The 72,089-nt window shown below is 43.9% G+C and overlaps 1 protein-coding gene and 1 long non-coding RNA gene across 5 annotated transcripts; both read left to right on the top strand.

Annotated features, from left to right (window-relative positions):
- The first annotated feature begins 7,355 nt into the window (after positions 1-7,355).
- Positions 7,356-19,408, top strand: LOC116375261 (uncharacterized). Of its 2 annotated transcripts, XR_004210985.1 has the most exons (3): positions 7,356-7,496; positions 9,769-9,853; positions 18,265-19,408. It is a non-coding gene; the product is annotated as an uncharacterized LOC116375261 (long non-coding RNA). The 2 variants fall into 2 exon arrangements; XR_004210984.1 differs by having other exon boundaries at positions 7,356-9,853.
- Positions 19,409-24,949: 5,541 nt separating this feature from the next.
- LOC109896707 (neuroepithelial cell-transforming gene 1 protein) lies at positions 24,950-59,776 on the top strand. Of its 3 annotated transcripts, XM_031831710.1 has the most exons (11): positions 25,141-25,198; positions 38,581-38,635; positions 39,028-39,094; positions 43,496-43,558; positions 54,268-54,552; positions 55,654-55,716; positions 55,939-56,112; positions 56,309-56,566; positions 56,676-56,846; positions 57,222-57,408; positions 57,519-59,776. In XM_031831710.1, exons 1-11 carry the CDS (start codon positions 25,156-25,158, stop codon positions 57,956-57,958), a joined length of 1,806 nt encoding a protein of 601 aa, XP_031687570.1. In that variant the 5' UTR covers positions 25,141-25,155; the 3' UTR covers positions 57,959-59,776. The 3 variants fall into 3 exon arrangements, with proteins under 3 accessions (XP_020346608.2, XP_031687570.1, XP_020346609.2); XM_020491019.2 differs by lacking the exon at positions 38,581-38,635 and having other exon boundaries at positions 24,950-25,198; XM_020491020.2 differs by lacking the exons at positions 25,141-25,198; positions 38,581-38,635; positions 39,028-39,094; positions 43,496-43,558 and adding an exon at positions 50,864-51,100.
- Positions 59,777-72,089: the final 12,313 nt, after the last annotated feature.

Genomic DNA, 72,089 nt, shown 5'->3' with positions numbered 1-72,089 from the left:
GTGGTAGGGCTGGGTTAGAGGATGGAGATGGCAGTATGGCTGTGTGTGGTAGGGCTGGGTTAGAGGATGGAGATGGCAGTATGGCTGTGTGTGGTAGGGCTGGTTTAGAGGATGGAGATGGCAGTATGGCTGTGTGTGGTAGGGCTGGGTTAGAGGATGGAGATGGCAGTATGTCTGTGTGTGTTAGGGCAGGGTTAGAGGATGGAGATGGCAGTATGTCTGTGTGTGGTAGGGCTGGGTTAGAGGATGGAGATGGTAGTATGGCTGTGTGTGGTAGGGCTGGGTTAGAGGATGGAGATGGCAGTATGGCTGTGTGTGGTAGGGCTGGGTTAGAGGATGGAGATGGTAGTATGTTTGTGTGTGGTAGGGCTGGGTTAGAGTATGGAGATGGCTGTGTGTGGTAGGGCTGGGTTAGAGTATGGAGATGGCAGTATGGCTGTGTGTGGTAGGGCTGGGTTAGAGGATGGAGATGGCAGTATGGCTGTGTGTGGTAGGGCTGGGTTAGAGGATGGAGATGGTAGTATGTCTGTGTGTGGTAGGGCTGGGTTAGAGTATGGATATGGCAGTATGGCTGTGTGTGGTAGGGCTGGGTTAGAGGATGGAGATGGTAGTATGTTTGTGTGTGGTAGGGCTGGGTTAGAGGATGGAGATGGCAGTATGGTTGTGTGTGGTAGGGCTGGGTTAGAGGATGGAGATGGTAGTATGTCTGTGTGTGGTAGGGCTGGGTTAGAGGATGGAGATGGTAGTATGTCTGTGTGTGGTAGGGCTGGGTTAGAGTATGGAGATGGTAGTATGGCTGTGTGTGGTAGGGCTGGGTTAGAGGATGGAGATGGTAGTATGTTTGTGTGTGGTAGGGCTGGGTTAGAGGATGGAGATGGTAGTATGTTTGTGTGTGGTAGGGCTGGGTTAGAGGATGGAGATGGCAGTATGGCTGTGTGTGGTAGGGCTGGGTTAGAGGATGGAGATGGTAGTATGTCTGTGTGTGGTAGGGCTGGGTTAGAGGATGGAGATGGTAGTATGTCTGTGTGTGGTAGGGCTGGGTTAGAGGATGGAGATGGTAGTATGTTTGTGTGTGGTAGGGCTGGGTTAGAGGATGGAGATGGTAGTATGTCTGTGTGTGGTAGGGCTGGGTTAGAGGATGGAGATGGTAGTATGTCTGTGTGTGGTAGGGCTGGGTTAGAGGATGGAGATGGCAGTATGGCTGTGTGTGGTAGGGCTGGGTTAGAGGATGGAGATGGTAGTATGTCTGTGTGTGGTAGGGCAGGGTTAGAGGATGGAGATGGCAGTATGTCTGTGTGTGGTAGGGCTGGGTTAGAGTATGGAGATGGTAGTATGTTTGTGTGTGGTAGGGCTGGGTTAGAGGATGGAGATGGTAGTATGTCTGTGTGTGGTAGGGCTGGGTTAGAGGATGGAGATGGTAGTATGTCTGTGTGTGGTAGGGCTGGGTTAGAGGATGGTTTTATATAAGGTTGGGTCACCATATGGACATCTGTATATTTAACGTTGTTACTGTATGTCTCCGTTTCCAGTAATTGACACCCCCCCCAATTTGAGATCAATGTATACAGGATCAATGCCTGTCCTCTGCTTTGTTATTGATCCAGGATCTCTTGGTAGTGATGGACTCAGGATGCGGCTCTGTGTGTGTGGGTTGGTGTTTGTATTCGTCTGTGTGTGCGTGCGTGCCTGTCTCTGTGCATGTGTGTGTATTTGTGTGTCACTGCCACACATGAGTGTGGAAGCTGTCCATAGGGGTTAATTTCCTTCACATGAGGGGGGGAGTGGAGGGAGTGGGCATGGAAAGGTACTCATTGGGTTGTTGGACCCAGCAGCTCTAACAAGGCTGTCTGTGACTCATCACAATGTGTGTGCTGCTAACAATGTGTGAGATTTGCTGTGGCTGGCATTACGAAACCCGGAGTGTTTAGCCCCTCTCACCCAGTCCAGCCTCAGAGAGAGAGGGAGAGAGAGAGTGTTTGTGTGTGTTTACTGTTAAGTGATGTTTATGTAAAATCTCTCCCCGCCTCTTTGCTGGGAGTGAGAGGCTTGTTGAAGATTTATCAGCAAGGACAGACAATAAAGAGATGATGACCTTATAACACAAACCTTATATAAAGAACTCTCTATCTTTCTTTCTCTCTCTGTTTGTCTCTTTCTGTTTGTCTCTTTCTGTTTGTCTCTCTCTGTTTGTCTCTTTCTGTTTGTCTTTCTCTCTGTCTCTTCCCTCTCCCCTCTACTGCCTTGAGCGGAATATCTAGAAGGAGATCAGATAACGTCTATGCCATCAAAGGTTATATTGGAGATGTACTGTATATCATGAAGGCAGAAGTTTTCCTCTTGATCCTGTCCACAGTGTTGTGGTATGGTGATGAATGTTGAATTGTTGTGTACATTTTGTGTATGTAATGTACAGTAACTGATGTGTTTGCATAAAGGTGTGTGTTTATGTGTGTGTGTGTGCTTAGGGGTGTGGTTGATTGGGATCTGTACCAGATATGTATTCGTGGTCAAAGTTGAAGTCTTTATGTTAATGGGGTGGGTGTTGACGGAGGTTGTTTTTGGTCACTGGTGACGTTGTGTGTACTGTGTGTAGGGTTGTGTACTCTGTGTGTGTGTGTGTGCGTGTGCGTGTGTGCGTGTGCGTGTGCGTGTGTGTGTGTATCATTCTGTTTCTCCAAACATAACATTTCGAAGTTGCTTCATACCTCAAATGTCAAAGTTAATGGTTAAGGTTTGGGGTATTAGTCATTGAATTACGCCCATTCACCACCCCTGTCCGCAACTCCCTAGCAAAATTCAAGTCTACTCCGTGGCATGTTTTCGTGGATGCCAAGTGAAGCCAGGCTTTCCCAAAAAATGTACCAAGAAAAAAACAAGAAAATTTAAATATTTTGTTTCTGTGTTTCATAATTTTCTTTCAATTCGGAGGAGGCTTTATGCATCTCACCGGTGAAGCATCCAAGCGAGCAAAACAGCGCCCCTCTGTCTCTCTATGTGTAGCCCATCTATCGGAAGCTGTCTGGTCAAAAAGAGTAAGATATTGTTGCCGCCCATACATTGAATGCAAGGGAAGCCAGCGAGCATTTGGCCTCTCTTAATAAAAATATATAAATAGTAGCCAATCAGCATTGAGCTAAACTGAGCAAGCTCAACTGTGAATGGTCCTGGCGCACCAAAAAAAGGTGTCAAGGGAAGCCAGGTTGGATTTGGCTTCACACCAATCACATCACATGAAAAGCCAAACGTCATTGACAGAAACATCTTAATTTGTTGCATCTCGTTGTTGTTGTCCTCCAGTGGCTAGCTAGCTAAAATTGTCCCTTTCCTAAATTAGCCATGGATGGAGATAGGGATTTGGACTTAATTCTCCGTACTCACCAATGATTAGAACTGCGATTCTGATCCAACCATAAATGCATACATTGTTGTGCCCCTGGCCTGAGAGGGTGGAAGTTCAAGCTAGATGTAGAAGGCTATTGTTAACTAGCTAATGTTGCCCATGAAAGGAAGTTAGGTTATTGAGCAAGCATTTTAACCAACTAGTTTAGGACAACAAAAACTAAAAGTGTGTATGTTTTGGCAACATGAAAGAAAGGAGGATGCCATTGGTGTTTCTCCACAAGTAGGATGAGTCAATATTTTGTTCTACTTGCAAACACACACACACAAACACACACACACACAAAAATCAGTACCATGGACAGCCACATAATTTTTAGCTTATGTTGATTGGACTGAATTGTTTTTGGTATTTTAGTTGTCATTATTAGATTAAGTATTAGATTAAGCAGAAGTGATTTGATGATGTTGAAATGTTGAAGTTGAAATGGTGCTGGAATAGTGGAGGCAGCTCCTGTTTTCTTTGCGACTTGCAGTAACTCTGTGGTTCTAAATCAATAGTTGTTTAGTAGTCCTCTAAATGTCAGAAACATTAACTTGCTTGACCATGCTGTTGATCATGTAACTGTTTGTTATACATACAATATCGTTTGTGGACTTCACCGGACAGATGTTGCTCTCCAGTTTTGTGATGAAACAAAAGTGGGGTTGAATTTATTCTGCCACTGTGTCTTCTTATTGTCTCGGCCTTAGGCCTATATATCACTGTGGCAAGGCATATGAACTAACATGTTAGAGAGCAAACAACTATATTAGAACAACACGTTGTAATATGACATTTTCTTCTGGCTTGGCTTCCCAAGTGATTTTACCCACTCACCGCTACTGAGCCTACTTGACCTCGATTTCCCGAGTCATGGGATTACAGTCATTAACCACCGCCATTTGCAACGCTCTACCAAAACCCAAGCCAACTTGATGGTAATAGCGCTCACTCTTGCCCCTAGTGGACAATTTAGAAGACATTTCCCAGCGTCGTTAGGAGATGGACAGACGTCCAATTTCTAAGTCAGTCTTGGGCGCTCTGGCTTGTGTGTGTGTGTGTGTGTGTGTGTGTGTGTTTTGGACTGGCCATACACACCACATCACTTCTTTCACTACGACTCTGCCTCACACACATACCCAACTATTAGTTCTAGGATGTGTTGTATGATGATGCTGTTTTTGACAGATGAATGGAAGTTTGGAGGGAATGATTAAATGGAGGGAGGGATAGATTGAAGCAGGTGGAGGAAGGAGGTGGTATTAGGCAGATAGCTGCTGGGGGTTGTGGGAAGTGAGAGGGACAGGGTCAGAGTATCGGGTGACTTGGGATGAGATGTAGAACTAGGTGAAGGGTTATGGACTGGAAGACAGGGGCTGTTATGGGGTTGTGGTGGCACATACACACACACACACACACAAACACACACACACTGAAACACACACACACACAGTGCTGGCTGCTGGCACCTGATGAAGAACATCAAGAGTGAAAACCTCAGTGACTCATAGTCCAGTCATGGAACCATAAATGCAGAGCACTTATGTGTTCATGGATGTGGACATGTTCAACTATACTTGTGGGGACCAGAAGTCTCCACAAGAATAGTAAATGAACAACATTTTGACCAACTGGTGACATTTTGTTTGTCCCCACAAGTTCAAATGCTATTTCTAGGGGGTTTAGGGTTAAGGTTAGAATTAGTGTTAGGGTTGGAATTAGTTTTAGGGTTCGTTTTAGGGTTAGGGTTGGATTTAGGGTTATGGTAATGGTTAGAGTAAGGGCAAATAGGATTGTAAATGGGACTGAATTTTGTGTCCCCACAAGGTTAGTTGTACAAGACTGTGTGTGTGTGTGTGTGTGTGTGTGTGTGTGTGTGTGTGTGTGTGTGTGTGTGTGTGTGTGTGTGTGTGTGTGTGTGTGTGTGTGTGTGTGTGTGTGTGTGTGTGTGTGTGTGTGTGTGTGAGACAGGTGTTCCGGCACGGTGTGAAGTGAGTCAGGAGTGAGGAATCCACCAGTAAGGGTTCATTTATTTTGCCGGGAAACAGAGAGGTACCCCTCAACACACACACACACCGCAGGCCACACAACATGCATACTCCACGAGAAAGGATCACAGGCAACTTCCTAGCATTCCACTGGTGTGTGTCTGCATGTAGACTAGAGGTCGACCGATTATGATTTTTCAACACCGATACCGATTATTGGAGGACCCCAAAAAAAATGCCGATACCAATTAATCTGCCAATTTTTTACATTTATTTGTAATAATGACAATTACAACAATACTGAATTAACACTTATTTTAACTTAATATAATACTTAATACAATACTAATTTATCTAACGGGTGGCATCGCTAAGTCTAAATATTCCTGTTACATTGCACAACCTTCAATGTTATGTCATAATTACGTAAAATTCTGGCAAATTAGTTTGCAATGAGCCAGGCGGCCCAAACTGTTGCATATACCCTGACTCTGCGTGCAATGAACGCAAGAGAAGTGACACAAGTTCACCTGGTTAATAGTGCCTGCTAACCTGGATTTCTTTTAGCTAAATATGCAGGTTTAAAAATATTTACTTCTGTGTATTGATTTTAAGAAAGGCATTGATGTTTATGGTTAGAGACACGTTGGAGCAACGACAGTTCTTTTTTGCGAATGCGCATCGCATCGATTATATGCAACACAGGACACGCTAGATAAACTAGTAATATCCTCAACCATGTGTAGTTAACTAGTGATTATGATTGATTGATTGATTGATTGATTGATTGTTTTTTATAAGATAAGTTTAATGCTAGCTAGCAACTTACCTTGGCTTCTTACTGCATTCGCGTAACAGGCAGGCTCCTCGTGAGGCGGGTGGTTAGAGCGTTGGACTAGTTAACCGTAAGGTTGCAAGATTGAATCCCCGAGCTGACAAGGTAAAAATCTGTCGTTCTGCCCCTGAACAAGGCAGTTAACCCACTGTACCTTGGCCGTCATTGAAAATAAGAATATGTTCTTAACTGACTTGCCTCGTTAAATAAAATAAATCGGCCAATCGGCGTCCAAAAATACCGATTTCCGATTGTTATGAAAACTTGAAATCGGCCCTAATTAATCGGCCATTCGGATGAATTGGTCGACCTCTAATGTAGACGTAGTGCCTCCATGTGGTTCCATTCCAGTGAAATGGTGTTTAACATCGAGTCTCTCTCTCTCGATATCTCCCTCTCTCACCATGATTACAACCTTTGAAGGCCAGCCAAAACATTTTGTTTAATCTGTTAAATCTTTTCAATAAGATGTTTTTGATTGTAGACTGAGGGTTCCATTGCCCCCTTCTACCCTCCCAGCTTTCCAACACAATGGCAGCCCATCATAACTACAACCACAATCCCAACACAACAGTCACACTAACCATTACAAATGGCAGCCAGAGGATGTTTTCACTCAGAAACAGCACTGACTAAGGTGAGTTAAGAAGAACTGCAACTGAGGAAGACAACCAATCTATATACTGGGAGGAGTAAAGGGAGAATCTTAGAGAGTGTTTTGGAGAGTGGCAGAGAAAGAAGGAATTGGAAAGAAAAGAGGATAAGTGGAAGAGGGGGAGAGGAAGAAAGAGAGAGAGAGGCTCACTGCCTGTTGACTCACTGAGCAGGAATGACTTGACCTGTTGTGATCTGTATGACTGAGCAGTGTGCACGCTTTCTCTTTCACACACGCTCTCTCTCTCTCTCTCTCTCTCTCTCTCTCTCTCTCTCGCACTCTCTCGCCACAGACACACTTACCAGCTGAGTGGAGAGCTCCAGCACAGCCTCAGGGACTTAGAGGGACTCTGTCGGGGAAGAGAGACAAGCAGGGACCCCCCCCCCCCTCTGGAGCTCACTGGAACTTACTCTGTTTTTCTCTCTCTCTCTTTCTCTCTCTCTTTGTCTGTTCTCTCTCACTCAGTCTCTCTCCCCTTTCTCTCCCATTATCTCTCTATTTCTACTCTCTCCTTCTGTCTCTATCCCTCGCTCTTTTTCCCTCTCTCCTTCTCTCTCTCTCTGTCTATCTCTCCCTCTTTCTCAGAATGGACACAGGATGTGAAGAGAGCAGGTGGCTGACAGTCTCACAGCAACAGTAGGTAACTTTTTCTAGTTTAATTTTCTGTGTTTATAATATATAACAGGAGTTTGTTAGTGTGTTTTCGTTTCAAGGACTTGGAGTCATATTGGAACATATTACTGCAAGTCAGAACAGATTCAGAGGAGATTCAGATCTTGATCTTAATAAGTTGATTGTGTGATTATTCAATCGTGTGATTACTCAAATGCTGCCGCTTATTCTCAGAACTCATTGTTCACATACTGCCAGAGCTTGGCTTTAGGCTACACTTTGGCTAGGTTAGTGATGATATGGTGCAGCTCTGTGCTTAGTCATTAGTAAGGAACTATGATGTAGTCTGTCTATTTGCTGATAATGACAGAGGTATTATATCTTCATTATATCTCCTCCTCCTCTGATTGCTGTGGAATTACGAGAGGCTAGAGAGGGAGTTAACCTACCTACTGTATGGTTGTGAATGGGTCAACTCAGTTAGGAGCCCATATCAATTAGAAAGGGACTCCAAGGGACATTGGAATGGGCATGACATTCCATGGCGATTTATTGCGCAACATTCTGGTTTCTGAGACCAAACTCACAGAGGCACACCCACACACACACCTACACCTGAGGTAACTATAGCTGTTGACTCAGCTTGTTTTGTGTTTTTGCGAGGCTCCTCCCCACGCCTCCGTATGTTCTTGGAATCAGCATGTGAATGGCTGGGAGGGGTGGGTGTGGCACGCACCACTGTACCTTGACCTAACACCCGCTGCAACGCCCACACACTCGTAAACCTTTATCTTCACAAGCAACACTGTTACATACAAGGTAAGGGCATGTCAAATTTTGTGATTTCTATTGGACTAATTCAGGTAGGGGCTACTTCCTTCTCCCTGCCCTTCAGATGATAGAGGAACACACCTGGATTGTCCTACTGTGTGTGTGTGTCTGTCTGCTGTAATACAAAGGCCTCATTCTGTCAGTATGGCTGATTCACTGTACGGGGGAGGCCAGGGGAGCTTAAAGCCTGCTCGTCTCTCAGGTGACACACACACATATATATACATATACATATACACATACACACACACTCTTATCTCTGCTGGTCAGACTTAGCATTGTGTTTGTGGGGTGTAATCATGGCCATAGAGCATGTCACTCTAATTGAAAATGCAGCTCCTGTTCTCATGGCTCTGGATGTATGGGGGCTGAGGGGGCTGGAGTTGTCTTTGTGGCCCTCTGGAGTGGCCCACATTAAGTCAGGTCAGCTTGGGTCTCCACTTCAGGGTTGGTAGACAAGTCAGGGTCAATGGCATGGTTGTTTACGTATGTGTAATGTGTACATGAGTTGATTTAAGAGATGTTTGTGTGGGTGTGTTTTGTGTTTGCATTGGTGGTGTGTATGTGTGTGTGTGTTTTGTGTGTGTGTGTTTCCCACAATGCCATGTGTGTACAAAGATATGAGACGTGGTCACACGAGTGGAACCCTCCACTGTTCCTACATCACCACGGAAACAGGCCTCTCATTTTGTTAACACAGACAGACTAAATTGGGGCTACATTGGAATTGCCCCACTTGACCAACAATCGCCCACAGTACTTTGAGGGATTATGCTCTTTAAGGAATAGCTAACACTTGGGAACTGAAAGGTGGGATTGACAATAATCTGTGGATAATATGTGGATGTTTAAACTTCCTCTTCGCTGTTTGGTTGTCAACAGCCCTGTGGTGTGCCCAAGCCTGTGGCTATTCCCATTTCTCCTGGTATTCCCAGTCGTCCTGGCTTGGCTGGGCTCCTCTCCAGCTTCCTATAGTTGAGTTTTTGGCATCACGCTGTGCCCAGGAACACACACTGCAGCCCTGCCTGTGGGCATGAAGTGTGTGTGTGGGAGAGAGAGAGGGAGAGAGAGGGAGTGTCAGAGGGGGTGGAGTAAAGGTACTGTCTCTCTCAAACACACACACACACACACACACACACACACTACTTAGCAGTGCCATACATTCTCACATGGTTGTGGGTTTCCTTTTCTCTACTAGTTTTTGTTGGTCGCTGAGAAAGACACCCTCTGTGTTTGGTAGAGCAGAAGTCAGAGGAGAGAAAGGAGAGGACAGGAGAGGGGCCAGACTCACCCAGGTGGACAGAGGTAGGAGTGGACGGAGGGGTCACCCATGGAGGAAGGTCATTTTGATATTCCCCACCACTGACCCTCTTGTCTTGTGTAGCCATACATCGTATTCTTGCAAGCGCAAAATCAAAGCTACTGACACATTGATGACTCGGCTGGTATCCTTGTGCTTTCTCAGGAAATGGGAGGCTGTGGAGGATATGACAAGCAGCCATCAAGTCAGCAGACTAACTGGAGAGCTCTACTTTACGCCACAGGGGACAGTGAGTAAACCTATTTATTTACTAAAGACCATACGTTTGTCATGTCCTGTTAATGACTTGTGTGTGTGTGTGTGTGTGTGTGTGTGTGTGTGTGTGTGTGTGTGTGTGTGTGTGTGTGTGTGTGTGTGTGTGTGTGTGTGTGTGTGTGTGTGTGTGTGTGTGTGTGTGTGTGTGTGTGTGTGTGTATTTCCATTCTGAATGTTTTTATTTGTGTGTCTGTCAGTGCCTGCATTTATTCATTGTATGTTGGTATTGTGTAGAGTATGCGCATTTGCGTTTTTGTGGGTGTGTGTATTTGTTTACATCTGTGTGTGTCTCTGTGTGAATGTGCGTCAGTGGATGGTAACCAAATCTGGCCTGCTCTGACCCATCCCTCTGGTGATGCACACACACTCTGCCACGTCTCACAGCTTTGTTGTAGTGGAATGAATACCTGTTACGTCTCGGAGGGAGGGAGGGAGGGAGGGAGGGAGGGAGAGAGGGAGAGAGGGAGGGAGGGAGGGAGGGAGGGAGGGAGGGAGGGAGGGAGGGAGGGAGGGAGGGAGGGAGGGAGGGAGAGCAGTGGGAGTTACAGAGATTGAGGGGTGATTGTTTAGGTGTGATGGATGGAGGGAGTTGGGGCCAGTACTGTGGTTAGGGTAAAGGAAAGGTCAACAAATGAGTAAATATGAGTTATGTGTCTCTCCTCTCCTATACTGGTAACTTTAAAACAGAGAATTCCCTTTTCTTCTACCTCTGGTAAATACACCTCCGTGGGACGTGTTTTTTGTGGGCCTTACACAGAGACACAAAGCATCAGTGGGCGTCAATTGAGTGTTCTCAGAATAGCACAGGAAGTGACTTGATTTGACTATGACATCACTTCCATGTGGGGTCGTCCAGAACAGTTTGTTTCCGTTGGAACAAATGGTTTTGCTAATGTCATCGGGTGTGTTTATGTGTGGTAGTCCATATTTAAGAGTCAAATTCACCTGGGACGACTTCTCAGTTCTGAAGCGGTGATTCTCGCTCCCACACATGATGGAGCGCGGCCACTGTTTGGCTGGCCCCAAGGGTGTCTACACATCAGGCCCTGAGTGTTGCGGGAAACCAGGCCAGCCTGTTCCATAGACACACCCGACCCACACACACACCCCTCCATAGCTATCACTCTGTCAGAGCTCCTATTAGCATCATTGTTCCCTCGGCAACAACAGGGTCAGGGGTCACTTAGCAACTGCAGAATGTTGAGGACAATTCCTGTGAGGGAGACTGGAACTCAGTGCTTCTGGCCTTTTGTTCCAAAACATACCCTCAAGTCTGGAAATAGAGATGGGCTATAATATTTCCACACTGTTTTCCTCCTCAAAGTGATGACACACTCTTCTATGGTAGTCAGATGACGTCATCACAGCTGATGACATACGTCATTGTATACTTAGAGAATCTATGTCCTTCTATGATATGAGGAAGCCGGCGTGATGTTCGACATGACAATGAGCATGATGGAGTGTCTCCTCTCCTTCTGGCTCGTGCCAAGAGGGGCTTTGCATGTCTTAGAGTAGGCTTCCTCTTTCCTTATTCCCTCTCTGATCAGACAGCACACTGTAAACACAAGAGGTGGTGATCAATACAAGCAGTGTGATAGTTATTCCCAGTAACAAATGTTTTTGACAAGGTAAACAGCGGTGATAAATGACTATAGTACTGGAAAAGCATGTGTGTACATTTATGACACCACCAGGTTGTGCTGCCGTGTACCTGTGCTTCATGTACTAAACTCAGCAAAAAAAAGAAACGGCCCTTTTTCAAAGACCCTGTCTTTCAAAGATAATTCGTAAAAATCCAAATAGATCCAAATAGATCCAAATAGATCACAGATCTTCATTGTAAAGGGTTTCCCATGCTTGTTCAATGAACCATAAACAATTAATGAACATGCACCTGTGGAACGGTCGTTAAGACACTAACAGACAGTAGGCAATTAAGGTCACAGTTATGAAAACTTCGGACACTAAAGAGGCCTTTCTACTGACTCTGAAAAACACCAAAAGAAAGATGCCCAGGGTCCCTGCTCATCTGCGTGAACATGCCTTAGGCATGCTGCAAGGAGGCATGAGGACTGCAGATGTGGCCAGGGCAATAAATTGCAATGTCCGTACTGTGAGACACCTAAGACAGCGCTACAGGGAGACCCGATGGACAGCTGATCATCGTGTAACAACACCTGCACAGGATCAGTACATCAGAATATCAAACCTGCGGGACAGGTACAGGATGGCAACAACAACTGCCCGAGTTACGTCAGGAACCTACAATCCCTCCATCAGTGCTCAGACTGTCCGCAATAGGATGAGAGAGGCTGGACTGATAGCTTGTAGGCCTGATGTAAGGCAGGTCATCACCAGACATCACCGGCAACTACGTTGCCTATGGGCACAAACCCACCATCGCTGGACCAGACAGGACTGGAAAAATGTGCTCTTCACTGACGAGTCGCGGTTTTGTTTATCGCGTTTATCGTCAAAGGATTGAGCGTTACACCGAGGCCTGTACTCTGGAGCTGGATTGATGTGGAGGGTCCATCATGGTCTGGGGCGGTGTGTCACAGCATCATCGGACTGAGCTCGTTGTCATTGCAGGCAATCTCAACGCTGTGCGTTACAGGGAAGACACCCTCCTCCCTCATGTGGTACCCTTCCTGCAGGCTCATCCTGACATGACCATCCAGCATGATAATGCCACCAGCCATACTGCTCGTTGTGTGTGTGATTTCCTGCAAGACAGGAATGTCAGTGTTCTACCATGGCCAGCGAAGAGCCTGGATCTCAATCCCATTGAGCACGTCTGGGACCTGTTGGATCGGAGGGTGAGGGCTAGGGCCATTCCCCCCAGAAATGTCCGGGAACTTGTCCGGGCACCTGCCTTGGTGGAAGAGTGGGGTAACATCTCACAGCAAGAACTGGCAAATCAGGTGCAGTCTGTGAGGAGGAGATGCACTGCAGTTCCTAATGCAGCTGGTGGCCACACCAGATACTGACTGTTACTTTTGATTCTGAACCCCCCTTTGTTCAGGGACAAATTGTTCAATTTCTGTTAGTCACATGTCTTTTGAACTTGTTCAGTTTTTCTCAGGTGTTGAATCTTGTTATGTTCATACAAATACTTACATGTTCAGTTTGCTGAAAATAAATGCAGTTGACAGTGAGAGGATGTTTCTTTTTTTGCTGAGAGTACCTGCGTCACACTACCTGTGTTCTCTAATGACCGTTAGAGGAGTGGCCCTATATAGTACTTATAGTGCACTAAAAACGGAATAATCAGATAAAGATGATATTATGACAAAGCTTATCATATGCTGGGAGCCACGTACATATACGCTGGCAAAAGAACATTCTGGGACGTGGATATTCTTACACCCATGGCTAGTGTCACCTATTTCTCTCTCTCTCTCTCTCTCTCTCTCTCTCTCTCTCTGTCACGTTCTGACCTTAGTTCTTTTGTTATGTCTTTGTTTTAGTATGGTCAGGGCGTGAGTTGGGTGGGTTGTCTGTTAGTTTTTCTATTATTTTCTATTTCTGTGTTTGGCCTGGTATGGTTCTCAATCAGAGGCAGTGGTCAATCGTTGTCCCTGATTGAGAACCATACTTAGGTAGCCTGTCTTTCGCTCTTGAGTTGTGGGTGATTTATTTTCCGTGTTAGTGTTTGTGCCACACGGGACTGTTTCGTTTGTTTCGATTTTCGTTTGTTCTTTCACTTTGTTATTTTGTATTTTGTAGTGTTCAGTTTTACATATTAAAAGCTATGAACACTTACCACGCCGCAAGTTGGTCCGATATCTCTTACTCCTCGTCGGAAGAAGAAGACGAGCGTTTCTCTCTCTCTCTCTCTCTCTCTCTCTCTCTCTCTCTCTCTCTCTCTCTCTCTCTCTCTCTCTCTCTCTCGTGGCACTGCGACACAGAGTGATTGAACCTTTAGATATTGAGGCGGGCAGAGAGGTCAGAAATAGTTGGCTCATATTCCATCTGCATTTCCAATGATAGAGAAATTATATATTCTTCTCTGGAGACCGTGACATAAAGTTCTTGCCTAATCATCAACCATTCCCCACTCACTCAAACACACGCCTACACAGTACTATCAGATGTCTGAACTTGAATATTTCTCTCTTGATAAACAATGTTGTACAGTCATAGCGTGGCTGCTGTTGAAGCCGGCTGGGGTTTCCTGGAAAATGAGTTTACGGTAAAAAGGAGCTCTCTTTTTGGGAAGTTGCCTTGGCGATGGGCCAACAGGGAGTGCGCCTGCGGTCATTTTTTTTGGACTGTGTGTGTGTGTGTGTCTGTATGTCTGTGTGTGTGTGTCTGTATGTGTGTGTGTGTGTGGAGTTTTTGTTATTTGCCACCATGTTGACAGACATTCTGCTTTCTGACATTTGAGTGTTGTTGTGACTCAGTGTTTGTGGGCCGTAGAGAACTGTGTCAAAATTAAAAGCAAATGTGTCTCATCTCAAATGGATTTTAGCGCTTTAGTAAAAAAAATAACAGTCCTCAGTTTGCTGCGGTAGATGTTTGTCAGAGACTAAGAATGTAATGAAAAATAATCCTGCAGCAACAGGAAATGTGAATTATTATGTAAGTTGTAATTAATGGACATTTTTGGAGGTGTTGATTCATTTAAAAAAAATGTTTTATTAAGTCTGACAATTTAAAGTGGAAATTACAAATTTAACAAGCCGTTTTAAACCTTGAATACACTACAATTTGCATTTCCTGTTGCACTACAAAATTCTCTGCGACAACACAGTGATCAAATTACGATAGCATATCTGTGTATAATTTGTTTACTGTAAACGTGAACCACTTTGTCAAAATGTGTGAGTTTTGTCTCAGCTTAATTCCAAGGAGGGGGATGGTTCCCCCCTTTCCCTTCTCTTGCAGTACACACACACAAACACACACACTGTCAGTTGGGAGGTGTGGAGATAAACAGGAGGCTGATCACAGCAGCCCTGACTGCCTCATAATCTCTGCTACCACCCGTCATCTGGGTTTAGTGACTCACCCTGCCGTCATCCAGCCCCTCTGGGGGTCACACACATCACCCAGAACCCCACAACACACCCCCTCTTCCTGGCTTGGGCCCCCCCCCCCCCTCTCTGGCTTCCTGGCAGCCTGCTCCTGAGCCGGAGGTGAAGAGAGCCTCTGTTTTTCCCTCTCGCACATTTCCAGAGCCTTTCAGTCTCATCCGCAGAAAAACGAGGGCTATTTTTTAACCCTCCTCCAATTAGGCTGTTAAGATTGTTTATCTGTTTCCGTGAAAGACGTGTCCTCCCGGCTTAAAGTGGCACAGAAAGTGGACCAAAGTTCGTCCCGTTCCCGGAACTGGAACCAAACAAAGCCAGATGTTTAAGATTCTCTAGAAAGCGAGGAGACGCACTTGTTATTGTCCTTTTTTTCTCTGACAGTGGAAAAATACTTTGGAGGGTTATGGAGAAACGTCAGCCTGCCTTGTGTGTGTTCTGAAAAGCCAGGAACTCTTAAATCATGTCTTAGGACGTGGGCTTATTTTTGTGTGTGTGTGTGTGTGTGTGTGTGTGTGTGTGTGTGTGTGTGTGTGTGTGTGTGTGTGTGTGTGTGTGTGTGTGCGTGGCATTCAAGTGTCTGGCACTGTACTGTATTCCTCGCTTACTGCATAGATGCTTGTTAGATAGTATTTGATGTTTAAAAAACACTTACTCCACAACCATGATGGATGTTCTGTTCTCCCTCCATCAGACTGATCTTCCATTAGCATAGCTCCAAACACACAAGGGGCTAATACCTGCCATCAGTACAACCTATTACTCTGCATGGCCCATGCATGAACCCATAGCGCAGCTAGCGCTCACGCGCTAATGCACATTAACACACACATGAGCCCAGCGATACATGCTAGGCTTAACAACATCATCTGGAAAGAGATACTGACAGAGACACTTATCCAGTAATGGAGGGTCTTTATTGGTTAACTCCAGGAATGGCCCTCAGAGAATGGCCCCATCATCCAGTTTAATGCCTTATCACCACATCTGTACTGAACGTATGGCGTCATCTGTCACGGTTCACATACTGTACAGCACAGGGGCTTTGACGGGGCTGCAGTCTCCTTCATTATCATTACTCAGTTGGCACTCTTGTTTTGTAACATCCTACGCACATTAACACGCGTGCACACACATACACAGAAACACACACACACAATATTCACATCATGGACACCTGTGCATGTTGGCTGTGTACTCTATCATGAAAGATCTGTTTCAATGTGCAACCTTCTCCTTTAGCTTCTCCCATTGACTTTCCATTGACTTTCTTGATCAGGAATCCAATTAAGGGACTTAAGCCAGAGTTTCCAGGGGCTCTGAAAAGACTAGGAGGGAAGGTATTGTAACGACCCTGGGTCGTTACAGTATTAATCAGTAGTCAGAAGCTATTAATCACTGAAATGCCAGTCACTCCTTTGAGCCTCTTCAGCACTGCATTCCGCTACACAGTTCCTGGAACAGTTATGTCAATATAATGGCTCAGATGCTATCTTTACGGGAATGAAGGATACGCTCAGGTCAGTGATGATGTCGTCCCAGGGGGATAGAGGGGTTTGACGTGCTGCCTGTTGAAGACAGGAGAACTTAGAGAGGAGTCAGTCATCAGGCCTCAAAGCTCTGGATGACTCACTGTTTTAACACCTCAGCAGTGTGTCCTCTCTATTCTGCTATAGTGAGTCCCATCAGAACAGTGTTTCTCACATTTATCAAATGACTGATTTGCATTATATTAGATGTGTTGTCATGGTGGGAAAGATGCTCTGACTGATGACTCATAGTCCCTTTATCCTCCCACACGTATCGACACACACGCGCACACGTGTCAACCCTCCATCATCCCCCATCTCCTTTCATCATTCATCCTCCTCTTATGCACCTTGACCATAGTCTACCCTCTCACAGTCACCCCACGTCCATAGCGCTCCGTCTGTATGTCTCCTCCTCTTGTGTGAGGCGTTTATGTGTGTTTGACGACTTGCGGCACACACCGTTTCCACGCTTTTCTGAAGCTAACAAATGAATAACCTTCTGTCACTTTTTTGGATGTGTATAAGATTAAGTCTAATCTCATGAAATAGGTGCTCCGTAAGGCAGATGTGCCCATACAAGTTTGGACAAAAGAAAGATGCTAGTCTACCCAGCATAGGAATAGGCCGGCCTCTCCCTGAAAAAGGAATCTCATATCATTTTCAGGAAAATGACCCCACCACCCCCCTCCACCACCATCCAGGCTGTTATATAAACACACCACCGTCACTCTCTCTCTTTCTTGATCTTTTTGAAACCCTGAGTGACATCATCGTCACCCGCGGCAGCTAGGGCCTGCCGGGCCGGTGTGTGGGAGTCTCTGTCTCTGCATGTCACTTCCTGGGAGAGCACAATGGCCAACGCTCCACAAGGGCTCCTTTCACATGGGGGGGGGGGGGGGGGGGGGCGTGAAACGTGTCTCTTACTTATTCATTCATCCCACAGGGTGTTATTGTTGTTAGGTTTGAGGTTGGCTTCTCTCTTTCCTCTTCCCTACCATGCCACGGACTGGTGCTGGTGGGTGACTACGTATTGTGTGGTTTATGAGATGTTATGCTGCCCCCTGGTGTCCAAAGGCAGGATTGTAGAAACGTGTCACGTGGTGACGATACTGTTCCATCCAACTGTTTTCTTTCTTTACAACATGCTCTGACATATACTATGTTATATGGCCATTATAGGTCATCCAACACCCAGCATTCAGACACCTGTGATTGATTGGACCGACTGCTATTAAGCTGTGTTGTCATGGCGACACCATGGTTACTTAAGTGTTTTGGCCCGGTTCTCATAACCACACAGCACAGAGCTCTTTGTGTCCCAGTCGTTTTCTCCGACATTGGACACCCCAGCTGTGATCTGTTCACTCACTGTACATTCCTCCACCTGAATGTGATATGATGAAGATCAGGTGGGATACACAGGTGTGTGTGTGCCTGCCACGCCCTACGTGAAACACGTGTGTGTGTGTGTCTGTGTGTGGTCATGATGTCATTGTCAACACTAGCCCCATTGTAAATAGAAATAGGGTTTGGGGAGGTGCAGAGTGGTGTCACCCTGTCACATGGACAGCAGCCTGTGCCCTACCATGTTCATAGATACCTGCAGGACAGGTACAGTAAGCAGGACACAATAAGGAAGCTATTGTAAGGCTATGAGGCAAGCACTGTAAAACAGGTAGGATAACACGGCTAGTGTTTAGTGGCTGTGAGAGTAGTTTGTTTGGTTACTCATGGATGTGGAGTGTTTGCCCAAACACACACTTACACTCACTCTCACACACTCTGTGGTCATGTGGTGTTTCTATGTGTTTTTGCAGGACCCTTGGTTGGCAGAGCGGTTGCTGAGCTTTGAGAACAACAGTCAGGTGGGTAGATGAGTAACATTGTGTACCTGTTTGTTGGATGAGTTCCAGAATAGAAGACTAGTAGACTGGTTAGATAACAAATAGTTGTTACGTATTTGTTACAGGTGTTGATAGATAATGATTGTTGTCATGAATTGTGCATACAAAATTGTATCATTGTCCTATACTGTCTAATATTGTAATGTGTTATGTTTTCTTTATGTTGATGTGAAGAGAATAGTATCTAAAGATTTGGTATTGTTTGTATGAGGTTACTGCAGTTCTTCACAGCGCTTCTGTTAAGAGGGGTAGTGTCTGAAGTGTGGAGGAGGATGTCACCCGTCAGCTGTCCTCATAGCTGGGCTACCATGGCAACGACATTCATCAGAATGACTTCTGGCAAAAGCAAAGCACTGTCACGATCACTTTCTGTACTGACAGATGTATTTATACTGATACTTATTGTGTTGGTGTTTTGGTTAAGGTTAATCATAAAAATGCTGAGCCACATGAGTGGACTGTCTTTGTAAATCTACTTGTCATCCATGTCACAACTGCTACACAGAGTTTCTACTTGTCATTACGGCCAAAGAGAAATAAGCAAAGTATCCTCCAAAATCATTTGCTACTGCTGTGCGTCCACTGCATCCCTATTGTCCGGCAGGGAAAGTCTTCCCCCAGAGGCTGGTTTCACATGGTGGTTTAGATTAATGTTCTCAGTGTCTAGCACCATTTGAAATCAGTGTTCTTGGGGACAGGAGAACAGCACTGGGCCTCTGGTAGTGTCAGTCAGTCTATTGGAGCCATCCTCTCTCTCTCTCTCTCCCCTTTAAAGGATGACTGATTTCCTCTGGTGTTTAGAGCCCCTTACAGCCTTCTAGCACCATTTGAAATCGGTTATAATGACTGGGGATCAATGCCTCAATGTCTTCACGATGTCTACATGTCAACTCTACAGTCAAGCAGACAGGAAATGAATTGGATGAATGTTCATATTATACATGTCACAGGGTCTGCTCTACAGATCCTGGAATCGCAATGAGTTGGACAGGAGCTCAATTCCAGTGGGACAGTTTTAAAGTGTTTATTGAATAAATGTTCAACTAAACTGAATTGATATCTTACGTTTTTCTGTGTGTATGTTATTATATTTGTGTCCGTGGTTATACACCTGCATGTGAACTATATAACCCTGCTCTGCTATGTATAAAAGTTATCAGAGCTCAAGGGATCAAAACAAGTCATTTCACAATACCCTCACTCATAACAGATTTAATCACTGTTATATCTAGCAGCACTCAACACAATCCAACACTTACTTTATAACATGATAATGGAAACAGGAAAGGCATTTTATTGCAGGACTTGTACCAGACACCGCATAGAACCACAGAAGTCAACTGAGGGCAGAATCTTAATTAAACTGGGAAAGTTCCTGTTCTGTAATGTGGGATGAATGAGCTCCAAGGAAGCCTGATGTTCTCAATAAGATTTTCAAGTTGTGGAAGTTTATCTCATCTCTGCTCGGCGTCTCTGTCGCCTGTGTCACTCCCCGGGTCTGACGAGACATGCAGTGCACAACAGGTATCTATTCATATAGTGTGTTGTTAGGTGTAGATAAAGGTGTTGTGGATAAGGCGATGGCATTGATGGTGGTTAGCATTGTAGTATAAACATGATCATGGAGTTGAACTTGGAGACCATCCCAGAGAATGCAGTTGAACTGGGAGAGGAAGAGTAGGAGGCGAAGGAAGAAAAATAAGTGCCTCTCCACATTCAAATGCTACAGAGGAACAGATTTCACCAGAGGTCATTCTGTGGACATGATTATTAGCTGAGATACTATGTAATTACAACTCATATCATTATTTTAAAACCTGCCATTATTCCGTAATAAGCTATTTCCCTCAAATCAATGGGGTTTTAATGGGGCCTAGTTGTCCTTGCTCCTTTCCCGTTGCCCTAGGCCTAGGGCACTGCAGTAGTACACTTTTACTTTCACCTTGATGGTCTTATAGGAGTCAAATGCAAACAGACATCAATGCTCCCAGTGTGTTACCTATCTCCTGATTGTATGGGTGTTTCATAACCCATAGGTGAGCTTTTCACAGGCGGCTGGTGGTACCCTAATTGGGGAGGACAGGCTCATTGTAATTGCTGGAATGGAATGAATGGTATGAAACACATCAAACCTGTGGTATTATGAGCCATCCTCCCCTCACCAGCCTCCTGTGGAGCCCGTATTGGCTAGGTTGAAGACAAAATAGGTAAGGACTCATGTGCGTGAGCTTTTGAAATTAAACAGATTCATGTTTATTCTAGTTGATAAGTAGCATCGCTGGTCTGTTTGTTTAGAAATCTTCCACATATACGCAAAGCTTTATGGGATATTAGAAATCCTCCTAACCTGGGTATCTTCAACATAGCATATTACTGGTTCGATGTCACAACATACAACTTTGGGGGTGTTTCAGCAACAATGCAAAGTTCTACATTACAGTTGTACAGTACACTATGACATCACCAAAGACCTGTAGAATGCACTGTTGCATTCTAAATATGATGGAACTGCTTTCACTTAAGCCTCTGAATCACAATGTCAGTATTCTCATTGTCGCAACTTGTTTTTGAATTCTCCATGCAGGCTAAAAAGTACGATTTTATTTGATAAATTATTTGATTTTGTTATTATAATGCTTATTGTTTGCAATATGAATTGGCTGTAGTGAGATTGTCCATGCTTTACAGGGCTTTAGGGAATAAGGCTTTCCTCCAGCCAGTGAATAAGGATGAGATTATTGCTCCAAAGGCCCGTGAGATCTATCAGAAAGCAAAAGGTGAGAGAGTCCTTCTAACAATGCAAATATATGAGTTCATGCTCTGAATCACAATACCAACCATTACATTTGTATCTGTATCTGGGTTTTGCTATATTGCTGCTATCCTTGATACAGTAGGCAGACTACAGTACTAATGAGCAGTATTGTGTGTTGAAGTCGATGACGTTTGACATATTTTCAATATGTCTGTAACAGTCCTTGATTCCAAAGAGATCTGGAACATTCTTAGGGAGGAGTCTGAGTCCAAACTGGCTATAATGGAGACAGCCATTGGCGGGCCCTCAGTGATCAAGGTTTCCCTGATACTACACACAGAACACATCCTGTCACAAGGTCACACACCGTTACCAACCCTGACCTGTGTCATCTTTATAAGACATTCAACCAATGCAAACTCTGTTTGTTGTCTATAAAAACAGTCATGAATGAAAAACCAACAAGTAGATTTCTAGATACTTGCTTAGATTAGATTTCCACTCTCTTTCTTTCTCTCTCTCGGTCTCTCTCTCTCTCCCTCTCTCAGGCGTTTAATGACAGGATGGAGTGTCAGAAGCTGCTGGAGGTTCAGGGTCAAGGGAAGTCTAGCCGCCATAAGAATCGAGTGGCGCTCATGTTCAAGGCCTCGGAGGCCAACCTGGACAGGACAGCCTTACTCATAGCCAACAACCCCCTGCCTGACCTCCATAACCTGAAGGAGGGTGACAGCCCCACCAAATACCTGGCAGGCAACCCCCCCGCCCCTGCCCCCGCCCCCGCCAAGGTCAGAGGTCATTTAAAAAGATCATGTGATGTTGAGCAAAAACCCCAAGCCTGACTGATCATAAACCAAGAGTCATGTGGAAATCTTGAATATTGAATGCTCTTAAATTGATCAATTGGCTGTTCCCTCAGAGGCTTGAAGCCATTCGGGGTCGTCAGAGTGGTTTGCCTCCTCTGAAACATCCTTTTAAATTGCCATCTGGGATGAGAAGAGATGCCAGCAAGCGGAGCAGCAGGTGGGTGTGCTGGGAAAGAGTTGAGTGGTCTTGAGTTGTTGTCACAAATCATTTGAAACATCATATTGCTCTCCATTACTATGTATAGTTAGAAATGCTGATGAATGGCAGCACTTTGTGGTCCCACAGAGCTCCATCATGGGTGCAAACGAGTCTCTGTGTGCAGTTCTCTGAGGATAGGTCAACGTTTTCAGACAGGGACAACTGGCAAGAAGGTATTTCCTTGCACTGCAGAACTGGCTACAATTTCAATTTCATCCCCCTGAAAAGATAGAACAAATATTACAACAAATATGGCTGAACTGAAATGTGCTGGTTGATAAAATACCTGTATTTATGGGAAAGATGTTTGAAAAGGGTATTTTGTTCTTAAATTATATTGTAAATTGTAATGGTAGAGTTATGTCCTTCATGGAGTTATCAGAATTGTACGGGAAGATCTGCTCAATCCAAGAGTAAAACCAATTGATTACAGCATTACCCCAAAAATGGAGGAGGCGGGTGGCAGCAGGAGGAGGTGGGGAACTGGTCTGTCTGCCCAAAATAAAGGATCAAACTTGGCAGAAGAATAAAAATTGCATAAATAGGAAAGTATACCAGTTTCATTTGCGGACCAGGATGTTGACAACTGTGCCATACAGATTGCAAAATAGTTGGCAAGAGATTTTTGATGTACCGATTCCAGGGTACAGGGTGTATGAGTTGATATATAAAACAATGCAAGATTCAAGACTTTGTGCTTTTCAGCAAAAATTATTATATAGAATTCTTGCCACCAACCAAATGTTGAATATTTGGGGCCTAAAATCATCGAAGCTCTGCAGATTTTGTTGTGAAGATACAGAATCAATAGACCATTTATTTTGGTGTTGCCTGTTTCTGATCTCAGGTTCAGGAATGGCTGAAAATGCATAGCATTGATCTAAAATTTACTCTAGAAATAGTACTGTTAGGAGATCTGGAGGGACCGGGTCAGTCAATTACTAATATACTAATACTCTTAGTAAAAGTATTTATCTTCAACACACAATCTGTAGATTATATTCAATTAGATAGATTGAAATTGTAAGTTAAACATCATAGCATAGTTGAAAGATATGTGTTGCGTAGAAACACAAAGTGGGTGGCCAGCAGAGATAGATGGGATGGGCGGAGGGAAGCTGAGGGTTGGTATGTGGAATTGGAGACAAGTGGGAGTGGAGTTGCTGTGTGAGAGAGAGAATGATGGTCAAAAGATAAAGGGAGAAAAAAAAGTCTAAATGAAACATAATGAAAGTACATTTGAATGACACTAAGTGGCAGTGTTTTTACAACTAATGCCGGTTTGCCTGAGGCTGATGCAGTGCAGGTGTTTGTACACATGCATATACACACACTCTCATTCAAATAAACACATACAAGAACACACACATACATGTAATGGTGCCAGGCATGCACACAAACATATACAGTTGGCATTGCTGTTATGATTCCAGTTGTCCTTGATGTCCTTTGTTTTACATGGATTAGTATTATTGTTGCATTGTTGTTTGCTGTTTTCTCCTGTCTTTTCCTTTTTTCTCTTTAGTTCATTCTCTTGGTTGTTGGTGCATTGGGGGGGTTCTTGGGGGTGGGGAATGGATTTTTTATTTATTTTTTCCCTTCCAGGGGGGACTATGGGTGGGGTCTCGAATGGTATTGGGGAACTGTGGGGGGATCTTGGAGGGTTTGGGTTTCACAAGATTGTGATCATGAAAAGGGAAACCATGACATATATTTTATATCACTATCATGCACATGCACCCTCACACATAAGGATGGCTCTGTTGCGGAAAGACTGATACATGTTTGATAGTGTCTTGATCCTGTATTGTTTGTCCTTCATGTTCCAATACTTTAATGTTACCCCTTCCTTGTGTTTTTTTATAATATATATATATATTTTTTTAAAGTAATACAACAAAAAAAAGAAGGTATTTCATGACACGCACAAGACATTGATTTTGGTGATGATGATGATTACGATGATGTAAATATTTTGTGTGTGTGTGTGTGTCTGTATCTAGGTACTGCCCTAGATCTGACCCAGAGCACTGAGGTCAAAGATCAGTGCAGTGAACTGTGTGAGCCCCTCACTCTCTCGGCCCTGCTGGAGACTGCAGTCACAGTAACAGCACCAGGACAGGGGGCGTTCCGCTACGGACAGACCGCCTACTGGAACGTGACCAACAGCTGTGAACTGCCGCCATGACTTCTGATGCCTGGACCTTTCAATGCATGCACGCACTAGCTGTTTGCCAACCATGTGTTGAAATTCAGCAATAAATACTTTATGGTTTAAATTATTTTTGGGACATATCAAGCCACTGTGTGTGTGTGTGTGTGTGTGTGTGTGTGTGTGTGTGTGTGTGTGTGTGTGTGTGTGTGTGTGTGTGTGTGTGTGTGTGTGTGTGTGTGTGTGTGTGTGTGTGTGTGTGTACTTTAAAGCACTACTTAAGAAGTTTTTGGAGAATCTGTACTTTACTTAAATATTTATATTAAACTTTTACTTTTACTTCACTACATTCCTAAAAAAAAATGTTTTTACTCCAAACATTTTCCCTGACAACCCAAAGTACTCTTACATTTTGAATGCTTAACATAACAGGAAAATTGTGTCAAAGGGTTGTTGTTTTGTGCAGATAATAGAAGCGAGTTCATTGTACTACAGCATTCCCAATTGTTATTAGAGGGGCTGGCCCCGCCCAGAGTCGTCTGTTTTCAGTATGACCCGCCCATTTAACCATATATCCTAGCAACTAGAACCTCAGGTCTTTCCTTATTGGTCATTGTTCGGATATCCGCCATATTCAAAGAATTTCAAACATCTGTCTACTGTTCTTGTTATTTTTAAATAAATAGTTAGCTATTATTCTAACCTTCAACATAGATTTCTGGTTCTGCAATTCAAATGGAGGAAACCAATGAAGCACAGGTCCAAAGTTCGATACCAGAGAAACAGAATGACAGACCGACGAGAAAGGCAAACAAGAAGAGGAAGTTCTCCGTCGATGATGAGACGTCCGGCGAGAGCAATAACAATACCAAATCAAGGTGAGACTAACGCTGCCTGAACTATTGAATGCACGCTATGAAACGAATAGAAATGTGTAAACTATATCTATGGTGTTAACATTACTTAGATAGCTAAAGTTACGTTCTGTAACGTCAGTTGAATCTTTGTTTCAATGGCTAGCATGTGGCTGGCTGACGTTATAGTTCGAGCACGTAGTCATTGTTACACATTCCAGCTAACAAATCTAGGGAGAGGGGACGTTTTCATGTTACCTGTAATGTTCCTCTGATGTTTAAGTGTCCAGTTTCAGTTAGTTACAGGAATATTTTACGTATGTTTGCAAAAACCTCCTGAGAACCAATATGCATTTGTTTTGGTGTTTGATTCCCTTATTGAAACGTGTCTAGAACATTAATATCTTATTAATATATATTATAAACTGGTGGTTGGAGCCCTGAATGCTGATTGGCTGACAGCCGTGGTATATCAGACCGTATACCATGAGTATGACAAAACATACATTTTTACTGCTCTAATTAAGATGGTAACCAGTTTATAATAAATAGCAATAAGGCAGCCCGGGGGTTTGTGTTATATGGCCAATATACCATGGCTAGGGGCTGTATCCAGGCACTCCGCATTGCGTTGTGCGTAAGAACTAGCCCTTACCACACCACCTCAGGCCTTATTGCTTAAATACCCCCCCCCCCCCCCCCTCTCTATGGCTGGTTTTGTTGGATTTGTCATAAGTATTAATTTATGGAAAACTTCACCACAGATGGAAACCACTGGCCCATCTTTGACTTCGCCATTTAGTGTTAACTCAAGTTTTGTCATCTTCCATAAAACCGTTCATTTCGGAGCGAAGGGGGGAGCTGTTTTGCGAAATACTGTCATAACACGCAATTATACCATTTTATAAAATTGTCGTGTGTATGTATAAATGTGTGTGTAAATAAATATATATATATTTTTTTAAATAATGTTGAAGTCGGAAGTTTGCATTCACTTAGGTTGGAGTCATTAAAACTCATTTTTAAACCAATCCACAAATTCCTTGTTAAACTATAGTTTGGGCAAGTTGGTTAGGACATCTACTTTGTGCATGACACAAGTCATTTTTCAACAATTGTTTACAGCCAGATAATTTAATTTATAATTCACTGTATCACAATTCCAGTGGGTCAGGAGTTTACATACACTAAGTTGACTGTGCCTTTTAAAACAGCTTGGAAAATTTCAGAAAATGATGTAATGGCTTTAGAAGCTTCTGATAAACTAATTGACATCATTTTAGTCAATTGGAGGTGTACCTGTGGATTTATTTGAAGGCCTACCTTCAAAATCAGTGCTTCTTTGCTTGACATCATGGGAAAATGAAAAGAAATCAGCCAAAAATTGTAGACCTCCACAAGTCTGGTTCATCCTTGGGAGCAATTTCCAAATGCCTGAAAGTACCACGTTCATCTGTACAAACAATAGTACGCAAGTATAAACACCATGGGACCACGCAGCCGTCATACCACTCAGGAAGGAGACGTGTTCTGTCTCCTAGAGATGAACGTACTTTGGTGCAAAAAGTGCAAATCAATCCCAGAACAACAGCAAAGGACCTTGTGAAGATGCTGGAGGAAACCGGTACAACAGTATCTATATCCACAGTATAATGAGTCCTATGTCAACATAACCTGAAAGGCCACTCAGCAAGGAAGAAGCCACTGCTCCAAAACCACCATAAAAAAGCCAGATTACAGTTTGCAACTGCACATGGGGACAAAGATTGTACTTTTTGTTAAATGTCCTCTGGTCGGATGAAACAAAAATAGAACCGTTTGGCCATAATGACCATCGTTATGTTTGGAGGAAAAAGGGGGATGCTTGCAAGCTGAAGAACACCATCACAACCGTGAAGCACGGGGGTGGCAGCAGTGTTGTGGGGGTGCTTTTCTGCAGGAGTGACTGGTGCACTTCACAACATAGATGGCATCATGAGACAGGAAAATTATGTGGATATATTCATGCAACATCTCAAGACATCAGTCAGGAAGTTAAAGCTTGGTTGCAAATGGGTCTTCCAAATGGACAATGTCCCCAAGCATACTTCCAAAGTTGTGGCAAAATGGCATAAGGACAACAAAGTCATGTTATTGGAGTGACCATTACAAAGTCCTGACCTCAATCCTATAGGCAGAACTGAAAAAGTGTGTGCGAGCAAGAAGGCCAACAATCCTGACTCCGTTAGACCAGCTCTGTCAGGAGGAATGGGGCCAAAATTTACCCAACTTATTGTGGGAAGCTTGTGGAAGGCTACCCAAGTTAAACAATTTAAAGACCATGCTACCGAATTCTAATTGAGTGTATGTAAACTTCTGACCCTCGGGGAATGTGATGAAATAAATAAAAGCTGAAATCAATCATTCTCTCTATTATTCTGACATTTCACATTCTTAAAATAAAGTGTTGGTCCTAACTGACCTAAGACAGGGAATTTTTACTAGGATTAAATGTAAGGAATTGTGAAAGCCAAATACATTGAAACACAGGTTAAGGTGTATGTGAACTTCTGACTTCAACTGTATATATATGTGTGTGTGTGTGTGTGTGTGTGTATATATTATATACACACACAATATTTTTTTTAAAAGGTGACAATTGACAAATTATCACATTTTTCCTTTTTTTTTAAAGTCTAGGTGCAATAACATATGTTTGCACCCTCTTTTAATTTGCTCCATGGTTCAGGCGGCCAAGTGCACACAAGGCTGTTTGGCTCATCTATCGTGAAGAGGAGTAACTTTGCAGCTGTTTCTGATTTAATAAGCAATGCCATGCTGGTGGGTGGTAACCAGTGAAATCTTGGTGGGGCAACCTCTACAAAAAAAAATATATATCATGCCAGCAAAGCCACATCGCAACACTAAACAATACATTAATTGGACTATAACGGTGACAAACGGTGCCCACAAACTGTAGATTCCCAACAGCATATCCCTGCTACACCTGGATATCAGCGGAGAGTTGTCTGGCAGCGAAATAGTTCAGCCTCATTTACTGCCTTTAAAAAAATTCATAGCTAATATGACTGACTTGCTCAAACAAATGTGGATAAGAGGCCATCCGTACTTTCGATTTAGACATTAATGAGCTAGAATGGACATAGTCAATATAACTATTTGTTCAGCACTTTTGAAGTGTTTTTTTAAACTTATTTAACCTTTTATTTAAGTAGCTAAATCAGTTAAGAACAAATTATTTACAATGACAGCCTACCCAGGTCAAACTCGGACGACGCTGTGCCAAATATGCGCCACCCTATGGGACTCCCAATCACGGCCGGATGTAATACAGCCTGGAGTCGAACCAGGGACTGTAGTGACTCCTCTTGTACTGAGATGCAGTGCCTTGACCGCTGAGCCACTCGTACGGTGACAGAATTCAGAACATAGGCTGATCTTAGTGTTCTCCCTGTACACCCAGTCAGACCTATAGTATAAATAAAGAGGGAATATATGCAGACAATGAAAGCTCTTACAATATTTGATGATTACATATCTCCCTGACATATTACATCATTTATGCAGCAGTATACAATTCATTTTTGGACTCACCTTGTTCACTTGGAACAGGAAGGTGGCACGGCGGTCCTTCTTGGGCTAACTTTCATCAAAGTCTGGCATTCTTCTGTTTTTTTTGGTGCTTTCAAGATAACTGGAAACTCTAGGTGGGGAAAAATAAAGTTGAGTCATGATGTTAGTCATGATGTTAGTGGTCTTCAGGTCTACACCTGTTTTATTCGGCACACGTGACAAATAAACTTTGATTTGATTTCCCAGTTCCGAGTTTCCAGTTGTTCTGCAAGCGGCAGAAGTAATGCTGGATTGACAGCATGGCCAATGTTGGATGTTTATCATTTTAAGCTGTGGAAAAATACCCTTAAACCTAAACTTGGACCGCACATCCACTCCACATAATAATAGGCCAGTGATTGCTTTGCAACGCTTGAAGTTAGCCACTGATTCCTTCTAAACCACTCATTCTTGAATTTGCGATTTCCAACTTGTTTTGTGATGTTTATGGCCGATGAGCCACGTTACGTTTTATCTGCAATTTCTCTTTCTAATTTATCTTCATATGCCAAGGATTGAAAAGGATTTGCCAGTAGATTGTCGACTTGATTCATGATGATGAGGATTTTGAAAGTAAGATGTTGACATCAGTCCAATCAAAGCTACTGTAGGTATAATGTGATTTGATGTTATTTTATCTGTGGCCAATGACCTTGAGCCGCCTTGGATGGGCACTTCTAATGTAACTCTATTGCAGCACCCAAGGGACTTGCATTTTCAAGCTCTCCTTGTAGATTGTCCTCATGAGTGACAGAACACTGAGCCTATCACGGCACAACTAGAGAAAATTACCAACCCCTACGCTCCGTATTTTCCTCTGGCCCAGCACCACAGAAAGCACTGAGCTAGGTTGAAACGCCTGCATTTTGGAGCTGCCTTACTCAAGAAAGCAAAAAAGAGACCAAGTTTGTATGCGGCTTCATTAACTCAATGACTTTTAAAACTTGTTTTATACATTGTTTGCGAACTGATATGTGTCACTTATTAATGGCAAAAATAACATGCAAAACAGGTTCTTCCCCACCTGCCCTGAATGACAGGTCGCCACTGGTGGTAACAGTCATATAAAACCCAGCCCTGAAAGGAAACTTAGACTGAAAATAAGTTGTATGACATAGACCACACATTCACATGGATGTGCAGGAAGTGTGCAGTTTGGATTTGTCACTTCATGCACAAATGTATCATACTTTGACTAAAACTATGACTCACTGACTTAAAGCTGCAATATGTCACTTTTATTGGGCGACCAAATTCACATAGAAATGTGGGTTATAGAGGAAGGCCCTAAAAATGGTCAAAGACCCCAGCCACAGACTGTTCTCTACTACCGCATGGCAAGCGGTACCGGAGTGCCAAGTCTAGGACAAAAGGGCTTCTCAACAGTTTTTACCCCTAAGCCATAAGGCTCCTGAACAGGTAATCAAATGGCTACCTGGACTATTTGCATCGTGTGTCCTCTCCCCCCCCCCCAACCCCTCTTTTATGCTGCTGCTACTCTCTGTTTATTATACATGCATAGTCACTTTAACCATATGTACATACTACCTCAATCAGCCTGACTAACCGGTGTCTGTATGTAGCCTCGCTACTTTTATAGCCTCACTACTGTATATAGCCTCGCTACTGTTTTTCACTGTCTTTTTACTGTTGTTTTTATTTCTTTACCTACCTATTGTTCACCTAATACCTTTTTTGCACAATTGGTTAGAGCCTGTAAGTAAGCATTTCATTGTAATGTCTACACCTGTTGTATTCAGCACACGTGACAAATAAACTTTGATTTATAGATCTGTCACTCATTGAATGCGGTATATCTGTTTTTGTGTGTTATCTCTATGCTCCCCGTCTGGTAGATATGTTTTTGTGTGTTATTTCTATGCTCCCCGTTTCTGTGTGTTATTTCTATGCTCCCCGTTTCTGTGTGTTTATTTCTATGCTCCCCGTCTGGTAGATATGTTTCTGTGTTTATTTCTATGCTCCCCGTTTCTAATTTAGGTTTTGTACACCAGCTGAAAATACAATATTTTTGGTTATTGAAAATATACTGTATTTCACTATATATATTGCTTGTTTTGTCACAAACTGAAATTAGGCAATCTACAATTTTAGCAACCACGAAATGGCAGAGGGGTTTCTGCATATTGCACCTTTTAAATCGTTGTGCAACAACATCTGACCTTTCAGCTCTAAAGACTGAATTTCTACTGGTGTGGTCGTTTGATATTATATTTATCTTATTTTCTAGTAACCATTTTCTGTGTAACGTTGATGTAATATCTCCTAACCCTCAGAACTGGATACTGGAATATTTTTGCAATGTTCCAATGAAACTTGTCTTGAACATCAATATTGAACATTCAGAGAACATGGTAACCGCATTCTGGGTAAGTTCTGTTTGACATTGGAACATTCCTATGAAAACGTTTTGCTAATGACTTAATGAGACTCTTAAGTGAATGTTCTCTAAAGTTTGTTAGCTGGGTAGCTATGTCATAGTTAGCTAGATCATTTTAAAGAATATATTATTAGGTAAATCGCTACCTTGCTAGTTATTTTGGCTACACTTAAAGCCTGTTAACAAGCAAACAAACTTATATTGCAACTAGAATGGAGTGCTGGTTGCATAGTCCAAGTCCTTGGAAAAATGTTTTAGCTGGTTACTTTTGCATGTTCCCGTCAGGACCTGATCATCCATTTGCGTCAGCACATGACATAATTGTGAACTTTTACACAGACAGTCGGCTACAGATAACTAGTACTGCAAGTAATTGTGTACCACCGACAGTTTGATGCAATACTGTAATACACCCTAATTGACCACAAGGTGGCAGTAAATACCAACAAATTCATCAAAGGAACCATGAAGAACAGTTGGTGTGGGCGTTTGATGGATGATAGATAGATACATGGAGTTTGAGTCACATGTATAGGGACGCAGATGTAATTGCAGGCTACAGTGAAAATCTAATGTGCTCTGCTCCAACAGTGCAGGTCAAATAAAAAATCAATAAAAAGAAGCGAGTGAGACAAAATAAAGATGATGATGATAATATATACACTAGTACAACTGTGGGGGCGGGGTAAGAGTGAATGAAACAGTAATATAAAAAAGAATACTATATACTTTACATATTTACACTGTAAGCAATGATAAATGTCCACTGGGGGTAGAATATCCATAAAGGGGAAGGAAGTCCAGGGGACAGAGGTAGCAGGTAGCTAGCTGCCTGGTGGCTGTTGAGCAGCCTGATGGTCTGGGGCTAAAAGCCAGTCTGACAGTTTTAGTCAGTTGGTATGTCCCAGGTATCCCGTTTAGGCTTTTCCTATCAATTAAATTCAAAGGGCTTTATTGGCAAGGGAAACCTATGCTGACATTGCCAAAGCAAGTGAAATAGATAATAAACTGTTAACAATGCTCTCAAAAGTTCCAAAGGAATAGAGCCATTTCAAATGTCAAAGTATGGCTATATATAGTGTTGTAATGATGGGCAAATAGTTCAAGTGCAGAAGGGAAAATAATAAACATAAATCTGAGTTGTATTTGCAATGGTGTTTGTTCTTCACTGGTTGCCCTTTTCTTGTGGCAACAGGTCACAAACATTCCTGCTGTGATGGCACACTGTGGTATTTCACCCAATATATATGGGAGTTTATCAAAATTGGATTTGTTTTCAAATTTTCTGTGGGCCTGTGTAATCTGAGGGAAATATGTGTCTCTATGGTCATACATTTGGCAGGAGGTTAGGAAGTGCAGCTCAGTTTCCACATTTTGTGGGCAGTGTGCACACAGCCTGTCTTCTCTTGAGAGCCAGGTCTGCCTACGGCAGCCTCAATAGCAAGGCTATGCTCTCTGAGTCTGTACATAGCAAGGCTACGCACTGAGTCTGTCTAAGCTTTCCTTAATTTTGGGTCAGTCACAGTGGTCAGGTATTCTGCCACTGTGTACTCTCTGTTTTAAGGCCAAATAGCATCTAGTTTGCTCTGTTTTTTTGTTAGTAGTTTCCAATGTGTCAAATAATGATCGCTTTGTTTTCTCGTGATTTGGTTGGGTCTAACGGTGTTGCTTTGTGGGGTCTGTTTGTGTTTGTGAACAGAGCCCCGGGACCAGCTTGCTTAGGGGACTCTTCTCTAGGTTCATCTCTCTGTAGCTGATGGCTTTGTTATGGAAGGTTTGGGAATCTATTTCCATTTAGGTGGTTGTCGAATTGAACGGCTCTTTTCTGGATTTTGATCTTTAGCGGGTATCGGCCTCATTCTGCTCTGCATGCATTATTTGGTGTTTAACGTTGTACACAGATATTTTTACAGAATTCTGCATATCCCTCTGGCCTACAGAACAGCAGATGATGTCTCATGAAGGGACTTTGCACTTCTTGTTCAAAGCCTCATAAAGATAGTGTTCCCTTCCGAGTCCAACCTCTACTGTTCCACATCTTGTAAGGAAGAAAATACTGGATTTGTTTCTACTTTTTGAACCTTTCCTGTTTGCGTATACGCGTTATGACAAAAATAGTCTTTGTGAATTTCCCCAGGCTTTTAAATCAGACTTTTATCTTTTCAGTCAGACAGACAGCAGACTGAGAGCCAAAAATCCATTTTTATTTTGGGATGATCAGTACTGAGAATGTTTATGTTGGCAAGTGGCACACCGGTAGGCTTTCCATGCTTTGTGCCAAAAGCCCCCTGCACACTGTTGGGAAAACTGTGACTATATAAATATGACCCTAATAGCCAACCCTGCAGGAAAACAAGGAGAGTGTTGCTCAGTGGACTTTGGACTACTAGGTAATAGGTGTGTGATTGAATGTTACCTTCTGTGACTATTGAGCTGCGTGCTCCTGTCTCAATTGTTATTCGCTGTCCTTCAGCCTCAATTATGTCAACATTTTCTGATTGTTACTTGCTTCCAGCCTATTCAGGTGTTATTGACCCACAGAAGTGTGTAACGGGTCTACCTCTGCTTAAGAAACATACCCCTGCCCGTGACGTCCAATCACAAGCCCCAGGGACCGACCTTTGTCCTTTTTTACCATGGATAGGTGTCGTGGGAGCAGAATGGTCAGTAATGTTCTAGAGAAATAAACAACTAACTCTATAATGTCCTACAAAACCTAGATTGTTAAACCATCTATAGTTTTTAGACCCTTTAACAATAGCATTCTGGTGTATCAATGTAATCTATCCAATGTCACATTTCCAACCCACGAGCTGTTTAGAAAGCTGATACCAGCCATTGTGCTGGTGTGTGGGGCCTTTTTATGCATACGTGATTGATGTCACTTCGTATTCACTTGGTCATAGCAGTCAGCTTCGGGGCAAAGGCCACTTTCACTGTGCTAGTGTGTGAGAGCTGTATGTGCTGTGAGTCAGTGGAAAGGCATCATAGTAGGCCCTGCCTTTGTTTGCCAGGTTAGTTTATGTACCACCCGCTCCCCCGGCCTCCACTCTTCCAGTATTTATCATGACTTTACTTCACCTGGGAAAAACTGTCTCTTGCCCCAGGTAAAGATTTCAGAGTAAATTACCTTCAGGAATGTACAGTCAGAGGGGTTTTTATGATAGAGAAGTCTGTCAGGTGCACCACAGCCTAGCAATCTCTGTTTTTAAAGCAGGTCAGCATCTGTAAACATCCGGTCCACACGGGTAAGGTCAGATAAAAGGAAATCATGTCTAAAATAATCATTTGTTTTGTCATTGGGGTGTTTTTTCATTTGAATGACCCAGGTTCCTGAGTGGCCCAGCGGTCTGAGGCACTGCATCTCAGTTCTTGAGGTGTCACTACAGACACCCTGGATCAAATCCAGGCTGTATCACCACGGGCCGTGATTGGGAGTCCCGTAGGGCGGCACACAATTGGCCCAGCATCGTCCAGGTTTGGCAGGTGTAGGCAGTCATTGTAAATAAGAATTTGTTCTTAACTGACTTGCCTAGTTAAATAAATAAATACAAATATATGTATTTTAATTTACCCTCTAAACAACATTACATCCCATCAACATTACAGCATCTGAAATAATCGATTTAGTCTAAGCTCAGGTGTGACTGTTATCTGGTGTGTGTGGGTCAGAAATGTGAGTAAAAGCAATGCTGGCCTAATCAAAGATGTATCATCCTCAAGTGATGTCATTTACTGTACAAATTGTGCATCAAAGAGGAAGAACCTTCAAAAACATCACATGATTAGACCTAAATCCTTTTGGGAAACACTTTTCACAGGCTCTGGGAAAGGTGTTATTATTATTATGTATTATTATTAAGGAGCTCTACAGGCATTCTATTCTGCATTATTACATAATGTACCTTTTTACGGTGTTTGTTTAGAATGATGAGACGGAGGGAGAATATGAGAGACTGGTGGTGATATGTGTGTTGTACACACACCTGTGTTGGGCTCAGGCCTCCATTCCCTGCATGTTTTGACCACTGTCTGAGAAATAGCCCTGCTCTGGCCATTCCCTGGCTTCTCCTGAAGGAACCACTGTGATTGTATGGTGTTCCTGTGAAGCCCGGTTGCGTTCCTGAGACACCAGCACCAGGCAGACACCAGTGAACCACCCAGGTTGTCTCAGCATCGCTTCATACATCTCCTCACACATCTCGGTGTTCCTGGTGTCGACGGAACACACCGGTTCCCACAACATAGAGTAACATAAAGCATCGTCTCACTTTATGAGCTCGTTGGCTGCCAGATGTCACTGGGATGTCTATTGGACAGGAATGTCTCACTGAGCAGAGACGTTCTCATAGCATCCTGTTGCTAGACCTATTAACCTAGTTATTACTGGTGTCTCTTCAGATTAGTTTCACATCCTGGCGCATTGTCAGATTGAATGACATTTGGATTCATGTACACATTAACACACACACACACACAAAGGCGTTCTCCTTGACAGTCGTCATAACCATCCTCCTCACCTCCAGGCCGCAGCAGATCCAGTAACTAAACTCTCCCTCCTTTTCCCCACGTTATAGTGCATTCCGTTGAATGTTGAGTCGAACCGATCATCCAGTTCAGGCTGTGGTTCTGTAGAAAGTGACTGTTTTTACTGCCTGACTCATGCAGGAGCAGCACTGCTTGCCGTAGGTCTCTCTCTCACAATGCCTCTATGGTCTCTGTCACGACTGTCACTGACCACAGTCCTGTTGATGGAAAATGGGGGAGGAGTGTGGTGTCTGCTGACCACCTGTAGTGACCTTTGACACCGCCAGTGCCACTCGGACACAGGTCTCTCTCTCGCTCAATTCAAAGGGATTTACTGGCATGGTAAACATATGTTTACATTGCCAAAGCAAGTGAAATAGATAATGAACACAAGTAAAGTGAACAAATAATGAACAATACGCTCATAAAAGTTCCAAAGGAATAAAGACATTTCAAATGTCATATTATGGCTATATACGGTGTTGTAACAATGTGCAAATAAATAAACATAAGTATTGGTTGTATTTACTATGGTGTTTGTATTCACTGGTTGCCTGTGTGGCAACAGGTCACACATCTTGCTGCTGTGATGCACACTGATATTTCACCCAGTAGAGATGGGAGTTTATCAAAATCGGGTTTGTTTTCAAATTCTTTTGTGGATCTGTGTAATCTGAGGGAAATATGTGTCTCTAATATGGTCATACATTGGGCAGGAGGTTAGGAAGTGCAGCTTAGTTTCCACCTCGTTTTGTGGGCAGTGTGCACATAGCCTGTCTTCTCTTGATAGGCCACCGTAGGCAGACCTGGCTTTCTCAATAGCAAAGCTATGCTCACTGAGTCTGTACATAGTCAAAGCTTCCCTTCATTTTTTTTGTTCCTGTTGACTTTGCTCTCCCATCCCTCTCTTTTTCCTTGCCCTTATTCCCTACAATCTACTTTCCACCTTTTTTAGTCCTATATTTTTCTTCCTGTTTGACTTGTCTGAACTCCCTATGTTCTTCGCTCTCGCACTCTTTCTCTCGCTCTCTCTTTTCTCACTCACTCACACTGTCCTCTAGGCCTCCACTGTCCTCTAGGCCTCCACTGTCCTCTAGGCCTCCACTGTCCTCTAGTCCTCCACTGCTAGCCGTACTGATTCTGAGTGCAGACCACATAGGAAGCGGTGGAGTGACACTACAGCTGTGGTCAGTGCAGTCTGCCCTTCACTATAGACAAGTGCTGCGTCACTGCACAATGCCACCTGTAGCAACGAGGCAGGAAGGCCAACGGAATCACTGGAATGACCTGGCCCAATAACAGCAGTACAACAGGAACACATGCTAGAGACAAGTGGTTCAGAGGAATCGAGGAAAGAATGTCAGGATTGTAGAGGTTGATTTCCTTTTGAGGTCTCTCAATATATGAACACCATTATTGCTAATCTGTTTTCAGATATGATCTGGTTTATATTGGAAGATATTGTTGATGGTTTCAGAAGATATCGAAGTAACACCTTGACATTAACTCAAACCCAAACCATGTGGAAACGGGTCTTTTTGAAAGCCGTCACATTTGGCTCCATCACTCATGTCGGTATCAGCGTGTGACAGGGCCATAATAGAAATGGTTAGCAGATGTTATTGCGAGTGTAGCGTAATGCTTGTGCTTCTAGATCCAACAGTGCAGCGGTATTGAACAGGTAATATCTAACAATTCCACAACAAAGCCTAATACACGCAATCTAGTAATGGAAAGGGAAGAGAATATATAAGTATAAAATAATGGATGAGCAGTGACAGGAGTCTAAGATGCAATAGATGGTAAAGAATAGATGGTGAAGGATACAGTATGTACATATGAGATGATATGTAAACATTCTTAAAGTGACTTGTGTTCCATTTATTAAAGTGGCCAATGATTTCAAGTCTGTAGGTAGGCAGCCACCTTCTCTGTGCTAGTGGTGGATGTTTAACAATCTGATGGCCTTGGGATTGAAAAACAGCTGTCCCAGCTTTGATGCACCTGTACCGACCTCGCCTTCTGGATGGAAGGCAGTGGCTCGGGTGGTTATTGTCCTTGACAATCTTTTTTTTGTCTTCCTGTGACATCGGGTGCTGTAGGTGTCCTGGGGGGCAGGTAGTTTGCCCCCGGTGATGCGTTGTACAGACCGCACCACCCTCTGGAGAGCCCTGCGGTTGTGGGCGGTGCAGTTGTCGTACCAGGCAGTGATACAGCCCGACAGGATGCTCTCAATTGTGCACCTGTAAAAGTTAGTGAGGGTTTTTTGGTGACAAGCCTCCTGAGGTTGAAGAGGCGCTGTTGCGCATTCTTCACACTGTCTGTCTGTGTGCGTGGACCATCTTCAGTTTGTCGGTGATATGTACACCGAGGAACTTAACGTTCCACCTTCTCCACTGCTGTCCTGTTGATGTGGCTAGTGGGGTGCTCCCTTTTGCTGTTTCCTGAAGTCCACGGTCAGTTCTCGCCCTCATCAGGTTATCGTCAATGATCAAATAGAACCTGAGTCATTGAGAACCTGATAAGGGCGAGTATTTTATTTGAGGTGTTACATGAGGTTGGTGGTGACCAGTATGGAGTAGTGGGCCGGCATCATCTGTGTTTCCTAAAAAGCACCCCCCGCTTAGACTCTCAGCAAACAAACTTCCAACAGGAGGCAACAGTTGCTTCCTTCCCCCAATTAGGAAAGGGGTGGGTAGGGTCCTCCTACACATGTGAGAGGGGTAGGCTGTCTGTCCTATAGATAGCGAGAGAGAAGAGTATTGTGAGGACATCTTGGAGACCTGGTAACCCTGTGGGTGCTGCACAGAGAGTGAGGGGTGAAGGACAGTTCTCTGACTGGGTCTACTCTGCTGGGTGTCTATCCTAGCTGGCCGTCTGAGGATGCAGCGAAGGGGACATCGCTATGGCTACAGCAGGCTGTGGTATGTACCAGAGCCGATGCTCCCATACACCGTGTGCCACAGATGTATACGGTGGCACCTGAGCATGGCTCTCTCTGTCTGAACGGGTCTTTGGGGAAGGCACTGAATGACTGAGTAATTGTGTTTCTGAGGCACTTCCTGCACTACCATGATTGAGCGTTCACAAGGCAGGGGTGAGCTTGCGTTCTTGCATGCAGCATTGGACATTGTGGTATTGTGTGGTTGTTACCTGGTGGACTTGTGGTGGTGTGCTATGTCATCTCGTGCCCTGAGATGTAACGGTCTTAGTAGTGTCACCTTTTTGAATTCGGGTGTAGGATATGGTGTTATTCATGTTGTACTTGTTGAACAAGCAATAATTTCCTGCCCTTTTTTCCATCTTCGTCTTGTAGGCCTGGACTGAGAAGAGGGAGCTCCTTCACCTTCCTCACCCCTGGACCTCAATGGGACTTCAGTCGGGTGAGTACAGCCTCCATCCAGCTCTTGTTTTTGTCTCTCCCTGTTCCCTCACAGGACCGGTACCTCGGCTCATTCCACTATCCTCCCCATTTTGTCCTGGCATTGTTTGGGACGATTATGGCTATCCGGCCTGTTTGTGCGGACAGAGAGTGCCTGTCCCTGTTATAACTCTGTCATAACTGTCTGTTTTAGCTTCAAATCTGGCCTTGGTGTTTTTAAACAGGCACGGAAGCAAATGGACCTGTTCATTCTCAAAGCTGTAAAGTTCCTCTGACTTGGACCACAGATACTGACTCTGTGCACTTAAGTTTAGGAAAAAGTAATTTATTAGTAAATGATAATGACAAATGACTGATCCACTTTGGTCTTGGTTTTGAGGGGAGGTTTGGACTGCATCTTGGATGCATCCGGCATCACCTGTGTATCGTTATTCAGAACATAGTCCATTACACCATAGTGGAGGATGGTGTCACTATTACACATGTATTACTCATCTGGAATCTGCATAGTTCATGATAACCTTGATCGACAAAAATAAAGGCATTTGAACTAAACCTTGAATCGCTCATGCAGCATCAGAAACCCGTAAACTGATGATAACTATGCATTCATGCATGCCAGTGCAGTTTGTTTAGGCAACTCGCAATCACCTCTGTGTGAGAGGTGACGTAAGCCCTCTGCAGGTCCATCTGCTCCTCCATTCAGGAGCGTTTTAATTGCATGACACCCTCACAGCTGATGCCAGGCACAGGACAGACTCCCCACACTACCCAGTGATCCAACAGTGAACAAACAAGAAAAATCTTCCTGTTTCTATTTCCCCTTCAACATAATGGAATCAACATAGCTATTGTTCCTCTTAGATTGGCCGGCCTGCTGTTTACAGTAAAACCTAGACCTAAATACGATCGCTGATTGGAAACAGAGTTGAGATTAGAGACAGGAACTGAACGACAAGGCCTGGACTATTCCAGGGTTTATGAGTGAACCCCAGCTGAAACCCTATCCATCGTTCAACTGAGTCGGGGAGAGGAGATGAAAAGCAGGAGGGATAGAGGAGAGGAGGACAGAGGCTCTTCATCTCGTGCCAAACGTTGCCTTTGATTCCACAAATGTTCTTTAACTGGCACGCTTAGCTCAACCACTACAAGCATACGGCGCTTGTTACCTAGCCCCCCCCCCCCCCCCCAACGACTCCACTATTATCTCCCCTTTATAAATCTACCAAAAGAGAGAGAAGTATAGACAGACAAGAAACTGTGGGCTCCTTTCTTCTCCTTTGTCTCCCATCCCCTCTTATCTCTACCTTGAAACTTGAATAAGGTCAGGAGGATCCTGTGCTTTGATGGGGGTAGGTAGGGGACTTTCTGGAGACTGGGGCGGGCATAGTACAGTTTAGGTAGCAGTGTTTAGGTGGGGGGGGGGGCTGTAGTGTTTTTCATATTATCTCAGACTACATTAGCAAGGCCTCAGGGCAGTTCTGTAATGTTGAGAATGTGATTTAGATTTCCATCTCTGCAAAAAAAAACAGCCGATCAAACCCAAGTGCTGTTGTATGAATGTAGGCAGGTAATTAATAGGAAGGATGGCAGCTTTTTTGTCTCTCCCAGCGACGTGTTCAGACAGCCAGAATGTCAGTCCGCATCGCTTTCCATGCAAACGTTCCCACTTCAAACAGGTGTGTGTGCCTAGGAATTGAGATTTGTATTTTGAGGTGCCTATATGCGTGTCCCTGTGTGTAAGCGTAAGCACCCTAATTCAATGACATCAACATTTACCTACCCAGCACATACCAAAAGACTGAGGTGGGGCACTAAGTATGATCACTGATTATCATAGTCTCTATTCTAGTATCTCTTGAGAGTCCATGGCATTCCTTAACACAGTGTTGACCCCACTGCCCCACCTTTTTCTAGGCCTACCTACCTCATAGCTTTGCTTTGCGCTGGTAATTACATAGAGCCTGCCAGGTTACATATTCTGGCAGCTGACCAGGTCATGGTTTTATGGTGCCATTATCACATGACGCACACAAACAGGCCAGCACAATAAGAGTGTGAGTGTGTGTGTGTGTGAGAATAAAGAACTCCACTGTTGCCTCCGTCCCAACCCCCACTCTGCCCTTTCTACACTTCTCTCCATCTTCCCTCTACCACTCTCTCCTTCTCTCACTGTCAAGCAGAACATGCTTAACAAATATCACCTAGTTCTTTACAGCTAATCCCACGTGACATTAATGCCCATTCTTTTCTCAGGCCTACGCTGGGTTTGTTTAAAAGTTCAGTTTAGCCTAGCCCGTGACGTCATGGTAATGTAAAACTGTGTCATTTGCATGGGCGACAGCAGTCAACACAGACTCAACTAACTGGCCTCAAACAAGCCCCGTTGCCTGGGGGAGGCTCTGAAGAGAAGACCCCTCTAGCCCAGACTTCCATTGCATCGGCATTAGGTTTTAGGTTGGGGCGGCAGGCAGCCTAATGGTTAGAGCGTTTGACTAGTAACCGAAAGGTTGCAAGATCGAATCCCTGAGGTGACAAGGTAAAAAAATCTGTCTTTCTGCCCCTGAACAAGGTAGTTAACCCACTGTTCCTAGGCCGTCATTGAAAATAAGAATTTGTTCTTAACTGACTTGCCTAGTTTTTTTAAAATGAGCTGAGGAACTTCTACATTATGCCTCTAGTCCAGTGTAAACTTTCCATCTAACCTGGCCCACCCTTTTGATGATTTAATCAAAAAACTGACCCAAAACCCATCGTTATTTTAAAAGCTAGCCTAGCACTATGCAGTTAAGCCCTCTGATGATAATAAGAAAACATTAAAAGGAGTTTTCTCTGATCAATCACTTGAATTCCTTTCGAATGGGGATCAGCTTAATGATTAGTCGTTCAGTCACCAGCTGATTAGACACTAGTCTAATTGGCTAATGAGCCTTTTTTTTATAGCTAGTTGATGAATGGCTACACTGTAGCCTTTTGATCAGATTTCCAGTTTCAGCCTCTCCTTTTACCGTCAGCTCTACTATAAACAAGAGTTGAATTGATTGATCCATTATCCCACTTCCCTCATTAGCTTCAGGAAAGGTTCTAACTGCCTCAATTAGACTACCTTTTTAAAAAACTGACTGTGTGGAAACTACTGTATTCAACAGCTGTAGCACTCAATGAGAATCCCTTGATTAGGAGCTGTAGTGTTGCACAACTCTGTCTTCGCCAAAGCACTATTCACTCCCCTTAGTGGGCTAGCTAATCATCTAGCCTCGTTCTCTCATCTGGGGCATTGCATATGTAGGCCCCTTGTGTCCCCTTGTAATTTGCGAACCATGCAAATTCACATTTTCTCACCTCGTGTGATCAGATATTGCACAAGGTGTTCTCTTTATATTACACAATGTATTATCTTTTCTGTAGGAAAGCTAACAGGTTTGAGGAAGAAATGGCCATTTACCCCCTTCAAAACCAACTATTCATAACAACTACCTCAACATACAGTCCTACCCTGTCCGGTCTGTCACCCTGCACACACCGGTGGTCACTTCTTGGCTTCCTAAATGCCCTGTGATGGCCCTCTACTCCCTCCGTGGTTAATGTGCCCTAATGACAGCGCCCTAAGAGCCCCGGCAGTCAGGCGACGCCAGCGCTCCTCCAGCCTTTACAACCCTAGTCTCATACACACAAACTCTGGGCTAGACCTCATCTCACCTGCCAGCTGGTCTTCTCCCCAGGTGTTCAAGTGCTCTTGTGCTTCATTAACCCTTTCCTGTTCCCAATGGAACCTCCAGGGGTGAACATTGTCCCTGGGTCAACAGGGCTTAGCAATGGGGCAGTTCTTCTCTTCACTGGGGCTATTGTCAAACCAATGAGACCAGGATGGGACAGGGTAATGGGGAAATGGGGTGGTTGTCTATTCTTGTTGAACTATTTCTGACATCCAGAGAGCAGCTGGAGTCCAGACGAGATGTAGTCGTTTTGTGTGAATTGGAGAGACTTGGGCTCCTGAGTGGCGCAGCAGTCTAAGGCACTGCATCTCAGTGCAAGAGGCATCACTACAGTCCCTGGTTCGAATCCAGGCTGTATCACATCCGGCTGTGATTGGGAGTCCCACTCATGAGTGTCTGTGTGTAGCTATTTGGGTATCTGCCTAAGAGTGTCTGTGTGTAGCTATTTGGGTATCTGCCTAAGAGTGTCTGTGTGTAGCTATTTGGGTATCTGCCTAAGAGTGTCTGTGTGTAGCTATTTGGGTATCTGCCTAAGAGTGTCTGTGTGTAGCTATTTGGGTATCTGCCTAAGAGTGTCTGTGTGTAGCTATTTGGGTATCTGCCTAAGAGTGTCTGTGGTAAGTTTATCTGTCTAAATTTGATTAGAATAATAATAATCTAATAATCTAATTTCCATCTGTCCCCAGAAGCGGAAGATCAGAGAGAAGGATGACTCTGATGCAGTCAGCCTGTGCAGCTTTGACTTCAAGGTAAAACACACAATGAACCGTCCCATAACACTGAACCCTATATTGAGTTCACAATATAGATACCCTGAACCCGCATTACTGATCCTAGATCAGTTTGTCAAGGTGACGCACACAGTTCTGTAAACTGTTGTTGTCTCCAAGAGTTGTTGACATTCATGAATATACGGGAAATTGCAATCTAGACGTAGAATGTCATTGCAATGGATCATTTGGTGCCAACATGGAGGACAGTTTCCTGACCTCTGTATATCTTTGGCTGAGGTCTGAAGAAGCTAGGTCTATAGGCTATCCAAAGTCTAGCCCCATCCTGTTTGTGATACTTGAGCATATCACTGAAAACCATCCAGATAAGGACCGTGTTTGTGTTTCTGACACACCCTAGGCCTGTCACCAGTATTCCAACGTGGGATGATTTTCTTAATAATGATGTTTCCACAGAGGTTTCATTATGCGAAGGAAAAACACACTTGTTTAGGCGAGGTGCTGGCTAGCAGAGTAGAACACTTGGTAAAGAAAAGGAGAGCCGCCCAAGGAGAGCCACAATTATTGAATAACCAATGTTTGGACAGACAAAGTAATCAGACGATTAATCGTACCCTGTTCAATTTCTCGGTGCGGTTTCAAAATGTGGTTGTGCATCAGCAGTTGCTCTTATGTCAGTCACTGATAGTCAGTCAATTAGCTCATGTCCGCTAATATTTTTTGAGACTGCTAAATTAGATTAGCTGTCAGCTATCTGAACTGAACATGTCCCATGTTTCATGAGCTGAAATAAAAGATCCCAGAAATGTTCCATACGTACAAAGTGCATTTCTTTCAAATTTTACACTCAAATATGTTTACATCCCTGTTAGTGAACATTTCTCCTTTGAAAAGATAATCCAGCCACCTGGCAGGTGTGGCATATCAAGAAGCTGATTAAACAGCATGATGTTACACAGGTGCACCTTGTGCTGGGGACAAATGTGCAGTGTTGTGTCACAACACAATGCCAAAGATGGCTCAAGTTTTGAGGGAGCATGTAATTGGCATGCTGACTGCAGGAATGTCCACCAGAGCTGTTGCCAGAGAATTGAATGTACCATAAGCCGACTCCAATGTCATTTTAGAGAATTTGGCTGTAAGTCCAACCGGCCTCACAACCGCAGACCACATATTTGGCGTTGTGTGTGGGTGAGTGGTTTGCTGATGTCAACGTTGTGAACAGAGTGCCCCATGGTGCAGATTATGCCATGCCTTGTCTCTGTTGCTTCATTCATTCTATGATCCTTGCCTGAGGTTCCAACACTTTCGTGGTTGAACTGATTTCGGTTGTGCTGATTTCAGTCTCCTCGTGGTATTATGACGGGATGGACTATGGTGGAATGGAAGTGTGGATACAGACGTAATCCTGTCTGTCATTCAATGGTATAAAAGTCTTATTTTTCCACTGTGTTATTGGTGAGTTGTTAGACTGTCAGAATGACCACTTCGCAATCAGAGTTATTGTAACACAAGATACATCCATGCTTCAGTACAGGACAGCCATGCTGTGTACTGAGATCTAGCAGCCAGATTCACTTGGAAGTTGGACCTCCATCTATGTCCCGAGGACGTCGGGAGATGCCTTAAAACCTTGCTAGGGCATTTTGGATGGAGATGGTGGATGGGCGTAAGCCACAAGCCGGGTGTTGAATCCCAGTGCTAGACAGTCGTTTTACATTTGTTTGTTTTAACCCTATCCCAAACCTTAACCTTGTTAGTTCTAGATCTGTCATTCTCATTGAAATCAGGTTTAAGACGTAGTGTTTTATGTGCTCTATTTCTATGCTTCCCATTCTTGAGTTTCATTTTTGTGTCTTTTACTTTCGGCTTTGTACACCAGCGTCAAACAGCTGAAAATACAATATTTTCGGGTTATTAAAAATATATTTCACAGCGGTTTAAATGGTACAATGATTCTCTACACTTAACTGTTGAGTTGTTTTTTTTGTTGTTTTAACCCTATTGCTAACTCTTAACTTAACCCTTCAGAATGAGAGACCACAGCAGTGCAACCCCAGATGCAGCTGCTCCAGTAGGAGAAACCCAGGGTGTCTAAAACACTTAGACTTTTTACGTTCGGCGCAACTTCTACATGTTACATTTGGAGAAACATTTGCCGTGCAGTGATTTTTAAAGTAAAGGTTGAAGGCTCTTGTAGTGTATGACTGAGGTCAAATCACTCACTGATTCACACTAAACACGATCAAAACAACATTATGCTACACTGGGGAAGAACGGACTAATTACAATGAATTTGCCAAGTGATATTTCATAGAAGTCCTAGTTTGGCAAGGATGAAGAGAGGAATGGGGCGGCAGGGTAGCCTAGTGGTTAGAGCTTTGGACTAGTAACCGGAAGGTTGCAAGTTCAAACCCCCGAGCTGACAAGGTACAAATCGGTCGTTCTGCCCCTGAACAGGCAGTTAACTCACTGTTCCTAGGCCGTCATTGAAAATAAGAATTTGTTCTTAACTGACTTGCCTAGTTAAATAAAGGTAAAATTAAAAAATAAAAATAAAAAATGACTCACTGAACCACTCCTCTGTCATCAAAAGTATGTGTTTACTAGAAATGTGGCCTGTCATATAGGTTTGGGACAAATTGAACAGGGTACTATTATTAATCTGATTAGAAAAATCTGCCGTTGTGTTCTTGAGCAAGGCACTTAACCCTAACTGCTGCAGTAAATCGCTCTGGATAAGAGAGTCTGCTAAATGACAAAAAATGTCAAATGAACTCATTCGGCTGCTAGGTGAACAGTCTACTGCATACAAGATCACATCATGATTCTAAAATAACTGAGTATGATAGTGTATTATAGATTTACTGTAAGACAAAAAAACACCACCTCATTTCTTATGAGATTTCAGGATGATTGTGTGACTTGTTGCCTTTTTCTCTCATGTGGCCAGACCTTAACAACGTGCTCCAATGGGCTAAATATGTGCTTTGACTGACACTAAACACAGGCATGCTACAGTTTGCTAACCCATCTGCTGGAAAATCTGCCCGCTGTCCATAATTCTAAACCACACTGTAGGCTACTTCAGGACAACGCTGGATAAGTCCAGAAGAGCTAAATGTTTCTCCTCATTGAGACTGATTGAGATCCAATAGTTGGCCGTTTCACCCCCCCCCGAACGTGATTCGGCTCTTCAGCTCTGGGGAAAAGGATCTATGCAGGGACGGGGCGGTTACCTATAGATTCGCAGTCTCGGCCTATTCTCAAACCTGTTGCACCAGATCTGCTCCCATCCCCTGCATATGTCCCCAAATCCAGCTTCAACCCCTGCTGTCTGGCTCTTTAGCCCAGGTGGAGGGGGTTGAGGCAGGTAAACAATCTATGAACAATAGGCTGCATCTATTGTTCTATAATTCTCTGCCCCCCCTCCTCCTCACCCCTCCAGGTTTGACCTGCCAACTGCACGCTCGCCCAGAGAACCGAAATGTTGCCACAATAAAAACCGCTCGGGGGGGTTGAGTAGCTGACTAGAAGGTGTTTGCTGTAAATGCTGCACACTTGTATTGTGTATTGCCTGTCCTGGCTGGAATCAGGGTTCCTTGAAAAACCTGAAGCCACAAGTTGTAACTTTCCAAGCTTCTTTGACTGCCCCTTTTTTTCGTGTGTGTGTGCTCTCTATGAATGTGCCATTGATCAGTGTCATGACAAACCTGTGGTTCTCGGTTACCTCCACACTGTTTGGTAGCAACCAGAGATGCCTGGGTTGTGTGCACTGAGTAAAACTCACTTAAGTAAACTATTGAGTAGCAGGGGATGTTTTTCTGGTGTGAAGTCTATCGCTTGTATTGTGTTTAATGGCTGCTCTGTGATGGTTTTAGTGGGGCATTGCTGGATAAGAAGCCCTGTCCTCATCGCCCCTCCAATAGCTGCTGAAGAGACAGACTACTTTAGTTGTTACAGGTTGGTTGGCGGTAAGGCAGAGGAATGAGGGACAGAGAGAGGAATGAAGACCACAGGAAATTGGGAAACAGGTAGAGGTGGGGAAGAATGGAGAGAACAAAGGAGGAAAATTCCAAATCGTAAGAAATGGGGCAATACAGGAGTTGGTGTATCAGAAACGAAACTGTTTTTGTTTGTTTCTCTTTCTCTTGGCCCACTCAATCTGGCAGTGCCTGGGCTTGATATGATCACACTAAAGCCGTGATTCACGATAGTATATGAACACCCGTAGGCCTATTCTCTGCCTGCCTGCTCAAATAAGGACTCACAGACCACATGTATATAGGGAGGAATAATTCACTAATATCAGATTCATTCCATCTATTGTACCTAAACTCCTGCACTAAACTCCCACCACCAGGGGGCAATGGTTCCACCACTTGTTGAGTGAATTAGTCCCCTTGGAAAGTGTTGGCTGGTATGCTTTCCCCAGAACTCTAATTTAACACTAGCCTTTTCCTGTACTGCTGATGTGGAGGGCATGTTCAGTTCAGTCTGAACTGTAAGCCCCAGGGTACTGTTTGTTCCTGGCAGGGAGGTACCACAGAAGAATAGAGGCTAACGCTATGGCAGGGGTGACTCACTCCTGCCTGCCTCTCTGTGTGTGTGTGTGTGTGGGGGGATGATAGTAAAGTGTGTGTGTGTGTGTGTGTGTGTGAGAGGGTAGTATTAAGTAAGTGTGTGTGAATACACATTTGTTTGTCAGACCTTTTTATTAGAGCTGACTGGGTGTTTGGGCCCGGCGGGTTGAGCGATTTTTGTGTTTGTTGCGTTCACGGCCCACCCACGGGTGATGGCCCAGACAGAGGGGTGGCTCAGCCTCCGGTATCCCCACACGGAGTGACAAACGCTGAAATGCACCGCGTTGTCTTCCCTGTGTCTGGATGATTGCATGAAAAAAAAGACTATTTTCCTGTATACACAGACATTCGCATACAATCAATCATGACTTTCTGCACTGAAAATGTACACTGGGGCAGTGGTGTGTTTTATAGTCCATCTCCTCCAGATTGTCTGTATCCTGGTTAATTTTCCAGCAAACAGACATTTAGTTAATGTTATTATTCAGTCTTATCTGAATAATCATTCACACCATCCTCCCTTCTGGCAAACTGCTTTCCCTTTTTCACAAGTAATCCAGTCATCACCCAAATCAACATGTAGTGAGATTTTCCCCCGTGGGCTGTTATTTAGCATTTGATTCCTTGCCCGGAGGTGTGAAACCTAGCCACTAGTTGGGTTAGTTTGTGGAGTGGACTCTGCTTGTGGAGTGATGTATGCCAGACTGTCAGAGACCACTTGGTCGGTATAACATGATTGGTTTTACCTGAGAGTGAACAGTCCTGATGAACACATTCCCAACCATGGTGCCAGTCCTCATGTAGTTTAGCAACAATAACCCATCTGGGCTCTCTCACTTCTGTTACCAAACACACTCACACTTTCTCACTCTCACACATGCTTAGTTGCATATGTCCTGTTTTCACACCTCAGTATTGGTACAGGAGGGTGAATTTGAGCCTTCACATTGGTTTAATTTGTTTGCCACACACACACACACACACACACACAGACTGGCTAAATAACTAGCAAGGTTTTACATCCCTTCCACCACATAGCACCTCAGCACATTATCCAGTCCATCACACAGTCAACACCTTGGGTTCTGCAGTCCATTTGCGTAGCAGTTATATGGCTATGTAGCAATGTGTCGGGTTTAATGGCTTGCCACAGGTGTTTTCACGTCTCTAATCACGTTTCAGTTCACTTTTATTCAAATGGATCATGAATGTGTCTGGCAGGAAAAGGGAAGCAAGCTTGTCTTTTACTTTAAAACTCTGTTTCAGAATGACCTGAGTTTAGTTTCTCACTTCTTTCTACTGTTAAACTGGGTGCAGATGTAATTGCCCCCTTTTAAAGGGATACTTTAGGATTTTGTCAAAGAAGCCCTTTATCTACTTCCCCGGAGTCTGATGAACTTGTGGATACCATTTGTATGTCTCTGTGTGCAGTTTGAAGGAAGTTGATTAGCGCAATGACTGGAAGTCTGTAGTATCTACTAGCATTCTGGGTAATAACGAACTAAACACCCTTCATTTAAATCCACCCCACCCCCACACACTACACTTCTCCCCTCAATACACAGGGTCTAGTGCAGACCGTGTGTGTGTGATATAATAAGGAGGTGAATGAATGCGACCCTCTTATTGATATTCTAATTGATCTTCCACATCCCCTGCTGATCAGGGCCTGGTAACAGCTCTCTGTCGTTAGCTAAAGCAGACGACAAACACTGGTGCACTTTACACCTTTCACACCAGAAAGCCAGGGGACAAAGAAGTGCTCCATATTTCCTCACTCAATGAGATGTGATATTTATTACATGATGGTTCACTGTAGCTATAGGTTCCGTTTGAACTAGATTCTATAGGTGGAAATGTACAACTGCTGTTTTCAAGAAAGTGACTTAATTATCTGAAGTAGAAATTCAGAAGGCATTTCTCTATTTTGTTTTGGGTTTAAAACACATGAAGCAAGTTTTCTCTTAGTTAGGGCTGCTCAATTAATCTAATTTGAAATCGAAATTGTAGTATTGTAAGATGCTGCATTTGTATTTTTTTTATGCCTTGAATTTAACATTCAAATGTAGTTAGTCTCCAGGGAAACTCTGACCAACACTTTGGGTTCCTTCCCTTTCACAACAACGTCTACTGTACCTGGCTTTTTCATTCGTTGTCGTGCCAAACAACACCAACCATAGAATTGGAATACTCATTTTATTTCTATGATTCTTACTGTTTTGATTTAAATTGGAAGTAAAATCGCAATCATAATATTGGGTTCAAAAATTGCAATTAGATTATTTGCCCATATTTTTGGACTGTAACTTGTTCTCTGATGCGATAGCCACAGATCTCTCATCAGATCTGTGAGTGAATCAGCAGCTGTCCCGATGCTATCTCCACTGAACACTGTACCTTAGCAGGGTGTGTGTGTGTTTAGTCTCTGGCAGATGACTGCCTTGTTCAAACCTGAACTTTTAGAGATCATTGTTCTGTTATACTGTATGCACATGATGCATAACTTTTCCATTCACTTTAACAACAAACCTCACTATATGGAATTCTCCGTGTGTGTGTGTGTGTGTGTGCTTTTTGTTGGTGATTCACACACACAAACGGGCTTCTTCGCCTGTATAGCCCTTCAAGAAGAGTCTGATTCCTCCAACAGTAACCCCTCTAAATGGTGGGAGGGGTTCGGATAGCTTGCTCCTCCCTTTACCAAGGAGTATTTAAACTGCCCCCTCCCTAACTCCACCTCAGACCAAAGTTTAGAATGAGAGAGCGGTAGAGTGAATTTGTTCTACTCCAAAGATATTTTGAAGAATTAAAAACTCTTTCATATGGAATAATGAAGACTAACTGGATATAGCAGAAACCTTGTTGGATTTTTTTACTCAACGCTATGGTGGCTTACGATGAACTGGGTAGCTTGGTGCCTATCAAACGGACTCTACAAGCTATAGACTGTCAGAACCGAGCCAACAAAGACTCAGAGGTGAGATACTAGATCAATCACTGCTTCTCCCAGTATGTTCTTCCTGCTGGCTTTGTCATTTGGTATCAGTTGGATAGGAACTTGTTCTCTGCTGCAATAGCCACTGATCTCTTATCAGATCTGAGTGAATCAGCACCTTGTTCCTGTTCTTTCTGCTATCAAATCAAACAATTTGTCCCATGCTTCGTAAACAACAGCTTCGTCACAAGCGTATTTGTCACGTACTTTGTATCTCACCTGAACACTGCACCTTAGTAAGGTGTGTGGTGTGTTTAGTCTCTGTTCCATGATACTGTCAGAGGTCATAGAACTATCCATCCCTTTAGCTTTGCTTGCTTTTGTGTGAATCTATCTGCCCAGACAGGTAATGTATCCTATCCCTGGGGGTTGAGTAGTACCTCATCAGCACTGTAACAGCAGGGGACAAATAGCCATACAGAGATCAGCACCATGTTTGCGACTTCTCACCAAATTCTTCATACCAATAACATTCTAACTTGGAATGTGTGTGTGGTTTGAAGTTGGAACTTAATGCCAACATTATTGCACATTTTTAGTTTGCCAGTTGGTATTCCCCCCTCCTTTTCTCAGAGCCCTGGGGCAGTGAGTGCAGTGGCTCAGCAGGCTGGGAGCATTCCTCACACAATTAAAGAGAGGGGGGGTAGAACCCAGGTGTGCCTCTTCTTCTCTGACTCACACAGAGCCACTGGTCAGCAGCAGCCTTTCTTACTCACTTCTCTAGTCTCCTTCCTTCCCCCATTCAAGGTTTTTGTGGTTAGATTTCAGAAGGGGTGTCAGGGGGAAGCCAGCGGCTGCATTGTCGGTAAATCAGAAAGGAGAAGTTGAGTTCTTCAATGAAGTGAGTAGTCTCATTTCTCAACAGATGTTCATGATTGTGACACCCATTTTTAAACCTAAGTCACTCCACAGTTACTCTTTGATGAGCTCTTTGGTTGGAATCCAGGGTAAACAGTGGTGTTCCACTCCCTCAGAGCCCTGCTATCAGCTATGCTGTAATCAGTGAGCGAGCTGCAGGAGCAGGGAGGGACAGCCAAGCCAGCAGGGATTAACATGTGGGGTTACATCAAAGGGAGGCCAGGGGCACAGGAAGGTGCTTTTGGGGGGGGGATACAAAGTGGATACATTTAGTTGATGAGCCCTTGGCTCTCTGGTTGGAGATAACGAGGTAGAAGGAGAATTGTGTGGGGGGTTATTAAAATATCACCGGAGGCCAATTTAGGGCATTAGGGATGATTTGAGTGAGTACCCATGGTCCCTCGATCTGTGTTGTGGTGGGGGGATTGTTCCAAAGACTGTACAGAACGATACAGTCCAGCAGCACAAACCCCGGATATATCTGGCTTCCTGAAGGGAGCGAGACTGAACAGTATTCCAGGGAGTTCCCTGTAGTCAAACTGCCTGGACCAGGACTAGTTTCTATCAGTCTACATGTTGTCTCTCCAGCTGATAGTAACACTGGGTGGGCGTACAAAGAACAGCACTAGTGGCCTTTGTTATTCCAGGGCCGGTCCCCAAATGACAGGAAAGGCACAATGGGCAACACACGTTTCCAAAGTTTACATTGGAAGACTCCATGATTTCCAAAGCAAATTCACCCTCTCTCTGTTTCCATTGTCCAATGGGGTTTACAGCAGAACTAGTTGGTCACAGTGTGGCCGTTATGGTCCTCTCTCCACTTAGTAATGAGGCCAATTAAAATAAAGTCTAAAGAGGTTTAAAGCAGGCCTGCGTTTTAGGATTGGGATTCCTTTCTGACCGCACCATTTCTGGACCACCGTCAGAGCGGTTCGAATGTGGTCAGCGTTGGTCCTCTCGGTTTATTGGCTCTGTGGTTTAGATAAGTTCCTGGACTGTCTGGCGGTCCTGGTCAAAGACCCCGACCACATTTGGACCATGACCCTAGCTGGCCGCAGCCACTGTGGCTTTCACGCCAGACTCTGGGGTGGATCTGTTCTGCAGCTGTGGTCTGCTTCTGGGGCCAGGAGGAGCCTGAATGGCTCTCTGTTTCGCTGAGCCAAGGCAAAACCCCATTCATCCTGAGTCAGGAGAAGGCTCAGAGAGTTTAAGAGCTTGGGGGTACCAATAGACATGCAGCATAGATTTCATAAGACTGATTGTTTTATTCACAAAACATGTCTAATTGCATGATATTTATGGTTGTTTTTGAAGGGGTCTCTCTGTCTATGAATTCATTACATCAGATCTGCTAGTGTGATGTTTGTTGCTGTTGGCAGCAGGCCAGTGCATTAGCAGGGGAGTGTTGCGCTCTCCCTGCCTCAGGGCTCAGTACAGGGGGTTGAAGTGCGATTACCTGGCACAGGTGTGGTGCTTCTCTCACGCGACGAGGGCTCCAGGGCCTGTTCCGACTCGCACCCACAACCTCCCCCCTGAGACTCTTAAAAAAGACTGAGGCTTCCAGTATTCTGGTGCCTGTTTTAAGACGAGGCCTGTTAGTTCCTCTCTCTCCCTGGTGGTCTTCCGTCCAGAGTCACACATCAGTTTTACTGTAGCTGTCCAAACACAGTACCGTCCTGTCCCATACCTCCCTGAACTCTGGGAGACGGGAGTTAAACGATGAGGCCTTTTGTCTTCCCATGTTTGAGTGACTGAACAGTCCCAGTCTCACGGCCCGTTTGCTGTAGTCAGGCCATAATGCTGAGTAGTTGTGTTGTGTGTGACAGAGTAAGTGTGTGTAGTGTGAGTGTGTTGGACAGCTGAGAGCAGGGGTGCATTCCTGGCATGCCTCCAGGCCCCTTCTCTGGTCGGCGCTGCAGTCTGAAAGAGGGTCTTTGTGCTCCCCCAGCCTGCCCTGGGCTCCTCAGTCCTCACATGATGGAGGCAACAGCTGCTGGGGCTGCTGCTTCTTCCTGCCCGCTGTCTCTATGGCCTGACCCGAGCGCCAAACCCCTCCTCCCTAGTAACAGTTTCCTGACCAAGTCCTTTGTGGCGGTAGTGTCATCAATAGGGATTCATGGCTGGCATGAGGGCCATGTGATAACAGTCATGGGGAAGCTTCTAGCTGTTTCCTGGTGAGGCTTCTGCTAAAAGAGTTGGAATTCAGATGGGTGGGTTTATGGTAAATGATAAAGGAAGTTGAGGATTTTAAGCCTAATCTGTGTTTTCCCCCCTCTCTCTCTTCTCTCCAGGAACCCAGCAACAAGCGTGTCCGTCCTCTCAGCAGGGTGAGCTCGCTGGCTAACCTCATCTCCCCCGTGAGGAATGGGGCCGTCCGGCGCTTCGGCCAGACCATCCAGTCCATGTCCTTCCGGGGCGATGGCAGTGGTGGCAAGACGCCGGGCGTGCCCCAGAAGCCATGCAGTAAGGCGGCGGCGCCCACGCCGCCCAAGAGACGCAACAGCACGCTGTGGTCAGAGACCTTAGACGTCCACCAGAAGGGCACCTTCTCCACCAAGGAGATCAAGAGACAGGAGGTGAGAGTCAACACCGTCACCATAGACTTCTCAAATCTCTCTTCACACAAATCCCAATAGAGAAAGAATGGGAACTCGGCTGCAACAATAGATGGTTTGATTAGCTTAGAACAGTGTGAGGTGAGAGACTGAACCACATACCTGATGTCTAGTTCTGCTGGCCCTGCTAAAGCGCTCCAGATGACTGAGTGCGCTCCAGGTCACATAGCCAGACGCCACGGTATTCAACCTAGCCTGGGACAGAGTTATTAAAGCCAGAGGGCTGGGTGCTTTTCCTGTTCCCCCCCCCCCCCCCCCCCCCTCTTTCACTCTGTTTTTCTCTTTTGATTCTCATACAAGAGTTCAGACTTTTGTTTGTTTTGAAAGTCCCCTCGGTATTTGTGCTGCGTGAGCTAAGTGGGGTTAGAAGCGGTCAGGGCCCAGTCTGTCACCAGTTTGTTCCAGAGCTGGTGTCTGACGTCACTAATGTACCCCTGGCCTGGCAGACCTCTCAACCAACTGTCAGAATAATCTCAAACCATAAACAACACAGAGAGACAGAGTAATTGAGAGAGAAGGGACTCAAGAATTTGGCAACTCATTTGGCATTGATTTGTCCTCTTACTTTAATATGTACTCAGTAATGTGGTGTCCTCTTTAGTTTGATACAGTTTAATATGTACTCAGTAATGTGGTGTCCTCTTTAGTTTGATACAGTTTAATATGTACTCAGTAATGTGGTGTCCTCTTTAGTTTGATACAGTTTAATATGTACTCAGTAATGTGGTGTCCTCTTTAGTTTGATACAGTTTAATATGTACTCAGTAATGTGGTGTCCTCTTTAGTTTGATACAGTTTAATATGTACTCAGTAATGTGGTGTCCTCTTTAGTTTGATACAGTTTAATATGTACTCAGTAATGTGGTGTCCTCTTTAGTTTGATACAGTTTAATATGTACTCAGTAATGTGGTGTCCTCTTTAGTTTGATACAGTTTAATATGTACTCAGTAATGTGGTGTCCTCTTTAGTTTGATACAGTTTAATATGTACTGTGTTTTAATTTGACGTGACATCCTTTTCCATAGTGTTTTAAATATGTCTTTCATCTCCTTCCCCCTCAGGCCATATTTGAGTTGACTCGCGGAGAACAGGACCTGATTGAGGACCTCCAGCTCGCACGCAAGGTTCGTACTTTATTTCAATCCCTCAGAAGTACATACCAGGCAAACAGATTAAATATGACTAGTTGGCAGCTCTCCTCTACCCATTTAGCTATAAAAAGCAAGGATTCCATTTCTATCTCACTGAAACCTTTCCTCCAGAGCTATACTTAGCCTCCCCCTCTCTTTCTAAACAAACCGTTAGCCGTTGAATGACCGCTTGGCTCTATTTTCTCTCTCCTCCAGGCGTACCACGACCCCATGCTGAAGCTGAGTATCATGTCGGAGGAGGAGCTGAGCCATATCTTCGGGGACCTGGATGCCTACATCCCCCTCCACGAGGACCTGCTGGCCCAGCTGGCCACAGCCACCGGCCCCGACGGCACCGTGGGACAGATAGGACAAATTGTCGTCAGCTGGGTACGTACCAGGGCCTGTGCCCACTCAACTTTGCCCTCTCTCTATCTTCCTCTACCTGTATAAGTGTTTATCTAGCAGGAACCAACGTGTTGAAGATGTCATAAAGATGCCTCTTTATGACATGACGTATCTGTATGTTTATCTAGCAGTGAATGGCCAACGTGCTAACGGTACGGTACATCTCTCTCCCCTCCAGTTGCCAGGGCTGAATGCATACCGAGACTACTGCAGTAACCAGGTGGCGGCCAAGGCCCTGTTGGACCAGAAGAAACAGGACCGGAGGGTGCAGGACTTCCTGCAGCGCTGCCTGGAGTCTCCCTTCAGCAGGAAGCTGGACCTGTGGAGCTTCCTTGACATCCCCCGCTCCCGCCTGTTCAAATACCCCCTCCTGCTCAAAGAGATCCTCAAACACACGGCGCCCGAGCACCCTGACACGCCCCACCTGGAGCTAGCGGTGAGTGGAGACGCCCACAAACACTTATGAATACAGCGTTCTGAAACATCAAATATGTCATTGTATCCTATCCGTTTGTGACTATAACAGTGTGCGTGTGTGTCTCCAGATCACCATCATCCAGGATGTGTTGTCTGACATCAACATGAAGAAGGGTGAGTCAGAGAGCCAGTACTACATAGACAAGCTGGAGTATCTGGACGACAGGCAAAGAGACCCGCGCATCGACCAGTGCAAGAGTCTGTTGTGTCACGGCGAGCTACGCAACAAGAGCGGAACAGTGAGTTTAGAACACACACGCATACACACACATTATAATGCTAAAATATGCACACTCGCACTGCAATCCACCTATAGCAATGACTCTTCCCTGGCTCCTTCTAACCCTCACGTGCACAAACTTGAGCTCTGCACCCCCAAATAAGGCAGTCGGGGCCAAAACTTGGACCTTTTTCCATTAAAAATGAACCTGAATAACACATGAATTACATAATCACATGAGAATCTCTACCAATGATAAGTCCTCAGGAAAATAATAATAATCTGTTGGCAGATGAGAATGTGAGAAACTACGCCTGAAATTAAACAAAATGTTGGCAATGATCTGATTTTAATCTTTTTTTTATCTTCTTTGCTTTGTCCTCCCTCCCTCCAGAAGCTGCATGTGTTCCTGTTCACAGAGCTGTTGGTGATGACCCGGCCTGTGACGCGGAACGAGCACCACTGTTTCCAGGTGTACCGGCAGCCAATCCCGGTGCAGGACCTGGTGCTGGAGGACCTGCAGGATGGAGACGTCAAAATGGGTGGCTCCTTCAGAGGAGCATTCAGTAACTCAGACAAAGGTGAGTCCCTGACCCCCTCACCTATGACCTTCCATGTCTATCTAGAGGTTAAAGCCTGTAACTGAAAGTGATGGTTAATCTAACGTCTTGTTCTCTGTTCATCTCCTCAGCCAAGAACATCTTCCGTGTGCGTTTCCATGACCCGTCTCAGGGCCAGTCCCACACGCTGCAGGTCAACGACGTCTTCCACAAGCAGCAGTGGCTCAACTGCCTGCGCAGCGCCATCTCCGTCCACCACCCCGCCGACGTCACCACGTCCGCTTCCTCCCCGGCAGCCGACGCCCACTCTAAGCGGCGCTCCTCCAAAATCTCCTCCATCATCCACACGGAGGAGGCCGACGAGAACTGCCCTTTGACGCCCGTAGGTGCAACGTCCGCCTCCAGTTCGCTATGCGGGGACGAGACCCCCAGTCCCACCTCATCGTCTCCCTCCTCCCGCTCCTCATCCTCCTCTTCCTCACCACTATCCTCCCCGTCGCCCAAACACAAAACCAAAAAGGACAAGCGCTCCCTCAGTGCTTTAGGGAAGAGGAAGGAGACCATGGTGTAATTAGAGGGGAGAAAACGGACTCCTTGGCGAGCGGACAATATGTTTGTACATAAGGAGGGGGGAGCAGAGTGGGGGGGGGGGGGGGGGGGGGCTGGGTGTTCCCTCCCCGTGGGACTTTTTATTTATGTGTCTGTGTGTTTTATTATTACAACAGTATTTTGTGTTACTGTCCCCATTGGCAGCTATTTACTTTACTCTTCCATCCCTACACTGTTTGGTTTTGTCCACAAAGGGGCTAAGTGCATACCATTCAGTATTCTGGAGAGGCCTGCTTGTCTTTCAGTAATTAGAGAGAAGTTGTGCATATTGTCCTGTTTACTGTTAGAATGTTTGTTTTTTTACTCCCTTTTTTTTCAATCTGAACTTACTTGTAGCTCTGTTTATGGCGCAGTGGTTAAGGGCGCTGTACTGCAGCGCCAGCTGTGCCATCAGAGACTCTGGGTTCGCGCCCAGGCTCTGTCATAACAGGCCGCGACCGGGAGGTCCGTGGGGCGACGCACAATTGGCCTTGCGTCGTCCGGGTTAGGAAGGGCTTGGCCGGTAGGGATGTCCTTGTCTCATCGCGCACCAGCGACTCCTGTGACAGGCCGGGCGCAGTGCGCGCTAACCAAGGTTGCCAGGTGCACGGTGTATCCTCCGACACATTGGTGCGGCTGGCTTCCAAGTTGGATGCGCGCTGTGTTAAGAAGCAGTGCGGCTAGTTGGGTTGTGTATCGGAGGACGCATGACTTTCAACCTTCGTCTCTCCCGAGCCCGTACGGGAGTTGTAGCGATGAGACAAGATAGTAGCTACTAAAAACAATTTGATACCACAAAATTGGGGAGAAAAAGGGGTAAAAAATTTTTTTTAAACAGCACTGTTTCTAGCTTTTAGCTGAAGTTATTTAACACCTTTTGGGGATGTGAGGTGGATAGAAGGGAAGAGTTCCCACAATAGATGAGATGTATACGAAACTGAAAACTAAACAATTTGATAAGTCTGATTCGAAGGTGTACTGGAGGACGGGTCTTATTTTTGTACATTCCTAATAACAGATATTTTTTTATGTTCTGGACACCTTTTTGCATCTACTGCAGTTGATGGCATTCATTTTAATCAAATTGCATTTTAATGGGGAAAAAAACATATCAAATGAGATTTTGTTTTACTACAATGTAAAAACAATTTAAACTGAGCCATGTTGGTTTAAAAAGCTGACTCTTCCGAATGAAAATCTATCACTCAATGTAGCAATCTTGCATGGAGCTTTAGTTTTTGACACGGCCACTACCCAGCCACGGTAGTGGCAGGAGCATGTACATATTTGTCTGATGGGTTGGGATCTACTGAGGAGATGACTTATAGCTGAAAGAAACCACAAAGATGAGTTGAGAAAAGAAAAAGAGTATGTTAGAAGAAGATTTAAGAGATGTGGGGGAAAAAAAGATGGAAATGTTGAACGTGTTTGAACTGAGAAGTTGGGGTTTTTGTTTTCAAGGTGTGTGTAGCCACTAGCCACGCAATGATGGAGCTCCGAGTGAGTTGGGATGTGGTGCCTTGTCCAAAATGGAGGTTAGAGGCACTGGTCAAAAAGCCAGTGAGAAAAATTTAAAGAAAGACTATGTATGTTTGAGGGTGAAAACAGATGAAGGTGTTGTGAAAGTGTTTTGTAGAAGGAAAATGAGTGTAGAGGGTTTGACTGTTTGAAAAGGGGATGGTTAAGAACTGTACTGAAAAGTGAAGAGCTAGTAAATGGCTGTGATATGATTGCCATGGCCTGTATGTATGTGATGTAAAAGCATCACAAAAATCTATAATAAAGATCTGTGTAAGAGTTCTATCTGACTTCCTGAGTTACTATCTTTTCTATTTTCTTCCAAAAAATGGACTGAATAACTGTACGTGTCATACATAAACACAATCGTCATCGGCTTTCGGTTGCTGTCTTGGCAACTGTTTTTGAGTTCTCTGAATTGTTTAGATAGTTAATGGCGTGACGACAATGATTACACCATTATGGCATCTCTTAGTCTTGGTTTTAACAGACAAATGACTTAACTTTCCATGGAGCTGTGATGACCCCACTAAACAATGCAGAGCTCATAATTTGGAAATCTTTTCTAAACATTCACCCACATTTCCTCACATGGGCAACTACAAGCAAAAATGTTTCACTTTCAGAGTTACGATGAATTCCTCTTCCCAAACAAACCAGCCCTTGTCCCTCTTTATCTTAGAACAATACAATGTGTTTTTTACGTTAGCCTTATTCTAAAATGGGTTGAATTGTTTTTTTCCCCTCATCAATCTACGCACAATACCCCATAATGATAAAGCAAAAACAGGTTTTAGAAATGTTTGCAAATTTATTTTTAAACATTTTCAAAACTTAGCACATTTACATAAGTAATTCAGACCCTTTACTCAGTACTTTGTTGAAGCACCTTTGGCAGCGATTACAGTCTTGAGTCTTCTAGGGTATAATGCTACAAGCTTGGCACAACCTGTATTTTGGGAGTTTATACCCATTCTCTGCAGATTCTCTCAAGCTCTTCAGGTTGGATGGGGAGTGTCGCTGCATAGCTATTTTCAGGTCTCTCCAGAGATGTTTGATCGGGTTAAAGTCCGGGCTCTGGTTGGGAAACTCGAGGACATTCAAAATCTTGTCCTCCTGCGTTGTCTTGGCTGTGTGCTTATTGTCGTTATCCTGAGCGCTTTGGAGCAGGTTTCCATCAAGGATCTCTCTCTACTTTGCTCTCTTAATCTTTCCCTCAATCCTGACTACTCCCAGTCCCTGCCGCTGAAGAACATCCCAACAGCATGATGCTGCCACCACCATGCTTCACCGTAGGGATGGTGCCAGGTTTCCTCCAGACGTGATGCTTGGCATTCAGGCCAAAGAGTTCAATCTTGGTGTCATCAGACCAGATAATCTTGTTTCTCATAACCTGAGAGTCTTTTAGGTGAAAACTTGAAGCGGGCTGTCATGTGCCTTTTACTAAGGTGTGTCTTCTGTCTGGCCATTCTACCATAAAGGCCTGATTGGTGGAGTGCTGTAGAGATGGTTGTCCTTCTGGAAGGTTCTCCCATCTCCACAGAGGAACTCTGGAGCTCTGTCAAGTGACCATCGGGTTCTTGGTCACCTCCCTGACCAAGGCCCTTCTCCTCCAATTGCTCAGTTTCGCCGGGCGGCCGGCTCTAGGAATCAAGTCAAATTGATTAATATAGCCCTTTGTACATCAGCTGATATCTCAATGTGCTGTACAGAAACCCAGCCTAAAACCCCAAACAGTAAGCAATGCAGGTGTAGAAGCACGGTGGCTAGGAAAAACTCCCTAGAAAGGCCAAAACCTAGGAAGAAACCTAGAGAGGAACCAGGCTATGTGGGGTGGCCAGTCCTCTTCTGGCTGTGTCGGGTGGAGATTATAACGAACATGGCCAAGATGTTCAAATGTTCATAAATGACCGGCATGGTCAAATAATAATAATCAAAGGCAGAACAGTTGAAACTGGAGAAGCAGCACGGCCAGTTGGACTGGGGACAGCAAGGAGTCATCATGTCAGGTAGTCCTGAGGCATGGTGCTAGGGCTCAGGTCCTCAGAGAGAGAGAAAGAAAGAGAGAATTAGAGAGAGCATACTTAAATTCACACAGGACACCGGATAGGACAGGAGAAGTACTCCAGATATAACAAACTGACCCTAGCCCCCCGACACATAAACTACTGCAGCATAAATATTGGAGGTTGAGACAGGAGGGGTCAGGAGAAGAGCCTTGGTGGTTCCAAACTTCATCCATTTAAGAATAACTGAGGCCACTGTGTTCTTGGGGACCTTCAACGCTGCAGACATTTTTTGGTACCCTTCCCCAGATCTGTGGCTCGACACTATCCTGTCTCAGAGCTCTACAGACAATTCCTTTGACCTCGTGGCTTAGTTTTTGCTCTGACATGCACGGTCAACTGTGGGACCTTATATAGACAGGTGTGTGCTTTTCCAAATCATGTCCAATCAATTGAATTTACCACAGGTGAACTCCAAGTTGTAGAAACATCTCAAGGATGATCAATGGAAACAGGATGCACCTGAGCTCAATTTCAAGTCTCATAGCAAAGGGTGTGAATACTTATGCAAATAAGGTATTTCTGTTTTTAATTTTCTAATTTTCTAAAAACTTAGGTCCTTCTCCGGGCTTTTGTCTAGCCCGGCTGATTTGTAGGGGTCCAGATTTTGCAGCTCTTTCAGAACATCAGCTTAATGGATTTGGGAGAAGGCGAAATGGGGAAGGCTTGGGCGAGTTGCTGTTGGGGGTGCAGTGCTGTTGTCCAGGGTAGGAGTAGCCAGGTGGAAAGCATGGCCAGCCGTAGAAAAATGCTTATTGAAATTCTCAATTATGGTGGATTTATCAGTGGTGACAGTGTTTCCTATCTTCAGTGCAGTGGGCAGCTGGGAGGAGGTGTTCTTATTCTCCATGGACTTTACAGTGTCCCAGAACTTTTTTGAGTTAGTGTTGCAGGAAGCAAATTTCTGCTTGAAAAAGCTAGCCTTGGCTTTTCTAACTGCCTGTGTATAATGGTTTCTAGCTTCCCTGAACAGCTGCATATCACGGGGGCTGTTCGATGCTAATGCAGAACGCCATAGGATGTTTTTGTGTTGGTTAAGGGCAGTCAGGTCTGGGGAGAACCAAGGGCTATATCTGTTCCTGGTTCTAAATTTCTTGAATGGGGCATGTTTATTTAAGATGGTTAGGAAGGCATTTAAAAAAAATATCCAGGCATCCGGGATGAGATCAATATCCTTCCAGGATACCCCGGCCAGGTCGATTAAGAAAGGCCTGCTCGCAGAAGTGTTTCAGGGAGCGTTTTACAGTGATGAGTGGAGGTCGTTTGACCGCTGACCCATTACGGATGCAGGCAATGAGGCAGTGATCGCTGAGATCTTGGTTGAAGACAGCAGAGGTGTATTTAGAGGGGAAGTTGGTTAGGATGATATCTATGAGGGTGCCCGTGTTTAAGGCTTTGGGGAGGTACCTGGTAGGTTCATTGATAATTTGTGTGAGATTGAGGGCATCAAGTTTAGATTGTAGGATGGCTGGGGTGTTAAGCATGTTCCAGTTTAGGTCGCCTAGCAGCACGAACTCTGAAGATAGATGGGGGGCAATCAGTTCACATATGGTGTCCAGAGCACAGCTGGGGGCAGAGGGTGGTCTATAGCAGGCGGCAACGGTGAGAGACTTGTTTTTAGAGAGGTGGATTTTTAAAAGTAGAAGTTCAAATTGTTTGGGTACAGACCTGGATAGTAGGACAGAACTCTGCAGGCTATCTTTGCAGTAGATTGCAACACCGCCCCCTTTGGCAGTTCTATCTTGTCTGAAAATGTTGTAGTTTGGAATTAAAATGTCTGAATTTTTGGTGGTCTTCCTAAGCCAGGATTCAGACACAGCTAGAACATCCGGGTTGGCAGAGTGTGCTAAAGCAGTGAATAGAACAAACTTAGGGAGGAGGCTTCTAATGTTAACATGCATGAAACCAAGGCTATTACGGTTACAGAAGTCGTCAAAAGAGAGCGCCTGGGGAATAGGAGTGGAGCTAGGCACTGCAGGGCCTGGATTCACCTCTACATCGCCAGAGGAACATAGGAGGAGTAGAATAAGGGTACGGCTAAAAGCTATGAGAATTGGTCGTCTAGAACGTCTGGAACATAGAGTAAAAGGAGGTTTCTGGGGGCGATAAAATAGCATCAAGGTATAATGTACAGACAAATGTATGGTAGGATGTGAATACAGTGGAGGTAAACCTAGGTATTGAGTGATGAAGAGAGAGATATTGTCTCTAGAAACATCGTTGAAACCAGGAGATGTCATTGCATGTGTGGGTGGTGGAACTAATAGGTTGGATAAGGTATAGTGAGCAGGACTAGAGGCTCTACAGTGAAATAAGCCAATAAAACTAACCAGAACAGCAATGGACAAGACATATTGACATTAAGGAGAGGCATGCTTAGTCGAGTGATCAAAAGGGTCCGGTGAGTGGAGAGGTTGGTTGGTGATTTAGACAGCTAGCCAGGGCATCGGTAGCAAGCTAGCATAGGATGGAGGTCTGTTGTTAGCCACCTCTTGCGTTCCGTCAGTAGATTAGTGGGGTTCCGTGTGGTAGAGGGGATTAATCCAAATCACACAACAACAAAAATAAAAACAATAGATATAGTTATAGAGGCCCAAGAAGAAAACATAATGATAATAATAAATAAAAAAATAAATTGTCCGATTGTCTATTCAGATAGCAGCCGGTAAGACAGCTAACGGTTAGGAGGCCGCAGATGGGCGTTCAGGTAACGTCGCGACGGAGGAGCCAGCCGAATAACTCCTTCGGGTAGATAACGTCGGCAGTCCAGTTGTGAAGGCCCGGTGGGGCTCCGCGAAGGCAGTAAAACGGGTCCGGATAGGTGACTGCAGCCCAGGTGTGATTGATGGAACTCAGGAGTGATTGACGGAGCTTGCTAGCTCCGGAATAATTGATGTTTGCTCCGGAATCGACGAAGGCCGATAGTCACACGGATAGCAGCTAGCTAGCTGTGAGATCCGGGTATGAATGTCCAGAGAGCAGTCGAAATCCAGGGACATGGAGAGAAAAATTGGTCCGGTATGTTCCGTTCCGAGCCGCGCTGCGCCGTACAGAACTGGCGATAGATTTTCGAGCTAAAGGATAGCTGATGACCACAAACCGTGGTTAGCTGAATACTAACGATTTGCCAGTAAAGGAGCTAACTAGCTTCTGAACTAGCTTCTGGATTAGCTTCTGGCTAGTTTCAGGCTAGCTTCTTGGAGTTTCTGGCTAGCTTCTTGGAGGATTACAGATCTGAGGTAAATAATACTTTTTTATAAATATACATTGGTGAGGCGGGTTGCAGGAGAGTGTTTTGAAGATGAGTTGATGGAAAATAAAAATAAAATGTATGTGAAAAAGTTGTAAATATATATATATACAGGACACGACAAGACGAGGACAAAAGACGTCTGAACTACTATGCCACCTTGGAATATGGGCAATAAGACATGGCAGAGTCAAATAGGAATCCTTTGTTTACACATTTAGATATCAATCAAGTGCTTTTTATGAAAGAGGAGATATACACTGAGTATACTCAATTTTAGGAACACCTGCTTTCCATGACATAGACTGAACAGATTTAATCCAGGTGATAGCTATGATCCCTTATTCGTGTTACTTTTCAAATCCACTTCAATTAGTGATGACGAACGGGAGGAGATCGGTTAAAGAAGGATTTTTAAGCATTGAGACAATGTGTCAAGAACTGCAAAGCTGCTGGGTTTTTCACGCTAAACAGTTTCCCGTTTGTATCAAGAATGATCCACCACCTAAAGGACATCCAGCCAACTTGACACAACTGTGGGAAGCATTGGAGTCAAAATGGGCCAGCAACACTCTGTGGAACGCTTTCGAGACCTTGTAGAATCCATGACCCAACGAATTGAGGCTGTTCTGAGAGCAAAAGACGGAGGTACAACTCAATGTTAGGAAGGTGTTCCTAATGTTTGGTATAGTCAGTGTATAATGTGTGTGTCCAATAATGTGATTGGTAATATAGTGCCAACAGAAGTATGGAGTTAAGTTGTGGGCTATGGGCGAGAGAGAGAGAGAGAGAGATAGGGAGTTCATTGCAGACATCCCTGTAAACACATTCATGTCCAGCAGCATAAAGTCATTTGTTAGACTGGTTTAACTTACAGCCATTTTAATTGGTCTCTGTGCAACCAGTGCCGCTTGGCAGGGCCGAGCTCGGGTTCAGCTTTTATGGAGAAATGGCCTCATGTCTGCTTTTCAGTGATAGGAGAATTCTCAGAGCATTCGCTCAGTCTCTCCACAAAGCAAACCTGCTGTTGCATATTTACTTTAACACAGGCCCTATATACACAAGAACATAATTGTCACAATTCAACGAATGGACACTTAACTTTATTTGCCAGTGAGGTAATGTAAGAAGGGTCTCATCAAGCGTCTGTAGTCAGTAGAAACTAAAACATTTACTTATATTGTTTTTATCTGCTTGAGGAAAGGGATATTTTGTGCTTTTTCGGTTGGATTCCTACAAAGAAAGTCAAAATGAGAAATGATTGTCAGTGATTGTCATTTAACAACTCTGACTGAGACTAAACATGAACCAGTGTCAGCTCACTGCTTGAGGGGTTGTTAGGCTCCAAGCCCTCTGAAAGTGCTACAACACCCTCATCACTGTGTTCAACTCATGTGTCCTTTCTTGTGTTTCCCTTTGACCCCCAATAAGGATAACTGGGTAACATCCATCGTTGTGCAACACTATTATACACATTTTTACTTCGTCTTTGGAGCGGAAGGGAGGAGGGGAGTCACTCGGGAGAAAACCCCCAGGCGTTCGCTGTTGTCTTTTGTGCTTAAGGTGTTTCTAAACAAACAAGGGAACGTTTGGCTTAAAGTGGTCGATGAAACTGCCAAGCTCCCCATTAACAGTAACAACTGTGGTTGTGTAACAGGGCTTTGTCTCAAGTGTGTACTTTTGCGGTGTGGATGTATGCAATTCAATACATGGTCTTTGAAACAGACAGTTACACCATATTATTCTACATGAGGCTACAGTGTCAAAGCATTGCTCTGGATACTGTTCTACCTGTAGATATTCATATGGAGAAAGATATTGATATGGAGAGATATGCAGAGACCATATCAGACAGTGATTGTGATACCACAGTGGCATCAGTTGTCAAAGTCATTGGGTCAGGGGGCATTCAACAGAGCTGGCTTGTATCCAGCATGGCAGGAAGTTGTCTCTTTAGGCCACGTAGTTGAAGCTACCCAGTGCCCTAACAATATGTCAAAGTACGCCTCCGCAAACCATGGCAAAAATCTCCTATTGCATGATACCATATAATCTCTACTAAATGTTGATATGTGAACCCTGAAGAATGCACAAACAAACACATATGAAAATGCTCGTCCACCCTAAAAAAATATTCCTCTCAGCAGCTCATGGGGACATGTAGTTGAAAGAGCTTGGGGGAGCTGATTGAGATAGACAGCTGTGGCTCATTGCAGTAACTGATCACCCCTCCATCCGGTAACACTCATCCTAAACCCCCCACCATGCAGCACTCATCCCAACTCTTCTGGATAGACAGCCTACTTCTCTATTACCCCTGGGGTGACAAAGAGACACAGGGATACGATCCAGACCAAGTTGGGAAGCAGCAACTTTTCTACTAAGTGACTAAGTTACATATACATATTACCTTAACAGTGCCATGAAAGTGACACTGTTACTCAATTTCAGAACCAAACCAACTTGACAAAGACTACAAATGGGGAAAGGCGATAACACACTCTCCTCTATACACACTCCCACTCCCGTATCAGTGCACTACCCCCGGGCTAGCACTTTGACCCAACTGTTTTGTATTTTCCAAGTGCAACCACACACTCCAATGCTTTGGACAAGCTCCCCAACTCAATTCTCACCACCCACAGTGAAAAATGTCAAACATATGCACACACCATCAAAGAGTCCTTTGAAATCAAATTGGATCTGAATTGTAATAAGTGAAGCCCATGAACAGCCAAAAGGTCAGCCTCCCCTACACACAAGTACATACGTATTACAGAACAAGGATTATCATGTGATAGATGTTATGTTTGATGAAAAGCCCTCAACAGCGTTGCCTCCCTTATAGTGCCTGCGAGTCAGAACAGAGTGAACCTGATAAACTCTTTGTTATGTCGGTGGGTCAGACTCTCAAGGTAGAAATGAACCACTTTGCACAGACCTAGGATCAGTTTTCCCAAATTACATCTCAAACTGAACTCATTTGGAGCTAAATATAGCATATGACTTGAGACCAGGACTCCAGGTCACATGGGTACACAGACGCCCCATTTCAAAGTCAGCCTTCATGTTTCTGTCACAAAGACAGTCCTCCATCCACACCCTAACATACCAGGGCATCAGAGTGTAGAATTAACAGGCACGTTCAGTCACCACTAACACCGTGTCAAAAGGACCTGTCAGCTAAATGCATTTTCCTCTAAGACAAGCAGTCTCAGTGATTTCCGCCATAGACAGTCGCCTCAGGTGAGTGAATTCACCCTGAAAGACAGTTCAAAATTGACTCAAAATAAGATGAACCTGTTTCAGTCTGAAATTTAACTTAAACTTCTTCTTGCTCTAATGGCAGTTATAAATCCTTAATTTCTTAAGCTCCAAAAGATACAGTGCAGAATACCACCAAATACCAAGTAGGCCGTCATTGTAAATAACCATTTGTTCTTAACTGACTTGCCTAGTTAAATGAAGGTTAAATAAAAAATAAATTAATACAATTCAACACCACTGACATTTAGAAGTCCTTAATCATGCTTTCAAGTGCAGAAGGTCACTAGTTTAGCAGAATGGGTGGATAAATCTCTATTGACAATGGGATAACCTTAATTGTGACTGAGTCATGTGTGCTATTCAGCTAACTTATGTCATGACGTTGGCCTGGGGGTAGGTTTATGACAGTCATAAATACCTCTTTCCCCCTTTTTCCTCTCTCTACCCTACTGATGTTACATTTCCAAAACCCTTGGTTAACATAGAGATTCTGGGAACATCAGAAGGTGGGGGGAAATGAACTATATTCTGGTAATCCGACCAATAGAACATATGCGGTGGTAGTTAATGAATATGAGGTCAGTTTGGTTGTCATCTGAGACATTCTCATCAATGATAAGATGACATAAACTCTACAGTGGAAAGTCTACACATCAGAGTTATCGGATTCACATGGAATTGTTGTTCAATTTAAATGTTTGAATATGAAATTATTCGTGATGGGATGAAATGTGATTTTAGCTTCTAAAATGTGAGATTTGGGTTTTCATAAGTTAGGGCTATGCTCAATCAGTGGCCAGCCCCTGTGAAGGGACATGGGCTATAAAAAATGTCAACACGCCCTCCTCTCCCTTCCTATATAAGCTCTTGATGACAATATAACCTCCTGTTCCGAGGACGTGAGGACGACGGTCCTATGTCAGAATGTTCATATAATAATAGTAATAATAATGTTCATATAATAATTACAGAACGAAGCCAACATCAGCGTGAGCTTTGGTTGCGAATGGTATGAACTTCGAACTCTTATTCACTACAGAAGTGATACCTCCTAGCCGTTGAGTTAGCAACAGCAGATGCAAACGAGGGTTAGGAAGGAACAGACAGAATATCCCGTTCTTCAAGGACTCGGTTGGGCAACACGGCCTCCCATCTACCACCAACCTACCGAAGCGCAGCTCAGAGTAAATATTTATTGCATTTTCCTTTTCCAAATGGGCGGTAATTTAGAATGCATAAGATACTGTATTTACGATAGCACAGCTTTGCCCTTTGTTCCTCAGTCTTCCCGCTCTTTCACTCAAACCCAACCTCTTTTCTTTTGTGTAACAAGCTACCATACGTATCTGTTCCGCCCGCCAGGGACGTTTTCCTTTATGATGTAATTTGTAATCAAGTTATGATTTAATTATGTGTATGTGTAATTCTGTGTGATTAGTTAGGTATTTAGTAAATAAATAATTAAACCCAATTTTTTATTGCTGATTCAACTTGTTAGCCAGGGTTCGTGCAGATAACTAAGAATTTACAACTTTCAGATGAGACTGAATTAGGATGACGATTAATATTGACTGCTATTGATGTAAAATATTACTAGGTCTTTAAGAGTTTACTCGGAAGATAACAGCTCTATAAACATTCTTTCCGACTCTCTAGTTAATTACATTTAAATGATTAGCTCAATCAGGTAATATTAATTATGGAATAGCATGTCATCTCACTTAATCCGGCATAGCCAAAGACATGACACTTAATATGTAACCAATTGTCATCTTGACAGCTATAACATTTTCTGGTTCATATCAATCTGATGCTCAGCATTATCTTTCCAACCTAGTTTTTGAAGCATGATACTTCTGTGTAATCACTCTCACCCACTTCTCAAATATATAAATAGAAAATGTTTAAATGGAAGATGTATAAAAGGGTATAAACATGCAGGTGTGGTTTTAGGTGAGTAACCCAGATACAACACACCTTGGTTAAGTCACAAAACCAAAGGGATTAGCAGTGGGGTAAAGTACTTAAGTAAAAATACTTTAAAGTACTACTTAAATTGTTGTTTTTGGGTATCTGTACTTTACTTTGCTATTTATATTTTTGACAATATTTACTTTTGCTTTAAAGAAAAGTATGTACTTTTTACTCCATTCATTTTCCCTGACACCCAAAAGTACTCGTTACATTTTGAATGGACCAATTCGCAAACTTATCAAGAGAACATCCCAGGTCATCCCTTACTGCCTCTGATCTGGCGGACTCACTAAGCACAAATACTTTGTTTTTAAATGATGTCTGAGCGTTAGTGTGACTCTGCTAACCATTAAAAAAAAGATAATTGTTCCATCTGGTTTGCTTAATATAAGGAATTTTGAATTATTCATACTTTTACTTTTGATACTTAAGTATATTTTAGCAACTACTTTTACTTTTGATACTTAAGTATATTTTAGCAACTACATTTACTTTTGATACTTAAGTATTTTTAAAAACAAATACTTTTAGACTTAGTAAAATACAAGTAGTATTTTACTGGTTGACTTTCACTTGTACTTGAGTCATTTTCTATTAAGGTATCTTTACTTTTACTCAAGTATGAGAATTGAGTACTTTTTCCAACATTGGGGATTAGTTTGCCATCATCACAAGTGCCTAATGGGCAGTGCATGGCATGCTCATGGCCCTTGCTGTCTCCTCCCCGTTGCCTTTGTGCCAATGCCATTTTTCATACCAGTCACAACACCCCTGTCCTGGTTTATGTCTGGCATCTTTACACACATGGCATTTTACTAGTGTTGTGTTATACAAGCGTATCGAGCATAAATCTATGGTGTTATGCAGAGGTTGCGTTGTTTTTCCTCACATTTAGGTCATATCTAATGATTTTCAATATGTCTGGAAAATGTTTGTGGAATATGGGGAACGTTGCACAACTAAATGCATTCAACTGAAATGTGTCTTTTGCTTTTAAAGAGACGTTCCGGTAGGCTATTTTGGCGACTACAGTAAGTATTTTTAAACCTCTCTCTATTCGTTGTATGTGTCAATATGTAGTTCATAGATGCATAATCTATGAGCAGAATTACTGTTTTACCTTAATGCAAAAAAAATTTGAATTCAGACTGTCATTGTTTTACCACTATCCACTAAATGTTTTTAAACTATGGTGAGCGACATGATTCAACATGCCAATAAATCAGCTCAATATACTTTTAAAGTTATTGCCGGTGTACACTGGCTAATGACGACACAAAGAAGAGTAGGGCTAAAGGAGAGAAATGTACCGTACAGAAAACTTAGCAAACCAGGCATTTGTGGTGAGTGCATGGGGGCAGCCATCTTTTTGCTCCTCCGCTATTAGCCACGAAATCTCTAGTTTGAAAGTGATTGTTTTCTGCAAGCTGTGTGGCGCATTTTGAATTCTACAGGGCTGCTGGCCTCTGTTGACTCCAATGCATCCAACAGTTGTGTCAAGTTGACTGGATGTCCTTTGGGTGGTGTACCATTCTTGAAACACACGGGAAACTGTTGAGTGCTGCAGTTCTTGACACAAGAACTGGCACCCACTACCATACCCCGTTCAAAGGCACTTAAATATTTTGTCTTGCTGATTCACCTTCTGAATGGCACACATACACAATCCATGTCTCAATTGTCTGATAGCTTAAAAATCCTTCTTTAACCTGTTTCCTCCCCTTCATCTACACTGATTGAAGTGGATTTAACAAGTGAAATCAATAAGGATCATACTGTAGGTTTCCCCTGGATTCATCTGGTCAATCTATGTCATGGAAAGAGTGTTCTTAATGTTTTGTATACTCAGTGTAAAATGAGTGACACAGCAGAGAGAGAGAGAGAGCGAGAGAGAGAGAGAAAGAGGGAGAGAGATAGAGAGAGAAATTACAAGCTTACGAAGACTTTTTAAACCTCAAGTTTAAAATGTCCTGCATGGCAGGAAAGTTCTACTGCAACGAGGTGATCAAATTAAGATCCTAAGATCAAACGGTATGTAG

This window comes from Oncorhynchus kisutch, linkage group LG9, assembly GCF_002021735.2.
Source record: "Oncorhynchus kisutch isolate 150728-3 linkage group LG9, Okis_V2, whole genome shotgun sequence".
NCBI lineage: Eukaryota > Metazoa > Chordata > Actinopteri > Salmoniformes > Salmonidae > Oncorhynchus > Oncorhynchus kisutch.
Note: the sequence above shows the minus strand (reverse complement) of the source record. Positions and strands in the feature narration are given on the sequence as shown.

What these genes read in the sequence shown, in the direction of transcription:
- LOC109896707 (XM_020491019.2), top strand. Translation starts at nt 25,056, where the DNA reads ATGGAGGAAACCAATGAAGCACAGGTCCAAAGTTCGATACCAGAGAAA. An exon ending in ACCTCCAGCTCGCACGCAAG is followed by an intron (nt 55,717 to 55,938) that starts GTTCGTACTTTA and finishes TCTCTCCTCCAG; the next exon opens with GCGTACCACGACCCCATGCT. An exon ending in GACAAATTGTCGTCAGCTGG is followed by an intron (nt 56,113 to 56,308) that starts GTACGTACCAGG and finishes TCTCCCCTCCAG; the next exon opens with TTGCCAGGGCTGAATGCATA.